The sequence below is a fragment of the Brassica napus genome, unplaced genomic scaffold (assembly GCF_020379485.1).
Source record: "Brassica napus cultivar Da-Ae unplaced genomic scaffold, Da-Ae ScsIHWf_208;HRSCAF=366, whole genome shotgun sequence".
In the NCBI taxonomy this organism is placed as follows: domain Eukaryota; kingdom Viridiplantae; phylum Streptophyta; class Magnoliopsida; order Brassicales; family Brassicaceae; genus Brassica; species Brassica napus.
The window spans coordinates 1-71,839 of record NW_026015503.1 but is presented as its reverse complement, the minus strand read 5'-3'; the positions used below and the strand labels follow the sequence as shown (position 1 = coordinate 71,839).

The following is a 71,839-nucleotide window of genomic DNA, read 5'->3' as shown; positions in this document are numbered from 1 at the left end:
TAAACACCTTCTGCGAGTTCCACCAATCCCGAGGACACTCCACGACCAATTGCAAAGTCTTGGGAGCAAGACTGGCCGCGAAGCTACTCGCTGGAGAGCTTTCGGTAAGTAACTAGCGTCAAGGATCTCATCCTCGATTCTGATCGGCCTCCAAAGACGGATAGAAATCCGCCCGCTGAAAAATCCCCTCAACGAAACCATCCTGGGGATAAACGCGGTAGGAGGCCGGATGACAAAGGGAACGATAACAATCGTCGCAGAGTCAATATGATCATCGGAGGATCACAATACTGCGGCGATACTGTGTCGGCCATCAAGGCTTACCAACGGAAGGCAGAGTCAAGTGCAAATTGGCCTACATGGTCTCCTCCTCGAGACGGCCAAAGTTGCTCGATCACCTTCACGGAGGAAGAAGCCGACGGTATCGACCAACCTCACTGCGACCCGCTCGTCATAGATCTCGTCATAAGAGATTTAGAAGTCGGAAGGGTACTCGTCGACACGGGAAGCACGGTCAATGTAATCTTCCGCGACACTCTCAAGCGGATGAGTATCGAACTCGGAGAAGTAATTCCGACGCCAAAACCGCTCACGGTTTTTTCAGGCGAAGTGTCGATGACTCTCGGATCAATCCAATTGCCAGTCATGGCCAAAGAGATCACAAAAATCATCGAATTCGCGGTAGTCGATCATCCCGCTATCTACAACGTAATAATGGGAACCCCATGGCTCAACGCCATGCAGGCAGTTCCATCAACCTACCACCTGGGTCTCAAGTTCCCAACGCCGAGCGGAGTCGCGGCCATCTGGGGATGCCAAAAACAGTCGCGACTATGCTTCCTCGCGGAGCATAAGTTAAGGCAAATCACGGCTTCTACAAACGGCAAACGCGCGAAGATAGATCGATCTTCAGCCAAAAGCGCCCCGGGAGAAGACAAAGTAGAATCGTCTATCAACGCAAACGCATCGGACGTCGAGGCTCGACATAAATCCGAAGCCCACGCAACAACTCAACCGGAACATCCGGAAAATAGCGTCGACCCAGCCACGATCGACACGGTCAAGGCAGACATCGCGACATCTACCGCCGAGTAAGAACACTCGCGGCATGAAACAGAACTACGAGATGGCTTGATCCTCGAAAGGGGTACGTAGGCAGCTCATCAAAAGACGAGTTCAGCTATCCCCCTCTCTAAAAGGGGGGGGGGGAGTGGGTGCGTATACTCGTATACTCCCACTTAGAAAAATCTTCATTATTGTAATCGAGTTTTTAGAAACTTCAAAAAACTTTTATTACAATATACGTTGTCCTTTCTTATCGAAAACGTTTACGCTTCAGTAAAACACAAAAGAAACTTTCAGGACACGCCTGAAAACGTTAAGACTCTTGTCTGCGGCCCCTTCCGGCCCAAAAATCGTAAAGATTATCATCTTTCAAACACACAAAAATACACGCATAATCCTCGAAATAGCTGCGAGACGTCGCAAAAGTTAAAATTCGAGGACAATGCTAACAAATTGTCCGAACGCGACCACCAAAAACCTTACACCCCGTTCGTCGATTGGCCCCGACGAACACACCAGCCGTCTTAAACAAACGCAATTCGATCACTCTTTTGATCTTTAAAAACGTCCAGCACAAGGACAAAAGCGCGCTACAACAAAAATCCGAAATTTTGGTTTAGCACTTCCAGTTGATTCTGAGAAGATGCTCGATTCGTACCATACAAGTCATATAAGCCGAGAACATATCGCGGACTTTAAATCGGTACGAGTCAGGAAGAAATCGCAACAGGAAAAACGATAGCCGGCTAGTCACCGCACAAACCTTAACCGAAAGTAAACCTAGGTCTTGCCCTAAACCCAACGCTCTGGTCTCAAACATCTTAAGGCATGATATCTAAAAGATACGAGATCCTAAACCATGTCTCTCCGTTCATATCTCAAGGTTTCGAAAATCGTAAAGATAAGTAAATTCTTACGAAAATCACGAACGAACCAACAGATTGAACGTCTAATCAGAACTAAATACGAGACGACAACTCGTATTTACTCCAACCCTACTCAGGAAAACTCGAAACAAAAACATTTATCATATAAATAAACCGCGTAAAGCGGCAAGGGATTCAAAGCCACCAACGGCCAGTCCCAGTAAATACAAATACGGCCATCTAGGCCTAAACGAAATCCAAATTCAAAGGGCCACACTCGGCCGAAAACAGATAAAAGGATAACTGATCCATCCCTCATAATCCAAAGTCAAAGTCCCCGGACAACGAAGCACCAAACGCATCCGCGGGACGATCCACTTCCTCGCCACCATCGGGAAAACCGGTCGGAACCTCCTCGGTATCAGGGGAAACCGGGATGGAATCCCAGAACCCTTGAATCCTCTCGTCAATCGGAGGGATAAGCGCCTCAGCATGGGCACGGTCACTCATCCCACTCTTCATCAAGCTCATTTCCTCTTCAAACACATAGTCGTCGGCTCGCATCCTCCAAAGACTTCCGACCGAACCGCGACACTCGCGAAAATCACCCACCGAGGTAAAGGCATTCTTGAGGTTCCCATACTCAACCTGGAACTGAGATGCACGAGTCTTCATCACCTCGACGATTTCTCTTTTGCCTTTCCTCTCCGCTTTACGAACAGCCCGCGCATGATCACGAATAAGCTGCGCCTCTCGCTCCAGCATCTCGCCTTGCACGCGAGCGAGATCCCGCTCCGCTTTTTCCGCCTTGAAGCGGTAGACCATGGCTTCTCTATGGCTCGCCTCAATGGCCGAGCCCAGCAAGTTCAGGCCCTGCAAAATCGATTGGCATGATATAAATATATACATAGGACGATCACCAAAAAATTCTCAAAAAAAAAACTAACCCCATTGATGATGCGAGATCCTTCCGCAACGACTCTCGGCCTCGCCGATTCTTTCGTAGGAGGAGGAGCATCGAAACCCGATGGCAGCCCAGCAAAGAAATCATCGAAATCCGGAATAGGGGCCTCGCTCGAACCGCTCCCGTCGCCGTAAACAAGGTTCGGATCCCATCCTGGAAGCATAGAGTCATCCATCGAAAACTCTGTGTCGCCAAGATCGACATCTTTTTCCTTCCAAGAGCTCGACTCCGGCGCAGCTGTCGGAGCTTCGACGGGATTCTGGTCGTCGGGTTCGGAGTCGCTTCCCGTGTCTGCATCCAAAGCAGGACCGGGTTGCACGAATCTCAGCGCCTTCCGAATCCTCTTCGGCGTAAAAGAAGTCCAGAAGAAGGGACCATTCCTGAGAAGATCCCTCACCGAAATGATGTCCTCGGGGAACGGAGCAAAAGGGTTGATGAAGGGACGATCATTCGGCAACCTCCGGAACAATGGAATGCAACTCTCTTCGACAGATGCAGCGTCTATACGGACAAAGAAAAAGAACTTCTTCCACGAGTTGAAGTTCGAAATAAACTTCTTAACCACTGACATAAATTTCCGAGGGACCAACCTATGCTTATCCGTACCCCTGACAAGTTGAAGCCTCAAAAGCGCTTCATAATGATCGACGGAAAGGGAAAGGCCGTGCTCGTAGCTTAGGATCAGGATCCCAATAAGGTGTTGAATGGCAAGGGGTGTCAATTGACTTATCGCAACTTCGAAACGGTCCAACACTCGGACGAGAATTTCGGGTATGGGGAACCAGAGGCGACAACGCACTACGGCGCCTCATAACAAGTAAAGTAACCCTCCGGGGGGTTGTTAGCACATTCCCCGCGGCAGGGAACCCGGAATTCCACAGCATCCGGGATGTGGTAAAACGATCGCATCGTCGCGAGAAACTAGTCAGTAGTCCTGCTTGCATCCTCTTCCTCGACTCCACGATGGACCAGGACCGGGAACGGCTTCTCCTTGGGAGGGGTCAACGAGCCATAATGAGCAACCCACCATGCCTCGTTCTCGGCAGGATGCACCGAGTGAGGCACGAACTCCATCTTCGGAACGACGAGCTCTTCATAAGGACTCGCGGACGAAGACCCTTTTTTCGCAATCTTTTTCTTGCTCGACATCTTTACACTTCTCTTGAGAGAATAGAGAAAAAGGGTGGAGAGAAAGATAGAAAGTTTTTTTTTGAAAGATCTTAGAGAAAAACAAGAAAGTGAAAAAATTATGGAACAAGTTACCTCTCTTCTTATAAGACATAAGGATTTACTATTCAAGCTCGGACTTTCGGATATTAATTCCATCCATCACGCCTAACTTGCCAAACATGCCTAACCGCACGCTAGGATCCTACGATGCATGATCCTAACGGGCTGGGGGGCTAACTGTTGGGGTCAAAAACGGTTACGGCGGAATTATCACCCGAAAATCCTCGGAGATCGTATTTCCGAAAAAGATAGTAAAAGAAGAGATGTAATTTTCGTAAAAATAACCTATACGAGGTTTTTACGAAGAAGTATCCTTTGGGATTCAAACCGAACAAACCAAGCTCGGTCGCTACGTATACGCGCCGTCCGGTCGCTACGTAGCAACCAAACCCGAGCCAAGCTCGGTCGCTACGTAGCGACCGAGCGATCGTCCCGCTCGGTCGCTACGTAGCGACCGATCTCGATCCAAAACTCGGTCGCTACGTAGCGACCGAGCGATCGTCCCGCTCGGTCGCTACGTAGCGACCGAGCTCAAGCCAACGCTCGGTCGCTACGTAGCGACCGAGCACTCGTCTCGCTTGGTCGCTACGTAGCGACCGGGCTCGAGCCAAAGTTCGGTCGCTGTGTAGCGATTGAACCTTTCCGAACATCGATACGACACCAGTCCTTGCATTCTCGTCAAACCTTCGAATGCTATCTCCCGAAGACCGTAGCAAGCTCAGTCCATGTTTCCCGCTATTCTAATTCATCGATCAAACTTCGCGGATTAGAAACCGCGGAAAACTAGTAGTAAACGTGTCGAGTCGGAAGACGGCCCAAAGGGACCTAAAACACGACTCGAGGCCCATCCTATGATTTTTCCTAACCAAAAGCCCGTGAACCACAGCATGGTTCACGCTTGGCCCACGAGGAAGGATAAATGTCAAGTTTCCGCGGATAAATACGGAAGTTTTGAAGATAATTGTGAAGATCGGGAAAATGGAATATCTCCATTTTTATGCTATGACGGCTTAAGGGCAGAAGAGTAAAAGCGTAAACCGACCTTGGAGCTAGTATATAAGGAGTCCTAGGCGAGGAGCAAGGGGAAGAACTTTTTCAGAGCAAACTTAGCACTTAGAGCAATTTAGGCAATTTTCCGTTTTTGTTATTTCGAGCTGCGACTCAATTAGGTTTAGCCGTCTTAGGGTTGCTAGAACTAGGAATCTCGCCGACAGCTCTCGAGCCCAGGCTTATACCTTGTTGTAACGCTCATACGCAGATTCGGAATAAGATCTACTTTGCTCTCTTTTCGATTTCTTATTTTTATCGTTGTTATTCTCGTGTTCTGATTGCTTGACGTGTGGTAATTAGCAGATATTCGGGTCCTCTGGGAAATTAGGGTTTTCCTAGTTTCCTTATTTAAACGGAAATCGACAGTGTGAATTTCGGTTCCACATCTACTCTTTTAGTTGTGAATTTTTTGTAAAATCAGTAATAATGTTTTCCAAGATGTATTAAATGTGCTAACAATATGTTTACACATTTACAAATCAATGAAATAATAGACTTCAGTAGCTTTTTTCTTATCTTTGGATCTCTCATATGCAATAACAAACTCCAATGGCCTTTTTTTCATCTTAATAAATAAGAATGTTGGTAGCTTCATATTGATACAATATTTTAAGAAGCATTTTAACCCTTCTTCCAACTCATAACAATAGTCATCATTATTGTCTATAACAATAATACTTAAGAGATGGAAACAAACAATAGTAACTAGTCAAAACATATCATATTTTTTATAAGTTTGCGTTGAAAAACTTAGTCAAATTTAGTAAAACTAAGGGAGAGAACATATTTTGTAAATATGAGTTTTACATATCTTGAAGTTACTTATCACTCTTCAAAATACAAGTTATTCAAAAACTAACGTAGAAGACTTAAAAACTAGCGGAGAAGACTTCCATGGAAGTCTTCTCGGATCAGTTAGAAACTTTAACTAACGTGAATGTTGGTAACCTCATAAATATCACCAATTAAGTTATAAATTTCATTCAGTAGCCCAAATATTCATTAATAAACATGAATTAACAAGAAAATATTAAAAAGTCTTTATAGTTTTAGAGAAAATGCAAGTTTATTAAACATTGACGCAGACAACATCCACAGAGGTCATCTAGTAGACTTCCAGAGAAGTTGTCCATTTAGGACGACGCGGACGACTTCAATCTAAGTATTCCAGATGACTAAAATAGAAGTCGTCTGGTCAACGCAGAAGTTATTTTTGCAATTGACTTTGAAATCTGTTATTTCGGACGACTGAAAAAAATAAGTCATCTACTATTGTTTGGTTAAAAAAACTCCAAAAAAGCTAGACGACTTACATTTCAGTCGTCATAGGTTAGTTTTGCATTTGACTGGATTATTTCAGAAGTTTGACTTTCCTGGACGACTTACATTTCAGCTGTCTAGTGAAAATTAAAATAATAATATTTTTTTAAAGTAGACGACTTACAGTTAAGTCGTCATAGGTTAGTTTTGCAATTGAAAAAAAAACTTCAAGATTTAATTATATACAGACGACTTATAATTCAGTCGTCCACGAGACGACTTACATGTAAGTCGTCCAGGATTTACGAGGTTTGACCAAAATCTCGGAAAAAAATCCCAGACGACTTACAAGTAAGTCGACTTACAAGTAAGTCGTCTCTGTATAATTAAATCTTGAAGTTTTTTTTCAATTGAAAACTAACCTATGACTACTTAATTATAAGTCGTTTACTTTTAAAAAAAATATTATTATTTTAATTTTCGTCAGACGACTGAAATGTAAGTCGTCTGGGGAAGTCAAACTTCTGAAATTATCCAGTCAAATGCAAAACTAACATATGACGATTGAAATGTAAGTAGTCTAGGTTCTTTGGAGATTTTTTTGAAACCAAACAAAAACAGATGACTTAACTTTCAGTCGTCTCAGGTTACAGATTTCAAAGTCAATTGCAAAAATAACCTCTGCGTTGACCAGACGACTCGTCTACAGCCAGACGACTTCCCAAATAAGTCATCTGACTAACAGATCTGGGAAAAAACTCGATGTCATACCTTAAATTGGTGAGATAAGTTTCTTAGCATACATAAGGCTTCTCCAAGCACACAAAATCACAAACGAAAGTGACCCACCCAGAATCATTAGCTTCTATGACTCTATGAACCATAAAAATTTTAGAATCAAAATCTTGGGTTTTTTTAGCTCATTGTGGAGAGAAAGTGAGAGATATGTTGTGTTTAGTTCACAAGAATGGAAAAAAAGAAGGGTAAATCGATTTTGGGAGCATTAAGAGGTTCATATTGGTTGTTCATGGTGGTTGTGGTATTGATGACAATGGCAATCTTGTAATTACTTGAAGATGATGAGGGTGAGAGAGTAAAAATGTCAGTTTCGAAAAGAAAAAAAATTGATGGCATTTTCGTAAATTATATGAATTTGTGGGGTGAAAGGGCAAAACCAATTTTCAAAAAAAGAAGGGAGGTTAGTTTTGTGTTTGACTTTAAGTTGTAAGTCAATTCTGCAAAAAACTCTATTTTATTATTAGAAATCCATACAATTTAAATAATGTTACATTTATATGTATTTATGTATAAAATGGTTTTCATAATTTGGAATTTTGTAAAAAAATGGGTCTAAAGTTAATTTGGTTAATTTTTTTTTCTGTAACAAAAGTTAATTGGATTTATAATTTTATTTTCTGAATGGGTTGTATCAGTTAAATTATCTTTTTTAAATTAAACGCCTAAAGTCCAATTAATAATATTTATTTTGTTGATAACAAAGTGAGATTAAATAGGGATAACATATAATATATAAGGAAGACAAAAAAAATAAAAAAAAAAGGGTCCAACAACATTTTATAAGTAGATTTTTAAAGACTGCTTCTGTTTTAATAGTATTGATTTAATTTTTTTCTTTTTAAATTATCCACTGCAACTTTCAACAATTGTAAATACCAGAGGCCTTTTTTTTTAATTTTCAGAAATCTAAAGTGTAATTTAGTAGTGGAAACTGTTTTTTTTTTAAACGCAAATAATCGCTACTATCCTTAAATACTCCGTTGGTTTGTGGATGATAAGTGAGAAAACAATTATATGATTTTCAATATGCGTGTTTTTCCAATTTTTGGTAGATAGCCAATTTTGTGTGGCAATGGTCATTTATTTGGTATGCGAAGTTGGTGATAACAACATTTGTTTGTGTTTTGCATAGGGAATAAGAGTTAGTAATATCACTGTTAAAATGCTATGTTAAATTTAATGTTTTTTTTGTTTCGCTAATGTGAACTCTTTATGAAGATTAAACTCCCAAATTGTAAATATGATTTACAGTTGTTATAGAAATAAGTATCGAAAAAATGTTACTAAAATGTTTTAAAGGTACCCATATATGTCACATATTTTTTAGCTGAAACTAATTATTGTTGAATGTTTTACAAATTTTCTGTAGAATTTGCTATTAATTTGTTAAAAAAATTTGACAGTCATTGTTATGACAAAATGGTGGCAAAATTGTTGCAAAGTTTTACAAAAAAATGAACTTTGAGGAAATTGTGTCATTATCAAATTTTCTTATACTGTTAGAAGTGGTAGTACATTCAGTAAAAGTTAATAAATTAGTTGTAATTAACATGTCCTTATTTTTCAAATTAAGATTAAGAACAACATTTTTTTCTGAAGATTTTAAAGTACAAACAAATGCTTTATCATCATTCATTCATATATAAGCGGTGCCGGACTCATAGACATGTGAATTATATGCAGCACAATTGTATTGCGATTTCTAGGAGCATACAGACAGTAGAAAATGATTTACTATCTTGACACTAGCTCCCTTCTCTCTTGAGAGTTTTGAAATTTAGTTAAAAGTTATGAGCAATTTTATGAGCGTAGGAAAAAAATAATAATTAAAGTTACATGAAAAATTATGCTTCTGCCCATAAATTGTTTGTTCATTGGTTTTGTACATGAAATAATGCACACAGGCTCGCATATTTTCTTTACCTACCGTCTCTCAGCAGTTAGTTCTACTCATTTTGAAACACCAAAGGATCATCACAAATGAAAAAAATAGAAAGAAAATGAAAGAACTTCCGAGTTACCTTAGTAATATCGGCTATGGATGCTGTGAAGGGAGAGCCATATCAAAGAAAAAAATATATAAATAAACATGCTTTGGAGTTCGCCAGAGACCGGTGAAGATCCTTGAACCGCTCCATATTACTCACAACACTGTTTTTGTTAGTTGCTTGATCAAATAAATTGCTGGCTGGCTAGTCGCTCTCACTACTATGTCTATCTGCTAGGCATTCCCAGAATGGTTACTAATATTAGCTTCTGCAATAAATCAACACACTCAAAACTCTCAAGTATGAGTAAGTAAGTAACCTCGTTTCCCTTCCATTGCGTCTTTCTTCTCTTGGCAACTTGCACAAAGGAATGGACCATCCCATGGACGAAGCTTTCTGCAATTAGCCGTTCCAGCATGGATCGAGACACCTTCTCCTGGTTTCACTTCTACTTGACACACAGCACACATGAACAACTTGAACATATTGCAAAGCGGGTACTTTGTATCTAATCTGTAACAAACAAATAGCAAGAAGGATCAAGTTTAATCAAAACAAAAGCTTATCAAAAAAATAAAAATAAAAAGTATATATTGCATATCAAGTATCGCACCTCTCTGAAAGCATAGCTGATCCCTCTTCAAACAGTTCTTCAACTAAATCAGGTTCTGCATACTCTTTCTCTATATTAGAAGAAGAGTCCGAACCTTTTCTTTTGAACATTGACTTTAACATTCCTTTCCCTTGCTTTTTCGGCGGCGGCACGGATGCAGCTAGTTTTTCTGATGGCAATATATCAACCACTATACATGTTGTATCATCGCGAATACCTTTTTTCCCCACAGCTTCCTGTGTGAAGCAATGAAAAAAAAAACATCAAGAAAAAAGTATATCGAAAAATATAAGCAACTCTGATACTATACTTTAACAATATGCTCGGCGGAATGTTCAGGTGGCAAACCCCGGCAACAATCAAGAGCCTCTTCTGCACTAATTGCATCCCACACACCATCACTTGAGATGATAAGTCGACCACCAGCTGAAGATAACTACATGACCACAGCAAATACATACATCTTTCAGAATAAACTCAAATACATGTAGAATTTCAGCTAGCGCCGTAACCACAACATACGAGAGTTAAAGCGTGTTTGAACCTTGACTTGCTTCACATAAGGAACTGGAACAATGTATTCGCCAACATCCAGATCTCCAATGGATCTCGAGAGACAGAGACCACCAGGCCAACATCTCAGAGGACCAATCTAAAACAAGTTTGATTTAGTTATTAGAATCTTTGATTTTGAAAGCTAGCACAAACAAGTTTCCATATGAGTTTCATTCTACAAAGCTAGCATTACTTTAAAGTGGATTTTAGCTAAAGAAGTACCTCAGTACCACCACCAGTATTTAGCCGACCAACTTCACCACCACTTGCTGTAACACGATCTCGCCTGTCATAAAAGCAAAAGATATCGATGATGCCACTATTTACAGACAATTAAAGCAATGGTTCAACAGAAGGAATTAGCGGACTTACTCTTCTTCGTTTATTTCAAGCCGATGATCAGCAGATAAATAATAGACACCACCCTCAGCAGGCTCAAGTATGCAACGAGAGTCACCTACAGATGCAACACTCACCACCCATCCTTCTACTATGACAAAGGTTACAGTCGTTCCAGACTTCCTTGCTGAGATGCCAGAGAACAAAACAGCATCAAAGAATAACCCAAATATTTCGATTACAGAATAAGAGAGAGCTTATACCTCTTTCCTGGAAATCTTTATCAGTTTTCACAAATCCTGCTACCATAGCCCTAGGAAGTGCGGCAACCCACTCATCTCTGTTGAGATCAGGGGGTATTGCAGCTAATACATTGTTCAGAAGGTTTTCCTTGGTGTAGATAGCTGCTGCAGGGCCATTGTGTCCATCAAAAAGCTGCAATGTACAATTAGAGGTATCAAATACCAATCCAAATGTGTTGCATTCCTGAGAAGAGCAAAGACAAACCCCAAAAACTGAGAAGGTAGAAACGCCATCCCCCATGACCCTTTGACAGTCTGTTTTGACAAACGTAAAGTCCTCCCCTTTCTTGCTCTGATTAAACTGGCCGTGCACAAGTTCAGGGCTGTCTATCTTTTCATTTGCTGATTCACGCTTGAGCAAAACTGAAAGTGGAACTGTATGATGGTCTCCTTTTGTTGACATTGTTTCCCTAAGCTTGAGAACAATACTCAAAAACTTCCTCTACCAAATCTCTCAATCATATACAAACAAAACCTGATACAAATACAAATACAATTCAACTGTCAGAAGGAGAAACAAGACGATTGACCGATGAGAGCATCAAATGAGATCTTCAAATGAATTCAAAACACACACAGAATCATAATGTCCTCAAAACAAATGATGTGAGGCATATTACGAATCACATCGCGCAAAGAAATTACGCAAATGGGTGGGGAGAGAAATAGAGGAAGCATTACGATTTGGATTTTCTTTTCTTAAGATCAGGCGGAGAGAGACGGGGATGAAGCGGCTTCTTCTACCTCTAATCGTAAATGACGGATCACGGCGCTCGCCATTGGCACAGCCGTAAGAGAGAGACTACAGAAAACGCGCAAACGAAGGTCTCTCCTTCTTCTCTGTCTGTTTCCTTCCCTCTCTTTATTTAATCTGTTTAAAAAATTAATTAAAACTCCCTCGAGCTGTCGTTTTGGTTCCCACGTGGTCGACCTGGCTTAACCCATAAGTCTCGGATTTGGAACGCTAAAATTCAACGCATACTAGGTAGACATTTTCCACATATAGGCCCTGTTCGTTTGTACATCTGAAAGATGCATTTAGATGGTCCATCTCGACGGAAAAATAGCATTTTTACGGTTTTGACAAAAAATATTTTTGCGGTTTTTAAGTAAATATGTGTTTTTCGCGAAAAAGTGCAATTTTATGGTTTTGGCAGAAAAATACGTTTTATGGATTTGGCGGAATAATACGTTTTTTGCGGTTTGGACGGAAAAAATATGTTTTAAAGTTTTGGCGGGAAAAATGTTTTTGACGAGAAAAGTTTTTTCTCACGATTTTGGCGGAAAAAGTTTTTTTTTCGCGATTTTGGCTGGAAACGTGTTTTTGACGAGAAGAGTTTTTTTTTCGCGATTTTGGCGGAAAAAGCATTTTTGCAGTTTTGGCAGAAAAATACAATTTTCTGTTTTTGGCGGAAAAATACATTTTTTCGGTTTTGGCGGAAAATGCGCTTTTCCGGTTTTGGCAGAAAATGCGCTTTTTCGGTTTTGGCGAGAAAATGTGTTTTTCCATATTTGGCGGGAAAATACGTTTTTTCCAGTTTTGGCGGGAAAATACATTTTTCCGGTTTTGGCGGGAAAATTTGTTTTTCTGTTTTAGCGGGAAAATACGTTTTCCGATTTTAGCGGGAAAATACGTTTTTCCGGTTTTGGCGGGAAAATTTCATTTCCGGTTTTGGCGGTAAAATTGTGTGTTTTCAGTTTTGGCGGGAAAATGTATTTTTCGGTTTTAGCGGGAGAATTCCGTTTTCCGATTTTGGCGGGAAAATTCCATTTTTTGGTTTTGGCGGGAAAATTTAGTTTTTCGGTTTTGGCGAGAAAATGCCTTTTTTGGTTTTGGCGAGAAAATGCGTTCTTCCGGTTTTGGCGGGAAAATGCTTTTTGCGGTTTTGGACGGAAAATGCTTTTTGGAGTTTTGGCGGGAATATGCATTTTTGGGTTTTGGCGGGAAAATGCATTTTTCGGTTTTGGTCGAAAAGTACGGTTTTATTGGTTTAGCCGAAAAATGTGTTTTTATGAAAATGTGTGTTTTATGTTTTTTTTTGCGGAAAAACGCATCTTGCGGTTTTGGCGGGAAAGTGTGTTTTTCAGCTTTTTGCGAGAAAATGCATTTTTTGGTTATAGCGGAAAAATGTATATGCAAAAAATAGAATTTACGGTTTGAAAATAATCTTTTGATTTTAAAAAGTCATTTTTGTCATTTATCATTTTGGACTGAACTAGATGCATTTGCATCTAGATGCATTTGCATCTAGATGCATTTGCATCTAGATGCACCATCAAGACTTATTTTCATTTGGGTGAGAATTTGGGATGAATTTTTAAAAATTCAGCTAGGTGATCCATCTGGATGTAGCATAATAATGCACAAAACGAACATCAATTTGAATCTTCACCCAGATGGATCACCTGGGTGAGCAAACGAACAGAACCATAATACTTACAAAAACATCTATCACGTCTTTTGTTTTTTTTTGTCAACTTTGCATTTCATTTAGAAGCCAACTAGGCAATTAATGTAAGTCTCTCTCCTTTTGCTATGTCTTCTCTCTAAATCCGACACAGAAGAAAGATTGAGAGAAAACCTCTGCCGGAGCTTCTAACAATCTCATCTCCGATCAGTAAGTTTGATTCTGGAAAGCGGTGATCCTTCTTACACTGCTATCGCCAGCTTTTGTTTTTCGGGAAACGGTGGCTCTGACAGCACCGGTTTCGCTGGCTTCTTCTCCGGTTTGATCCGGAATCAAGTTCTCGATCTACGCTTTTGGTCTTCCTCTGTCCAATTTCTAAGCGTAGATCGAGGTTTTTTGAGATCTATAGTTTTCATCGGTTTTGGGCTCCAAGGTGGAGTTGGATCGCGCTTTGATCTGAATCCGGCGGAAGCTGTTGTAGTCTTCTGGTGGATGTCCGACTATTGCGGCGACGGAGGTTGCATGCCGGTGAAGGGGTGGGGCTTCGATCGTAGGACACTTGCCCTTCTGATGGTGATTCGGTCAAAACATGGCGGCCTGGTAACGCGTGTCCCTTGCAGCGAGGATTTCAACACGTGTCCCGTTTCATGCAACAAGCGGGAATGAAGAGGCGCCTTCTGGATTAGGGTGATGGGCTTAGGGCCCAATAGGTTACGGTGTGGTTAGCCCCAGTGTGTTTGGGCTTTAGTCTCTGGACTGGGTAGTAAGTATGGCCCATGTTGGGTGAACGGTTGGACCGGAGTGTATGGTCCACGTTGGGTGGACGGTTGGGCTGAAGGCCCATGTGTTTGATTGTCCCTTTGTATGCCATTTTTGGGTTTTATGTTGTTTTTGTTTGGTCTTTTGCCTTTTTATATAATATTAATAGATGGGAAAAAAAAGCCAACTAGGCAATTACAAGCTTACAATCAAACAGCCATCCCCACTACAAACCCGAATACACAATTAAGCCCAAGAAATCCCAAATATAACATAATTTTGATAAATCCTCTTTACTCTTTGGTAAAAGAATTTCAGTGAATGAAAGACAGCAGATCAAAAATACACTTGGTATCCAAAACAAGGCGGAATGAGCTCCTATTTAGAAATCCCAGAGGATATCAGTGGATCAAAGTGTAAAATTTTCGCTTTCTTAAAAGAGAAGTTACTACACAGAGTGAATGGTTGGACTGGTAGATAGCTGTCTAAGGGAGGAAAGGAAGTTTTAGTTAAATATATCTTGTTAGCTCTTCCGACCTATGTCATGTCCAGCTTCCTGCTCCCATTGGAAATACGTGAGAACCTAGCAAGTGCCATTGTACAATTCTGGTGGAGCTCGAATCCACCAAAAAGAGGAATCCACTGGGAAAAATGAGAAAAAATGTCTGCACCTCGGGAGGAGAGAGGAATTGGCTTCCGCATGATTCATGAATTTAATCTAGCTCTTTTAGCTAAACAACTTTGGCGTCTTTTTCAATTTCTAGATTCATTAGTGGCGAGAGTTCTTCAGGGAAAATATTACCGTCTGAGTTTGCCGTTCCGAATTGGTACAGTAGATACCCCATCGTATGTATGGACGAGTATTATAGCCGCGAGGAAGCTATTACTTCTGGACTTCATAAGCAAAGTGCATTCAGGATATGCAATTAATGTGTGGGAGGATCTTTGGATCCCTTCGACGCCTGCAAGGCTGGCTCGCGCCCGGGCCACAACAGTAAACCCAAAGATGACCGTTAGTAGTCTTATCAATTCTAAATCAAAGGAGTGGAATACTCGACTACTGGAACAATATGTAGCTTAAGAGGATATTTTGATTATTCCGAGTTTGACCATAAGCCCAACTCACCGACATGATACATTTTGGTGGGGTTACACCAAAAATGGTCAATATACTGTTAAGTCAGGATACTGGGTTGCTTTAAATTTAATGAGAGCTGAGGAGGATATAGAAGTTCTACAACCCATCATAACCAAAATTCAAGCCTTCGCTTGGAAGGTGAATGTGTCACAAAAGATTTGTCATCTTATATGGTAACCAATCTCATGACAGGTAACAGTAACAAGGAATATGTTACGCCGTAATATGTGTTGTGATAATTATTGCCCAAGATGTGGAGAGCCAGAAGAGACTGTTACTCATGCGATCTTTGAGTGTCCACCGGCCTTACAAGCATGGGAATTATCATCAACACCGTGAGCTCTCAAATCTTCCATGTATCAAGTATTTATGCTAATTTGGACTACCTTTTTGGGGGAAAGAGTAGTATCATGGAGCCAGCATATGATAGGGTCCCTATCCTTGGATAATTTGGTTCATCTGAAAAGCTAGGAACGATAAGTTGTTTAGAGGCATAGACAGAGACCCATTGGAACTAGTCAGGTATGCAGATAGTGAGTGCCAAGCTTGGTACAATGCAAGAGACACTGTAATGGTTCCTACGCAGGTACAAATTGCTGAAGAAACACAGGCCTTAAGCTTGGGTAATATTTGTATGGTGGATGGTTCATGGACTTCCACAGCTCAGTTTAGTGAAATTGGATGGGTTTGGAAGGATAGCATGGGGAAGATTCAACTCATGGGGTCAAGGAATTTAAGGAGGCGAGAGACAGCGTTACACTCGAAACTGGAAGCGCTACAATGGGCAATAGAGAGTATAATACAACACTCGACCTGTCAGAGGTTTGGGACAGATTGCAAGGTGCGATGATAGAACATCCACAAGCTTGGCCCAACTTCTCAACTGAGCCGAAAATCATTCAAACTCTTCGGTTGTGTTTTTCGGACTTCAAGATCAGCTACTTTCCAAGGACGCAAAATGAGATTGCAGATTCGTTAGCTAGGAATGCACGTTCTTTTCAAAGATCTTTATGTTTTATTGGTTCTTCCACTCCGGTCTGGCTACCCATACTACCTCAAGTTTGAGTAATAGAATAACTGTTTGCTGCATAAAAAAATAATATATATATAATTTGCTTTCATCTTACGGGTGACTCTGCAGCCCATGCGTCAGACAAAAGAAGGAAGCAATACACGTGTCAAAGCTTCTGTATGCAGTTGAACACAATTCACGGGCCTGAAACGCGCCGCCGAGCGAAAAGGGGACCTGCTTCACCAATGAATTTGGCTTAATACGATCTGCATCATTTGGGCTTGTTGATCTTCACTTGAGATTGCCTTCCATCTTCATTGAGACTACTTGACTGGAAACGATTTGATTCACCGGAATTTAAGCGGAGGAAACTTTTTCACATTGGAAAAAGACCATTTATCGGTCCGCCATAGACGCCGATTCTTCTTGATCCACTCCATAAATGACAACAGAGATCCTTCAAACCCGTTCAACTCCCGATCAGAGATGCTTTCTTCAAAGCCAATCTGGCTACACCAACGAAGAAAGACTGATTCTCCTATGAATTGGTTAGGTGAACGGAGAACCAAACGATGTCCTTTCAATTGTCTCCGGGATATAATACAAAGCTGTAGGAAAGCAACATGATTCCCTACTACCGATCAAAACTGATAGGAGTTTATTGTCTTCTATCATCAATCCAAAGAAGATTAGAATGAAACTCTACTCGAAGATTGATTGAAGAAGCACTCCAAAAGTCGCCATCGCGAAAGTTTAATCCACTAAATCGGAAAAACTAAAGTCGCCTTGCGAAGAAACTATTTTACAGATCAAAAAAACAAAACAAATTTCATTTCCTCCTTCTGAAAGATTTGTAAGTGTGAAGAAGGAAAGGAAGAGATAATCTTCTCTCTCACATCTAGATCTTCACATATACTCTATTAATATTTTATGTTTCTTTTTTTTTATACCAAGAGGTTTTAGGATTTAAGATTGTAAATTTTTAGGTTCAAAACAACCTTTAATATTAAGTTTTTCTAGTAGTCAGCCAAATTAGGAATTTCTCATACAATTACTAGAGTTTTTTTCAGTTAACCTAATGATCTCTGATTATTTTATAATTTTCCTTTTTAGACATATTTGTAGATAAAATAGAGAAGCCGCGAGAGCGAAAACATGTTGAGTATCAACCGCGAGAAATTTATTCATTTTGACATTATACATCATAGTGTTTGAATGGTGCAATAGCAGGTGTTCTCTACATAATTGATTTTGTGTACTTTAAAACTATTTACGTTTTTTGAAGTTCCAAAACTGACAAGGAGAAAGACTTCACAAATATTAACTTTTTTTTTTGTATAAAAACAATTCATCTGCATGTAGTTTTACCCACACCACTTTTGATGCTATCCGAATTATTCTACCTCTCCCTTAGCCAGTCGATAATTTTCTACAAAATAAAATAAATCTAAAAATATTCAATTAATAGCTTTTCGATGTTTAAGATATTAACTGTTATTGTTTTTAGCTTCGCTGTTGATTCTGAGAACAACGTAATAGCTTTTCGATGCTTAAAACTAACCTTTCATTAAACAAATTAAAACCATTTTTAAAAATTTTAATGAAAAAGGATAAAAATAAAATGTTGTAGAAAGGCAAAAGAAATGTGAAACAATTAAAAAAAGAGAACAAAAGACAAGGAACCAAATATCCCGTAACCCTAATGTTCTTCCATATCAAAATCCTCCACAACCATTCCTTTAAAATCCTCTAAGGTAGAACTTGATTCCAATACAGTAGCATATCTCCTTTGTTATCAGCCGAAAAAAACTCATCCAGTTGTTGCACCAAATTTCCAAACACCATATGTTGTATAGATATGCATATAAAACAAAAGTTTGTGAAAATCATAAGATAAACTATGGAGAAATCATAGATTGATGAAGAAAAAAAGGTAAAATTGTTTTTTTTTTAAATATATTTTGGCAAAGCAAATCGATCAAAACATGTTTTAAGAAGTAAGAATATTTTTAGAATATTTTTTTAACAAAAACTTCCCTAATTTTCAAAAAACAGGGTTTCTTATCCGTAGAAATCACCTTCTACAATGAGTACAACCACGAAAAAATCGTGAATGCAATTTCTACTTCATGTAGACGTATGTATTATATTTAGATTTCACATTTCCGAAATTTTAAAATACTTCATAAAAGTAGAAACTGCACTCGAGAGAAAATTAAATATCTTGACAATTAGTAGAATTCACATTTCTCATATTTAGAATTTTAATTAAAAGTAGATTGTTCGTTCTAAAAAAAATAGATAGACTTATTTATTTTGGAATTCGTTTTCTACTAACTCATTTTTACGAATTCTATTTTTAGTAGAACATAATTTTAAAATTTTATTTATCAATTTTTTCAACAAAAGAAAAATATGTGTTTGGGTATATGAGTGTTTTATTAATTGTTTATATTTTTAATAATTTTTTTGACTCATAAAACTATTTATTTCATTAAGTTTCAGAAATAAAAAGGTTAAAAAAGAAACAAAATAAACAAAATTGGTTTTATACCAAAAAAAAAAAAACATCCTAAATTTTTGTCCCATTTCGACAAGTTTTCGAAAAAGTTTAGAACCGAGAATTAACCGAACGAGAAAAATCAATTCCACTAATAATAAGCAACAACTTCGTCCGAATTAATTCACAACTTTACCTTTTAACCGACGCTCCATCTCAGGAATACAAACCGAAAAATCCCAAATCGCAACAAGTTCTCCTCTCCGCCGTAGCCGTAATCTACCGGAGACTTTACCTTTCGTTGATGGGCCAATCAACATCAGCCGCCGGCAAGATCATCCTTAATGGACGGAGAACCAAATTGTTATCTTCCAAATCTCCGATTGAAACCGACGAATCCGAGGTCTCACCGGACTACACGTCTTATATACCCGACGAGTGCTTAGCCTTAGTGTTTCAGTTTCTCAACTCCGGTAATCGGAAAAGATGTGCTCTCGTTTGCCGACGGTGGATGATCGTTGAAGGACGTAATCGTCACCGTCTCTCTCTCCACGCTCGCTCAGGTCTGATTACTTCGATCCCTTCCCTCTTCTCTCGATTCGATTCCGTCGTGAAGCTTTCTCTAAAATGCGACCGTAGATCCGTGAGTATCAACGACGAGGCTTTAGCCATGATATCTCTCCGGTGTCGTAATCTGAAGAGGCTTAAGCTTAGAGCTTGCCGTGAGCTCACTTACAAAGGTATGGCTACTTTCGCTGAGAACTGCAAAGGTTTGAACATACTCTCTTGTGGATCTTGCGATTTCGGAGCTGAAGGCGTGAAGGCCGTGCTCGATCACTGCTCCTCCCTCGAGGAGTTATCCATCAAGCGTCTCCGTAACTTCACCGACTCAAGTCATGAGCCGATCGGTCCAGGTCTTGCTGCTTCTTCTCTCAAGTCGATTTGCTTGAAGGCGCTTTACATTGGCGAATGCTTTGGTCCTGTGATCGCCGGGGCAAAGAATCTCAGATCTTTGAAGCTTTTCAGGTGCTCTGGTGACTGGGACATGGTTCTTGAAGAGATGGCGGTTAAGGAGCATGGTATAGTGGAGATTCATCTAGAGAGGATGCAAGTCACTGATGTAGCTTTAGCTGCCATCTCTAATTGCTCGAGCCTCGAGAGTTTGCATCTTGTGAAGACGCCTGAATGTACTAATGGTGGATTAGCTGGAATTGCTGAGAAGTGTAAGTGTTTAAGGAAGCTTCATATAGATGGATGGAAAGCGAATTTGATTGGAGACGAAGGGCTTGTTGCTGTGGCTAAGTTTTGTTCTAAGTTACAGGAGCTGGTTCTCATTGGTGTGAATCCGACAACGCTAAGTTTAGCAATGTTGGCTGTAAAATGTCAGAATCTTGAAAGATTAGCACTTTGTGGTTGTGATACGTTTGGTGATCCTGAGCTTTCTTGTATTGCAGCGAAGTGTCCGAGTTTAAGGAAATTATGTATCAAGAACTGTCCGATTTCAGATTTGGGGATCGAGAATCTTGCAAACGGTTGCCCTGGTTTAATTAAAGTGAAAATCAAGAAGTGTAGAGGAGTGATGGGCGGTTGCGCAGACTGGTTAAGAACGGTCAGGCCTATGCTTTCGGTGAACGCAGACACCGTAGAACCAGAAGGTCATGAAGAAGGAAGCAATGATGCTGTTGAAGGAGGTTTGCAAGAGAACAGAATCGAGTTCCCTAGTTTGAACAGCCAGATTGTAGCACCAAGCCTTGCGTCAAGCAGTAGAAGCCGGTCAGGGTATTTCAAATCACGAGTTGGATTATTCAGTGGAATAAGTTTAGTAGCTTGCACTTTGAGACAACGTGAAAGCAGTTGATTGGCTGTGCAAGAAAATAAAGATAAATCAAGACTCCGTCCCATGCAACTCCTTTGATCCCAGCCCCAGGGTTATTCTTCTGGTTGTGGAAGAAAACAAAGAAAGGGTCAGACAAATGGGCTCAAAAAAAAATTATGCGACTCATACGTACATTAAAAACAGTAGCATAGAAACGTTGGAAACATGATTTCTAGTACGGGAAACATGATACGTGGAAACATGATTTCTAAAAAGTTAGGAATAGAAACGTCGTAGAAGCGTCTATAATATATATATATTACGATTAATCATTATGTAAGTTTGATTGTTTTTCGTTTGATTTATTTAAGAGAAAAAAAAAAGTAATAGAAGTATTGTTTTCTTTGTACATTTTATAATTCTTATCAAAATTAGCAAAAAAAAAAAAGGAGAATTTTACTTCTACACTTTCTTTGGTACCACATTTCAAATATACCATTAGTAGGAAGACATTTTCATAAATACACTTTTCATTAATAATCAAAAGACCATACTAGCCCTATCTTTATCTCTCTCTCGCGTTCCTCTTTTCTTCCTCTCTCTCTCTCGCGATCTTTTTTCTTCCTCTCTGCCTCTGATTCACCGGAGATCCACCATCTCTCTCTCGCGATATTTTTTCTTCCTCTCTGCCTCCGATTCACCGGAGATCCACCATCTCTCTCATTCCACCGGTTCTCTGCGATTCACACTGTCGACTCCTACTTCTGTACAAGATTCCCAACTGGTATGCATCTAATTTCTCTTTCTTTTGTTTGTGTCGATTAATTTTGCGAAATTTCGATTTTGTGGTTACTCTAGTCGAAAAATCAAACGAGGTTGCTTTAGACTTCTAATATGTACAGGTCGATCTAAGATAAACAGTTTTGATTGTGAAAACATTGAGTTTTTGACAACTTAAGATCCTTTATAACCCTTTGTAACTCTAAGTTATTTTGTAATGTAATTGATATGTTCAGTTCCCAGAAGTTGTGTTTAAGCTTATATGACATCCACAACCCTGCCAACACACATTTGCTTCGATGTACAATGGTAATCACCATTTTCATCATTGACTCTTGTTTTTCTCTTAAATCTTATTGAACAATCATTGAGATTTTTTTTGTTTCTTCTTGTGTCTTAAATTGCAGAATCTGTTTCCTTTAGCGAACTAATCTCCTCTGATTCCTTGATTGCGAAACCTCTGTTTCTCAGTTGTTGATTTTGTTCCATTTACTTTTTTACTTGCTCTCTCTCACATACAAAGACCATAGCTTTTCCACAAGTTTCGTGGCAGAAAATTTTCACGCTTTCTATATCAGATTTTGAGTGTTTGGTTACTTTAACAGTCTGCTTCTGCTGATGGATCTGGAAACTGAAAATCGAATAGCTTCGGTTCTGTTGAGAGAAGCAGCAGAGTTGAGGAGACAAGCTGAAAAAGATGGTGTCCGAGCTTATATTGAGAAGCCTAATGTAAGACATCGACCTAACTCGAGGTTTCTCACAGCAACTGTCCTTGAATTTCAACAATGTAATGCTTTTCTTTCCACCCTTTACTTATTTTCGTTTTACAAAAGTTAAGATTGAAAAGGATAAGCCTTTGCATTGCTATAGTGTGTGATATTCTTTTGTTCGTTGAAGCAATAGCTGTATGTTTTTGGAAGAGGATTATTTTAATTGTTTGTGAATGGTCGATTCACAATAAGAAAGTTGGCAGAATCTGAAAGTTTTGTTTTGGGTTCTGCGTTTCTTAACAGTTCAATGTTGTGACTTATGTGTCTGTCTAGTACTCAATGTAGCTCAATATGTTAATTATTTACTCTAATCTCTTGCATGTTTCTTGACCATAATACAACAAACAGAGCGGTAGAAACCAATGAGATGTGGAAGGCTCAGGAGCAAGAAAACGAAAGGCTCAAAAGAAAATCAAGAGATGAAAGCAGCAGCAGCAGTAGCCAAATGAAGCGGAGTAGTAGTTTTTCGAAAAGGAGTTTGGATAAGAAATGTAGCTCCATTAATGAGGAGAGAAAGATCACTCATCAATCATTATTGGACAAAAGATTGTACTTGGATGATGATGATGAAGGTTTAGGAGATGATGAGAATTGAGTTTTTTCTCCAATCACGGTATATATGTCTATTTGCTATAGCTTCTTTTACCTTTAGCTTCCTTCATCTTCTGAGTCTCTTTGTAAATGACAGGAACAAACGTGGGAGAGGCTCTGTTGGTCCTAGGATGGATGAAACTGTCCCTTATCTTCCCACCGAGAAGGTTGATCAATTGCAAAGTTCTGATACAAGGAAAAGGAAGGTAGTCTTGCTGCAGCTTGGGCTCTAGCTAATCTATATTATCTTGCATGTTAGAAACCTCTTATAAGGGTTTATAAAACTATTTATAAGAACTTATAAATCATTTTTAAGGTTTTAAAAATATATTTATAAAAGTTTATGAATCTGTATATAAGGGTTTATAAAAATATTATAAGAGTTTAATAATCTTCATAGCACAATTTATAAGAGTTAATAAATATTTTTCAAGAGTTTATAAATCTTTACAAACATTTAGAAGTAAAATATTCATAAAGCTATTATAAGTGTCTATAATTCTAATATAAATGTTTGTAAATTATTTATAATAAATAAAAGATTATTTATAATGGTTTGTATTTGTGCCACTATTCAGGTGTTGGAGATTATAATATCTATAGATGCCTAATTGTTGCATGCATGATATTTTAGGACTCAACCGCTTAACGCAGTGATCAGCTATCGCATGTTTCACTGGTTAACAAGCTAGATCTCGTGTCTCAACGGTTAGTATGTTGACAACGAAAGAGTGTCGATCGATGGTCCTATTGGGACGTCGACCGATACACCTTTGCCTACGTCGACCGATAGTCAGTTGAGGACATCGATCGACGGGTTCTAACCAGGCCTATGCGCGAGTATGATATTGCCTATTAAGATACTAAATTGGCGGTTAGCCCTCTCTATAAGTCCTAATATGGTAGATAGATGTCAGGATGGGATAACAAGGGTGCTTGAGTATGCAATCCTATGATCAAGTTCTAGTTAGCAAGGCTAAAACAAGCAATGAATACAAATCTATCATGAATATCACAACAAGGCAGGTCTATAGTTTGGGGCTAATCCCACAAACCTATCTGAACCCTGGATCTAATAAATGAACTACTCAGACATAGCAAAGCAATTCATAACAATGAAGAAATGGAAATTCATAGAATAGATGAAAAGAAATGAAAACTAGGAGTTCCAAGCACAAGTGATCTTCTCTCCAAAACTCTCTCTTCTCTCTCAAAGTAAAATTGTAACAAAAAGCTCTCCCTGCCGTCAAAAGACTTAGGCAGTATATAATCTACTAGGTTAAAAACTCGTCAGGGCATTTTTCGTAATTTGGCTTGGCCTTGGGTTTTAAGTCCGCTGGATCCAAAATGTCGCGTGTCCAATGTCTCGACATCGATCGATGGTACTTGTGTACATCGATCGATATTAATCTTCATATGTCAAGGCATCTCTTGGTGTCGATCGACAGCACTGGATGCGCATCGATCGATTGTCCTTCCTCTCGTCGACCTCTACATGGTCAGCTCGGGTGAAATGTCCTTTAAGCTCCAAAATGCTCCAAAGTCATAGCTTTACTCCGAAATGCACCTGAACCTGAAAACATACCTAGAAGAGTAGAAAACATAGATATATATATATATATATATATATATATATATAGTAAAACACTTATATACCATGGATGAAAACGGGTCAAATCCAAGGTATATCAACGTTCTTGCATGTTGAGAAGTTCCTAAAGAGTGAAACCTTCATGGAGCTCGTCGGCCCGTGGTCGAGATATTGCTGTCTTAACTGTAAAGCTCTCGTGATAGTGATCATCTGACCAACTGCCTATTGAATAGTTTCCTTCTCGTGCAAGGTCGATTCCATTCTCGATCGATGTGTGGTAGGCAGCGTCGGTTGATGCTCATCCGCGGTTGGTTTGATGATGATGAGTGTCGATCGATGGTTTGTATCCTCTGTCGATCGATGGCGCATTTCTATAAGAATGGTGGAGAATTCTATCTTCTTATGAGCAAAGAGCATAATACTCTATGGCTCGTTCCTCCATGGGATCCTCATCATATGCCTCTGTAGTGGCTACTGCAAAGGTAGGGTTGTAGTAGTCGTTCTCCCAATTGTATGGACTACTACCGATCGATTCTTCGAGGTGATTGGTAATCGATTTCTGATTGGCACTGTCGATCGATGTGGCAGTGAGAGTTTCGATCGACGCAGAATACTTTGTCTCGTACTCAGCTCCACAGTGGCATGTTGATATGAGTCATGGATTATCAATTATTTTGGAGGACGTATGCGGTTTCATGACTGGAATTGGGTAATAGTAGGCGTGTAGATCTATTAGTGTTAGAAACAACTGGTTGGTCTGCATCTTGCACACTGCTCCTACTGTTGACAAGAATGATCTCCCAAGCAATAGAGAAGAGTTCCAGTTCAGCGTGATATCTAAGACATCAAAATCAACTGGAACGAGGGCATTACCAATATGCACCTCAAGGTCTCTCACAATTCCTCTTGAGTTCCTCTGAGAACAATCCACAAAAGTGAATGATTCTTGGGAAGGCTTCACTTTCAGATCTAGATGGTCTGCCATAACCCTTCGTAGGATACTGAATGATGCTTTTGTGTCACACAAAGCATGTGGGAACTCAATACTTTAACTAGACATGGTATTGCAAATTTTCCACGTCACTCTTCTTCTTCAGTGTAATTATATTCTTCATCATTTCTCTGACTTCAAAGAACATTCTCCTAATGTCTTTTTCAGTTTCTTTGGTCTCTCTGAAGAACATCCACAATCTGTGGGTAAAGTAGGCTTCTTCGAATGGCTTTTCCAGTGGAATCCTAAGGACTCTCTTAAGAAAGTTGTCCATCTCCTTCTTATTAGCTCCCCTCTTCAAATACTTAGTAACCTTCTCATTTCTCTTCTTTAAGGTCCTCCCCATAGGAACCTTATCAACTTCCATAGAGCATTTGTTGCATCTTCTGAATGTGTACCGGTGGCCTCTGGTAGGTTAGCTGAAGGTTTAGGTCGTGGTCTGAGTCCGTCGATTCTTGCGGTTTCAATCTTTGGCATCTGCACTTGGTATGTGATAGGTGTTCGTTGATCGATGATGACTGGAGTTTGTCGATTGGCGATTTTCTCTCGTTTTCGGTCGACATTTGGCTCATGGCGTCGATCAATGTTTAGGCGTAAAGGGCTGGGCGGATGTGGGTGTCTTGCTACGAGCTCCTCGTGAGACATAATCCTCACGGCATTGCACGATGCAACCGACTCCATAAGTGTCGTCGATCGAGGTTCTGGAAGGCTCGTCGATCGGCTTTGTTTAAGGTCTGTCGATCAATGTCTGTGGTCTAACGTCGGTCGACACCAGTGTGATCCGCCGAAGTTCATCGAGCTTTCCACTTGGAAACTTCCTTCCTGCAGCTTCTCATGCTTCACCACTTGCAAGAAATCATCATCTATGATGGCATTCACGTGGTGTCTCATTGCATCATCTCATATCCCCCATGCTAAAGCCTCTTGCTTCTTAGAAGCTTTTCATGTCTGAACTACCTGTATCTCTAACTTCTTCAGATGAGTGCTCAAAGTCTCAAACTTTGTGTTCAGGTTGTTGTAGACAGAATCAATCTTCCCATTGAAATCCACCATCTGGTTCTGCTGTCCTTCTAGCACCCGATCAAGCATTGCTTCGATCTTGCTCTCCTGAGTCTGTGGTGGTGGTTTCTGGTAAGATGAGTTTACATAACTCATGTTGTTGCTGTTAGTTGTTGTTGTAGGATTTCTGGTACTGTGAACTCTGGTTGAAGTTACTTCTCTGCCCATTACCATAGAAGTTTTCTCCTTTGTTTCCGCACCTCTGAAATCCAGACCTCTGAAATCTAGTTCCTCCAATGAAGTTCACTTCCTTCTCTACTTTTGCTATGTCCTCTGTGTTTACAGCATCTGCATCCTCAACCAAGAAAGCTTGCTTCCTGAGAAGCTTCTGAACACTGTCCAGCTTTGCTTTCACCTCATCCATCTGCTCCTTCTCAAGGGTAGTTGCAGATTGCTTCCTCTCATAGTCCGTGTTCTTGATGTTGTTGTTGGATCCCAAGTACTCAATAAGTCTCACAGCCTCTTCTGGATTCCTAGTGTTAAAGTTCCCTTCGCTAGATGCGTCAAGAGCCATCTGATATTGCACCGCGATACCTTTGGAGAAAGTGCTGAGCAACTGCACCTCATTGAGTCCATGGTGTGGACAATCTCTCTGATAAGATTTGAATCTGATCCAGGAGCTTCTGAATGAGTCTGTAGGCTCCTGAATGAATGTGGTAATCTTACTCCTCAAGTCTTCAGCACATGCCTCATCAAAGAAGTTACACATAAACTTTTTCTTAATGTCGGCCCAGGATATAAGAGATCCTGGTGGTAACTGCTTAAGCCAATGTGAAGCCTCTCCAGCAAATGAATACTTGAAGAGCTTGCATAAAAGGTAGTTTTCAGAGACTCCCTCGCCTTTAATAGCAGATATCAGATCATCGAACCTCTCCAAATGGTCCACAGGATGCTCGTGAGGTAACCCACAGTAGAGTGTTTGTCCCACGAGTGTGTAGTACTGCAAGTTCAACTCAAAATTGCCTCTCTAGATAGCTGGAGGGCAAATGGCTGATCTGTTGGCATAGAACTGATCCGGACGGTTGTAATCAGCCAACGTTCTGGGTCGAGCAGCTTCATCTACAGGTTGAGCAGTTCCTGTAGCATCAGTATCGGGCTCAGGAATTGCAGCCCCCTGAGCCTCTATCCTCTGACATGTTGCATTACGCTGATGACCGTCCTGGTTATGCAGGTCTCAATTATCATCTCGCACAAGTATCAGAGTAGTAACCATGTCTCGCGGCTTAGTATTGATCGATGTTTGGGATGAATTATCGATCGATTTCGGATGGAAGGTATCGGTCGACGAAATAAGTATCTGGGTTGATGGTGGTTGGTGAATATCGATCGACGAAATAACGTTGATGTCGATCGATGAGGAGCGTCTTCCTTTGTGGATTGAACGTTCCAAATTTGCAGGATCTTATGAGAAAAGCAGTTGTGTTTCCTTGTCGCTTCTGGTACTGTTGGGCATGCACCTAAAAAAAAAAGAAATTTTTTTTTGTGTCACAGCATACATTTAAAAATTAACCTAGACTAAATCGAATTAAATCTATCAAGCGATCAAAGCTCCCCGGCAACGGCGCTAAATTGGATCTCCCTCAAATTACCCTAAAGAGTGAATTACTCTCTCAAATAAGAGGTTCAGCTGTAGTACTTAGGGATCGAATCCATAAAGAGCTAGGGAACCTAATAGATCTAATCATGGTGATTAAGCTAGGTTGATTATGATTAAAATGTAAATAAGCAGGTTGTGAGCAAGGTAGTTGCTCGGTTGATTGATTGGGTTTAAGACAATTAATTAAAGTAGCTAGATTTAGGGTTTCTACTCAGGTAATCAGAATTATAATCTTATAGGTGCTTATTAGTTGTATGCATCATATTATAGAGCTCAAGCTCTTAAACAACAAATCGGTCGTCGTTCGCTTTCTAGGTTTGTCTATTGACATGACTTTAGTGTCGACCTATGATTCTAGAGGAATATCGATCGATACAAGTGTCTCGCTGTCGATCGATTATTTTATAAGAATATCTATCGACGAGCGTTAAGTCAAGCTTTACGCACGGGTTAAAGTATGCTCTCTAAGATTCCTAGATCAGCTTTCGCCTTACTCTAACAATTCTAGCTCAGTTAGGACGGATTCAGGGTGAGATGCAAGTTATCACTTGTGTCTAAAACTCCTAGGGCAAGTTCTAGGTAGCTAATATAGAAACATTTATTAATGACAATTCTAATGATGAATATTACAACTTAGCAATCTTTAGTTGGGGCTAATCTCTCATAACCTATTTAAACCCTAAACCTAACAATAGAACTACTCAGACATGGCTAAGCAATTCATAACAACAAGAAATAGATAATAAAACTGCATGAGATTAAAGTAAGAATCAATGTAGTTCCAATCACAAATCTCTATGGATCTTCTCTCCAACTCTCCTAAAATCCTAGAAAAACCTTAAAACCTTTTGCTGTGAAAACAAGGGAACAAGAAAAGCACTCTTTGCCTCTAACATGTTGGCAAACTATAAGTATTATGTTAAAACTCATCAGGGGTAATCTTGTAATTTAGTGAAGTTTTGGACTTTAAGTTGGCTTGACCAAATGGGCATCTGTGTACTCGCTGTCGATCGATGTCATGATGTGAATATAAATCAATTATATCTCTTCAATGTCGACCGATGGCCGTGCTCGATGGTTAGCTCGGATGTCTTCTCTTTTTATCTCTAAAATATTCCAAAATCATCAATTTACTCAAAATCACTCCTGAACCTGTAAATATACTAAATAGATTCTAGAATATAATAAATAGTAGTTAAAACACTTATAAACCATGGGTAAAAGTGGATCAAATCTATGACCTATCAATAGCACAACTTCATTTGACGTGGAGGAGGACTATGTAGGATCAGCAGCGTTTGGCTTATTGACTGCACTAATTGGATTATATTCGATTTAGTCTACGTTTGCAACCAACTTATTCTTCTCCTTCCAAACCGCGTTTGGCTTATCGACTGCAGTTTTTCTAACTATATCATATTTCTTATTGTCTCGCCTGATGTTTAATTTGAGAAACGGTTCACTTTGGATGAATGAGTGCTTCGCTGAACCCGAGATTGATCATGGTAACACTGATTTTGTATAAACTTCTCCTTACCATTCATTTGTTCTAGTTGCCGAGAGTTAGAGCCCTCCGTAAAGAGAGTCCTTTGATCATCAGCATAACCAGGGTGTGATGAATCACTCTTCTTTAGAAAAGGCTCAGGTTTTTTTCCTAAATTTAATTTCTCTTAGACTCTGGAGAACACACTTTGTTGCTGCTTCTTGTAGGAACCTTATTTTACTACCATAGGACAACTGATATTTGTAAAAAATAATAAAAACATAAACTAAAATTTCAATACCGAAATATAAAAATAAAGAAGAATTGCAGAGTCGAAATAGTTAATCTCTTTCCTTAAATCTTTAAACGCTCCGTAGTGTGACGGTTTTATGGCGCTCAGATTCCCAGGATACAACTGCAGCATTGTTTCTGTTTACCATCACCGAAAAACAGAATCTATCGAACCTATTTCTGTGATGTACTCTCAGACTCAAAATAAAAAAATACTAGCATAACTATTCTAAGTGGGAGAATGTTTCTTGATTGTATGAATGTGTGTATTTTCTATAATGCTACCAAGCCTTTTTATAGAAAAATAATGAGAAGCATAAGTTTCATTTTTCAACACAAAAATAAAACTTCCATGGTGCACTAATGGAGTCTTTAATTCTTGTCAATTAGTATGTGAATTTATTCTACATTTTGACCAAGAAATTAAGAGTAAAATTATTTTTTGTTTGACCCATTCAAACTAAATAATATACTTTAAAATGGATTTCTTTTTTATATTTTATCAATATAAAAGATCAACATATATTTGGTTTATAAGATTAAGTCAATGAACATGAGTCCAACTAACAAATCAAAAAAACTCAAATCCAAGTTCAAATATCCAATGTGTGTATTTGCTACTTTATATAAGTTTCTCAAATCACACACATTAAACCTCCATTTCTCGTTCAAATAAAACTTCATTTTTGACATATGAATACACTATTCATAATGTTCAAAAAATAGTTCCAACACTTCTTTGCTTCGAATACAGCTCTTTTCTTATCACAATAAGCTGCTTCACGTGTGATTATCCTGCAGTAAGAGCATTGCTTAAAGAGCTTTTCATACTTTAAATTTATGCTAATAGAATCTCTAGCCTTAACTTGGATTTTTCTTTTCAAACTTTAGAGGCTTACGGCTGTTGATATCCACAAGCATTCGTCCTTTAGACACGTGGATTTTTTTTTGAAACTTACCGAGCTTATGTCTAATGCTGTTAAGATTGTGTTACGTTCATCAGTTCGGTAGGATTCCAATAAGTTCAATCCAGAATGGACCTATCCAAGGATAGTATTTGTCGACAATTGGTTCCCTCATCACAAGAAAAAATATGACGTAGTTGTAATGAAAAGGTCCTTGAGCAAGATTCCTCAAGACCAGATTCCTCAAGACCGCCATATGGCTTTATATCAATTGCCAAATAAGATTACATATCTTCTGCGGTGCTTTTATTTTCTAAGCAAAACCTTGGAGTTTAGTTATAATAGGCTTAAGAACCTCCTTTTCTTCATCCTCTTCCAATATATTGTGTGCTACCCATCCAGATTTAACCGTGTATTACCCATTATTTGATTAATTCCAGACAAATGACTTACATCGATAAGTTGAACTTATGGCCAAACTCATGATTAAAGATATATCATCGTAAGCAACATAAATTTACAGTAATCTAACATTCCACTCCTTTGATTGTCCATCAATAAGATCACTAACTGTCATTTTTTGGATGTAAAACTGAGGCAATTGGCTGAGCCGGCCTAGCAGGTGTCGTCGGGATCCAAGGGTCTTACCACAAATTGATGGGTTGTGTCTAATTCTCAAGATCAATAGCTTCTCAAGATCAATATCTTCCTTGCGGCTGTGATGGCAGTCCAAAAATATGATGGGTTGTTCACCGAGAAAATTTGCAATGGCGAGCCCATAAGATAATATTTCCCCCGCAAGACTCGAGCCACTAATGAATCTGCATATTGGAACAGTCTCCATTGTTGTTTCTCCAGTAATGACAACTTAAACTCATGGACCATATGAAATCCAATTTCGCCTTCCTCTCTCGGTAGACATAGCTACCCCATTTTTCCCAGTCAATTCGTCTCTTTGGCGGGTTTTGGCTCCACCAGAATTGTGCGATGGCACTTGCGAGATTTTCACATATCTCCAAAGGGAGGAAAAAAGGTAGACATAACATATATCGGAGGAGCTAGCAGGATAGGTTTAATTATGACTTCATTTCCTCCTTTTGATAGCCATCTACTTGTCCATCCATGCACGTTGTGCTGAAGTTTCTCCTTGAGGAAAGAAAAGAGTTTGCATTTTGAGCCGTTAATATCTTCTAGAATTTCTATGTAGGAACCCATTCCCCCTTCATTTTGGATACCAAGCGTGTCTTTGATATGTTATCCTTCATTACCGGTTATCCTCTTACTAAAGAGTAAGGAAGATTTATCAAAGTTCATGTATTGACCTAATGTCTTTCCATATTTCCTGACTACTTTCATGACTTCTTCACGTTAATGGAGCTCCGCCTTACAGAACAAACACTATCATCTGCACTTTAAAAACGTGAGCTATCGCGGGGCTAGCGCGTGTAACACACATCCCGTTATTTTTTCTTGGCTCTCTGCATGATTAAAGGCTAACGAGCGCTTCCATAAATAATCAATATGAAAGGAGACAAAAGATCTCCTTGGCATAGACCTCTTTTTGGGACAATATTTCCCCATGGTTGATCATTCATTAGTACATTGTACTTAACTGACGAGACACAGCGCATAAACCAATCAATCCACATATTCGAGAATCCCATTTTCGCATAACGGCTTCAATGAAGTCGTACGCTTTATATCTGTTTTATGGCAATTCTTTTAGCTCATCCACTCATTTTTGTTCGTAACGCATGAATCATCTCTTCCGCAATCATAATGTTGTCTGTAATTTGTCTTCCACCAGCAAAGGATGACTAGAGTTCTGATATATGATTCGGTAGACATTCTTTTATCTCTGGCATAAGACCTTAGAGATTATTTTAGAGCTGCCATTGCACAAGTTATCGGTCTAAATTGATACATTTTTGTTGGCTTAATTGTCTTGGGGATTAGACAAATATTGGTATCATTTAGACCCTATGCCATTTTACCATAAAAAAAGAATTGATTTACCATACTGGTTACATCATCCTTAAAAATTTCCTAAAATTTCTGGTAGCTAAGAACCGTCATCCCATCTTCTTATGGATCTTTTTTCGGGTGCATAGCAAATAGTGCCAGATTCATATCCACTCAGTAAACGGAGCTGTCAACTGTTCATTTATCGTCCTTGTGATCGTGTTTAGTTTTTTTTTTTTTGCAACAAATGGTTATTCTGTTACTCAAACTTGAAATTTTCTGGGTAATCAGATCGGAATAGAACAACCAATAAAAGAAAGATCTTTATAAAAAGAACGAGCAGTCCTATCTAAAGAATCAGCGATTCCGCTTTGCACCCTTGGAGTATAGGATATCTTCAAGTCCGGATCTGAAGAGTCTGAATCACCTCTGATTCCGTTGCGAAGTTTGACCAAGCTTGTGGTTTCTTTATCATTGCATTCAGGTCATTGCAATCGGGTTCTTGCAATCCATCCCAAAATGTTGGCAAGTCGAATGTTGGAGCATTGTGTTTAGGTGATAGGTCTCTTCGCACTATTTATATAATTAATTTAGAATAATGGTAGTAGAGCATAATGGTTTTTTTTTCTGACGTCAAAAGGCCATCATATTATTCAAACTTGAGGTGGTCTGGATAACCAGACCGGAATAGAACAACCGATAAAATGTAACTTCCTATGGAAGGATCTAGTAGTCTTAGCTAAAAAATCTGAAATCTGATTGTGCGCTAGTGGAACATGAATGATGTTGAACTCCGGCAAGAATATTTGTAGTGTCTCTCTCCTCTCCAATTCTGTCGCAAAGCTTGGCTATGCATGAAGTTTCTTTATCATTGCAATCGCCTTCTTATAGTCTGTCATAAAGTTTTGACATGTTGAATGTTGAAACATATTCTCCTTAGAACAGAATGGTTATGATGATATTTACACACACGCAAATATCAAGAGGATTATATAGTAGTAACATAAAATGCTTGTCCACAATTATATACCATTCATATTAATACGAAATTACCAGTTTGATTATTAGAGTTTTCTTAAATTATTTATTTTCGACAATATGAACTTAAGATTTGTAACGCAAACTATACAGTACATTGGCAGTCCATGTTGTCGCAAATCCGTATATAGCTTTGCTTTTTCATATCTGATTACATGCATTTTTTTTTTTTTTATTACATGCATATTTTACTAGGTAAATATTGAAAATCAAACGGTGTCTTCATCTAGATAAGATTTTACTTTAAACAAATATGCTTCCAAAATAAACCATAAACATTTTAAAGTCTTAAGATTCAAATTTGAAGAATATAACAGTGTTTTCATCTTGCATTTATTAAAAACATTTCTCTTAACCTAATCCTCCACCTTCTCTCTAAGTCAAAAACCAGCCGTCAAGACTTTTTCGACTCCGACTCTGGTGGCTTACACAACACCGGAGTCGTATTTGTTCTTTATTTTTGTGTATTTTTTTCTTCTTCATAAAGATATTAAATTTTTTCAGATCTAGTTGTGTATTGATGGAAACAAAACTGAGGTGTCGAATCTTTAGTGTTCAACAGTGCAGTTTATTGCAAAGCCTTGGTTCTCGTTTTTCTTTCGAGATCAGGATGCAGTGATTTTTGGACCTCAAAGTTTATTGTGTTCGTGTTTGTGTATACTATGTCTCAGACTAAACTTTTTCTAAATCCTTTTATGATTTGGTTTTTAAACTTTAATAGTATTATCATTATCAATTATTTTGTACATGCTTACTTTCTTTACATAAGGCTTTGGTTCTAACTCCGGTGAAATGTGTTTCTGTTAGCATTGACTCCAAGGAATTTTTTTCTTTTCGGTTGGTTATCCAAAATTGTTGTTATTTGGGGTTGTAACCCGTAAAATTGCGAATTATATACTTGGATAATGATTGAATCGCCTACTTTTCTTAAATAGTATTTCGATCATATTCCAAATTTTAGATTACATGAAATCCTTTTGTAAGATAAGGCAATTAAAGTCTGACTCTTGTTCTAGGCTAACATACAAGAGAAACAAATAGAACTTTAAAGTTTATATGTGTTTCTTCAAAGTCTTTGATAATCTTTACACAATAAATTTTTTTCTCCTTTTATTAGTTTCTGATTTTTTTATATCCATTTGCAAATGTCTATTATTCTTTATATAGAGAATGAAGAGTTGCAACCAATAATTGCAATGGTTAAACCAAAAGATACAAAAGTTAATAAGGAGTTGCAATGGTTAGTAAAGAGTTACAATGCTTAATCACCAAAAGTTGTAATTAATTATCCATTAATTAATATAGTTATTTCTAAAGGTTGCAATGATCAATAGTTGCAATGTTTTATTTCTACAGTTACAACTGTTCATACAAACAATTGCAATGGTTCACATGGAACCTTACACCTATTCACTTAAATATATAGCAAAAATGTATCCGTCTTATGTTGGATATAAGATATCAGTTGACCAAACAAGAAAAGAGTGCTTTATTCAATTAGACATTAAAAAGAGGGAAAGTTGTACAACAATGCTAAACTGTAAAGGGATTGCCTGGGCCACATACACGTGAATATGATTACCAATTTAGTTAGTTGGATTACATATACGAATTGGTAATGATGATGAAATGTTATCAAAGCACCGATTGCTCCACTTAGATGTTACTCTCGACTTCATCACTTCTTTTTTAATCAATCATTCTCCTTCGTCCCTTTGACCATCCCAATTTCACAATCAAATTAATACATACAATAGAATTATGCATGCACATCTGCTTTTACACTATCTGACGTGAACGATAGTGGTAGATAAACATAATCACTACCACTTCTTATCTCGCAAACTTTCCTTTCCTGCAACAAAAATTTGTGGCTAACTCGGCATAAAGATGATTCGTTTAGCCACTAATGATGTGTGGCTAAGTGGAACTAACACACCACTTAAAGAAACTTGGCGAAGTTGAACTGAGAAACCATTTTAAGAAACTTTCGTTTCAATTTGAGTTATTTAGCTAATTTACGCTTTCTTAATTACAAGTGATATGAATATAAAGAGAAAGCATATTTGTCAAACGTGATATGATTACCCCCACGCACTATTTCTAGATGGAATGACACTTGTCCTGTCACTTTTTCCAATTAACATGATTGTCTTTTGTCATTTTACTAGCTTTTGTTTATAACCAATATCGAAATTTATTTTCCAAAAGCTGAATACTGTAAGACATTGTTATTCCCGACAAAAACTCCACATTCCGAGAGTGCATTTCCGACGGTACAAACATCCATTTACAAGAATTCCAAATAAGTATAAAAGCTGCATTTAATCAAATAAGACGCTGAATTTCGCTCGTTCACCTTTTAACATAGGTTTGGAATAATGCAGATCAAAGGTAACAAATACATGTCAAGTAAAACAAAGCAAATAAAACTAATTTAATAAACTATTATATTTAAATAAATGTTAACACTTTTAATGAAAATTATATATTTAAACTAAACATAACTTATTATAAATAAGTAATAAAAATCATGTTGACAAAAATAATAATAAATATCCTCATTTAAATAAATATAGTGAAATTTATAATTATATGAAAATTCATTATAATTACAAAAATTATAAAAAAGTATTCTTGTTTTGCTCTAATTTTTTGTATATTTATTCTATGTTAGTTTTTGTCTACCGTTTGGTTAACTATACAACTAATATTTTCAACTTTTATATAAATATTTGTTGGAAAAAATGCATAAGAAAACAAAAGTCTAATAAAAATGACAAAAGCCCCAAAAGAGAAATCTTTTTTATTTTATTAAGAAAAGTCGAAATTAAAACATACACAAAACACATTAAAACATACACAAAACACGAAATAATTTACTATCCAATGCTTGTCTAAAGAGAGTGATAATCATTGATATGAGAAAGATATATAATAAAGGAGTTTTCTCTCTTCTAAAAATATCTCGGTTTGGTTATCAAAAGTATCTTAAGTTTGAGTAACATAATAGTTATTCATTGCAAAAAAGAAAAAGAAAAAAAAATACACATCAGTAATATTCTCAATTTTAAAGTATAGATATATTATGAGTGTATAAAAATATAATATATTCATATAGCACTTTTTGTAAATTGAAATAGAATAGTCTTATTATCCAAAAATAAGTATCTTAAACTAGCATAAAAATTAAAGTTATAAATATATATATGTGTGTGTATATAATTGGTGTACATCAAAACATATTATAACCAGTAATAAACATAAAATAACATATTAGTAAAATATGTTGTTAACATTGTGGGATGTAACAAACTATCAATTTATTTTTACCATAATCTTAAAGTATTTTACATTCCAATCGGGTATTGTAGTAACCAGTACACTCTATAGGATTAAGTAACATCAACTTATTATTATTATTATTATTTATGGATTAAGCTGGGGATAGTCCAGACCTATGGAAGGACCCGGAATAATTTTTAATAGAATGTGCACCCTATGGATAGATCTTCTCTAAATGAGTCGAAAACAAAGGTTAATATCCATATAGGATATGTAGATAACATGTGATTAGTTTTCCATGATATGTGGATCGAACGTGAAATGTATTGACATCCGAAATTGTTTCCTCTTATCATTTGACCACAAACTCCTAGACATAAACAATATGCTCACTATGAAACTCGAACCTGTGTCTTGTTACTCTTAAAAGGGACACACTAACCACCATCTTATGCAATATTTTTTCTAGATGTTTCAATAATTTTAAGAAAAAGTTTATATTCTATTAGGGTTATGTTTAAGGTTTAATGGAAAAAGAAAATTTGCAGTTCCAGATGTACAAAAGGATAACAACAATACAATACAAAAGGTACTATAGATTAAGCTCGCCACTAAGAGTGACCTCAGCTAGTAGCCCATCGTATGTGTGGACTAGTATTTCGGCTGCAAGGGAGTTGTTGATGCTGGGAATTAGACAGAAGGTTCATTCGGGTTATGAGGTCAAGGTTTGGGAAGATCCATGGATCCAACGACCCCCGCGAGACCAGCTGTCCCAGTGGCGCCAGTTATGAATCCCAATATGAGAGTGAGCGATCTCATTAATCAGGAGTCGAAGGATTGGGATATGAGCTTGTTGGAGAGTTATGTCAATATGGATGACATCCCACTTATAAGGAGTTTGGCTATAAGCTCAGCTCACCGCCGAGACACCTTTAGTTGGAACTACGCAAGGAATAGACAATACACGGTCAAATCGGGATACTGGGTAGCTAGGAATCTATTAAAACCAGAGGTGGAAAAGGAGGTTATGGAGCCAAGTATTACCGACCTCCAAGCCTTTGCTTGGAAGTTAAAGGCGCCTAAGAAGATATGCCATCTTATATGGCAATTGTTAACTGGTCATGTGGCAGTTACAAGAAACTTAGCAAGACGAAATATGAGGTGTGATAACTACTGTCCAAGATGTGGAGAACTAGAGGAGTCTGTGACACACGCGATTTTCGAGTGTCCGCCAGCTCTACAAGTTTGGTCTTTATCATCAACTCCAACGAGCCCAGGGATATTCCCAGTTCCGAGCGTCTACACAAATATGGACTATCTATTCTGGAGGAAAAACGCTATCATTGAGCCAGAACAAGACAGGGATCCTTATCTGTGGCTAATCTGGTACATTTGGAAGGCCATGAATGATAAACTAATTAGGAGGATAGACAGAGATCCTTTGGAGCTAGTCCGATATACAGAAAGCGAATGTCAAGCATGGTTTGAGGCAAACAAGGTGGTACAACCAGTGGTACAAGACATTAATGCTGAGGAATCCCAAGCCATAAGCTTGGGTAATATTTGTTTGTTAGATGGATCTTGGACAGCTTCTGCTCATTTTAGTGGATGTGGATGGGTTTGGATGGATAGTGGTGGGACCATTCAACTTATGGGGACAAGGAAATTCATTCGACGGGAATCAGCTTTGCATTCAGAAGTAGAAGCACTCCGGTGGGCAATGGAGAACATGCCAGAGCTTTATAACAGATTGCAAGGAACTGATTGCAATGTTAAAGGATCCTCATGCTTGGCCAAGCTTTGCGATGGAGTTGGAGAGCATTGAGATGCTTCAGATTTGTTTCCCGGACTTCAACATCATTTATGTTCCACGGGCGCGCAATCAGACTTCAGATTTTTTAGCTACAAGATAACATGTTGTGCGGTCAATAACTAGAAAAAGTAAGAGAAGAAAACAAAGTATGAGTGTTGTGTGTGTCCTTTTATGGATATGTACAGTGATTATGTTATTTCTATATCTTCATAGAATGTATATTATAAATTAGTTTACTAGATTCCAAGCGCGGGTTGTTAGATTATATTATAATACAAAGTTTTATTATATTGAAAAACATAATTTTTAACAACTATATAATCAACAAATTAGTTTATTTGAGATTTTATGTGTATACTTTTACGTAATTTTCTTTTCGACATGAGAATAATATCCGGATCAAACAAAACAAACCGAACCGACCCAAAATTATAGGTTTAGTTCAGGTCCAGAGAAGATAATCTATTGAGTTTTTTTTTGACCGCAGGTCTTTGTTTGAGTCCGGGTCCTACCCTAGACCCGATCATAAATATGTGTTTATTAGGTATATTTGGATATTTCGAATATGTGTCCGGTATTATGGATATTGTTTTTAAGTTTTTGGTTTACGATTAGAGTTTTGATTTCAGGTAAATTTTTCAAATTAAAAAGAAAATTGGGTATTTGGATAAAATTTTGGGTACTTTTTAGTTCATCGTGTCACATTTTGAATAAGATTTTAAATTTTTAGGTATTTGAAATTTTTTTGTATTTGTTTGGAGTTTCGAATACTTTTCGTGTTACAGATATTTTTCAGATTTTTTATATATTTTGAATTCTTTTAGGATCTTAAATACCCGAACAAATGTGGACCCATTACGTCCATATCAGGTCCAACAACCCTTTGATATAGATTTTTAACGTTATTGTACAAAAACATGGTTGATGAAATATTTTTCTGAGTAAAAGTATCATAAGAAATAATATTAAGATCTGTTAAAATATTTAAAATATTGTATGTTTAGAATGATTAATGTATTATCAGAAAAATAATAAATAGTTATACATAACTCCAACAACTTTTTTATATTAGATTTTTTAAAACACTTTCCTTTTTAATAGTATTGATTCGTTTTAAGTGAAAAGTATATAAAAGTATAATATCTAAACAAATAATTTTCAAAATCTTGAATAATCAATACTGATATCTTGAAGTCGGGTTAGCTTTAATAGAACCAATGAATTTCTTCATTTTTGTGAAGGTAACATGAATATTCAGAAAAATTATTTTTAAATATGAAAATATTATCAAATTATAGACGGTTGAAAGTTAAGTATATGATATGAGATTTTAGTGGAAAAGTTTATATATGATATGATTACTTTATTATAAACGAAAGAGGAAGTTAGAATGTACACATATATGTCTTGTAATTTATCTTGCTTTAAATCATATATTATATGATAAAAGTGATAATATAAAACATTAGTTTCAATGCCTTTACGATTAAAAATCAAAATAATAAATATAATAATAGTAATGATTAGAATTTAGGAGTGAAATTTAAATAAATAAAATAATTGACTAAATTATTGTTAGAAAAATATATGGTAACATATTGTTAGTATAAATTTAAGGTAAGACCAAAAAATAATGAGTTAAATGAAAGGGTCCAAACAACTTTTATAGGTAGATTTTTTTAGACTCCTTCCATTTTAATAGTATTGATTAGCCAGTATGATTATTTGTTAATTTATAAATTTCGAATATATTTTTTCTTATATATTTTTAGACTTTGGTATAATAATCAGTATTGTACTTGTTACAATTACCATCATTTTATATTGCCATTCAGTTCTATTATATGCTTGTCACATAATAATTAGCTTGACTCGCTTGACCTACATAAATAATTTTATTTGTTTAGCTTTTTGCATTTTTTTGAAGATATGCGAGAGACTTTTGAATGCCATTGCACATTCTTATAGAATTCAAATCCATCTTAAAAATTAATTAACAAGGTAAAATGAAAGAACCTTTGTTTACCAAGAAAGGAGGTTGAAATTGGATTTCGTATAAAGCATGAGCTTAATCTGGTACTCTTTGGAAAATAATTATGGGGATTGGTTCAATTTCCAGATTCACTAGTACTTCAAATTTTGCGTGAAAGATACTATAGATTTAAGTCTCTATTGTGAATAAACTTGACGGATGGAATAGTATTTCTGCAGCAAGATCATTACTATGCTGGGGATTAGACAGCATATTCAATTGCGATATGAGGTTAAAGTATTGGAGGATCCTTGGATTCCTACAACACCAGCTAGGACAGCACGTCCTAATGCCCGATGATACATCCGCGAATGACTGTCAATGACTTTATCAAAGATGATTCAAAGGAATGAGATGTGGAGATGCTTGAAAATCATGTAGTCCTAGAGGATATATCGTTGATTTATAGTTTGGCCACAAGACGAACACCATCAAGATACAATTTGCTGGAGCTTCACAAAGAGTTCATACACTGTTAAGTCTCGATATTGGATATCATGAAATATCCTAAAAATGAAGAACATAATTTATACTCTGAGCCAAGTATCACCAAACTTCAAGCCTTTTCTTTTCTTGGAGAATAAAAGTTCCCAGAATGTGCCGCCTTATTTGGCAGCTTATAACCAGCCATGGAGCAGTAACTAGGAATCTGACACATCACCATATGTGATGTTGTAATTATTTTCCTAAACTTTGGGATCTTGACAAATCGATCACTCATGCCATTTTTGAGTGTCCACTGGCCTTGCAGGCAAGGTTTTTATAAGCAACACCCTTGCGCCCTGATATCTTCCCGATATCCAGTATTTTTGCCAATATGGACTATTTTTTGGAGAAAGAGAAGTGTTGAGGATCTAAAGCTGGATAAGAACTGTAACATCCGCGATCCTAGATAAGGACCGTCGGGACAGCCATGGTTCGAGGAAACGAACCAGCCGGTCTTAGGACCTTAAGGCAAGCATTCCATGGCCAAGATAGAAGGTTAAGGACGTCAGTATGCTGAGACTTAACCTTATAACAGAAAGAAGTCAGCTAGGATAAGTTGTACAGAAGCTGGGCGATAATTACGGGAAGCTCGATCAGCTAGATGTAGCTCGGTCAAGCTCAGCCTAGCTCGTTCCAAGTTAAGTCAGTTCAACCAGCTGGACTACTAGCTCACTCAGCTGGGTCATCTGGGAGTCAGCTCAACTCACCTGGACTGAGTGTTTGGGTCTCGGGCAGTTGGGCCGGGTCCGGACTATGGTCGGGCCATATGGTCGACCCAAGGTGGCTACGGCCGGTGAGCTCTTGTGGTCGGGCCATGGGCTTGGGATATCAGTTTGGGATTGGGTTTGACGTGCCTAGATGTTGTTGGACGTGCCTAGATGTGTCTGGAAACTTCCAAGATTCAACATGTGCAATCTGAACCGTTGATTGTAATCAATGGCCAAGATCTGTTTCGAAAGGATGCTTGGAAGAGATGTGTCCTTTGGACGTGGCCTTTGGTTCTCTATATAAAGGGGAGGACGTCCAGGAATTATTCATTCAGTCTTATTCAGTCTCATTCTGTCTGAGACAAAGGATACACGTCCTAAACAAAGGGATCCCCTAATGAGAACCGAGGATCCAAGCCGGAAGGGCAGGATCAAGGATCACAGCCATAAGGGCACGATCCGGTTCATGGTGAGTATGGCTTAAGCCATATGAGGCCGTGGCTTACAGAAGTCACCGAGGCGAAGAGGAAGACCTATTCCTGGAGGGAAGTAGGCGCAAAGGACCAAGGGTCCAAGGGTGGTTAGCCGGAAGACGGACGGACCGATCGGTAAGGGCTATAGCGGCTGCGAGTGGTTCTATCTCTGTCTCTTTATATTATTATGTCTATATGATATATATACATATATAGATATATATATATATATATATATATATATATATATATATATATATATAGAACGTGCTAGTTAACCATATTACCACGTCATAGACCCTGGTGTCATGGTTGGTTACGTTGATCGCTAACCATAGCCGATAGTTTGGATCAAAAGGGTGCTAGTCGCCAAAGGTTGCGTGTTGCCAAGGGTCATGAGGTACCAAAGGTTGTGAGATACCAAATGATGCAAGTAACCAAAAGGTATGAGATACCAAGGGTTGCAAGTATCAAAGGGTACGAGGACCAAAGGGTACCAATGACCAAAGGGTGCATCGTGATCCCAAGGATGCAATGTATCGTGATCCAAGATCTGTGATCATGTCGTGATCCAAGAGGTACGAATGTGTCGTTATCCAAGAGGTACGAGCGTGTTGTGATCCAAGAGGTACGAACGTATCATGATCCATGGGATGTGAACGGGTCATGACCGAAAGGGTACGAACGGGTCAGAACTGAAAGGGTACAAACGGAATGGGACCGAAAGGGTACAAGTGATTCGATGGTTAAAAGGACACCACATGCATTATGTTGGGCGTGGACCCATATGATGGCAATGGGTTGTCAGTTTGGTCAATACATGAGTGTAAGGAAATAGCGAAGGCCTTAAGAGCTAGTGCAATCCGTACAACATGATTGATGTATGAACCATAATCCATAGTTAGTGGATGGATGGTTCTAGTCACAAAGGCTAAGTAGGATATCTTACAATCAACTTTGGGTTGGTGAGTAGGATAGGCGCCATATGCCTTATGTAGGGAGTAAACCCACATGATGGCAATGGAAGGCGGTTATGTCAATACCTTCCAAGTAGGCGATGGCTTATGAAGTCTAGTTGTCGGATCATGTTTCATGACGATGTTTCGATGGCTGAGAACTAGTATGGATAGTCACGTTGCTGGAGTAAGAGTATTGATGTGATGCTTCTAGATATCAATCTTGGTGTTGATAACTTCGAGATTGGCTAAGAGTCATGACGAAGTGTATCGCTAGTACTACGTGTCGTAGACCTTAAGTATTGAGCTTAGGTGTGATTGTCCAAGGAAAGCCGTGTAAGATCTGATCATGGTTGAGTATGGACGACCTGACCTCTGGATGATGGTCTAAGGTGTCACTACTAACCTGATTAATGAATCGGTTGGTATGAACAAGTCATATCTGTTTTCTGGGTTAAGTCTCAAGGCCGATCAGGCCAGATGATGACTCATCAGTTCCAAGTCATATGAGGATGGTTGGTTGATTGACTTAGGATCTAATGAGCTTTGTCAGTCCAGAAAATTGACTTGGTACTATTGCCTATAAGGCAAAAGGATTTCGGATTGTGCATGAGCCGAGAAAGGTCAGATGTATGTCCTTTTTCTTTCAGAGACTTCTCAAAGCTTACTTATGTCTGTGGGGATGGTTGGTTGAATGACTAAGTACCTAGGGGAGCTGTTTGATGCAAGAGTCAAGATAAGGACCTTAAGTAAGATCATTGAGTCATCGTGGTCCAGCTGTCAAGCAAGAGCAATTTGAGTCAATGGAGGACCGATGAGCTAATAAGCTCCATAGATGTGGCGTAGGTATGATCTAGCATTTACTTATGTAGATCTAGATAGAATGGTTTAGGAGAATGGAACCTCAGAATTATGACTTGGTTTGGGTTTAGGATTGACCTTTAAGCTAATTGGTAGTTGAGTACACTGACCAAGGCTAAGGTGAATCGACCAGACAAGTGTTAGATTGGTTTAAGACCAATAGAAAACTAGAGAATAATATGTTGCGTATTTGTTGAAAGGATCTAAGCTATTAATGACTAGGGAAGTCTTTAGCTAAGGTTTAAGTTCGCCCTCGCCTATGGGCGATATTATAAATAAAGGGCAAAAATTAAGAGGTTCGGCCAGGAAGTGGACCAAGCGATGTAAGGCTTCAACCGCGGCCTAAGCGGCCGGATCGGGGTGTTACAAGAACTCATATACATTGGATAATTTGGTATCTTTGGAAATCTTGAAACAATTAACTTTTCATGAGCATAAACAGTGGCCCCTTTGTTTTGCGAATGCCAAAGTTGGTTCTCAACGAATGTGGTTGTTCCTACAACATCACAACCATTAAGCAACACTGATTAACTAGCCATATGCTTGGAAAACATATATTTGGTGGATGACTTCCACTTTTCAATTCAGTTGATGCGGATGGGTTTAGAAGGACATATCTGAATATTTTCATTAAATGAGGACACGAAGACGACAGAATCAGCTTGGTATTCAGAATTAGAATCACTGTTCTGAGCGATAGACATTCAACTTGCCAGAAGTTTGGAACAAACTACATGGACCTGATCACTTATGATTAAAGAACCTCATGCATGGTAAAATTTCTTATAGATAGAAGTGATCAAGACCAAAGAAAATTCCAAGTATTCAAGATATCTTACATTTATCGACAACAAAATGCAATTTCGGGTTTTCTAGCTAAAACTGCAAAATCTTTTTATAGGAAACTTTGTTTTGTTGGTTGCTTTATTCTGGCGTAGTTGCCATACCATCTTTAATTTGAATGATAAAATGACCGTGTGATTGTCAATTTTTTTTATTATCCTAGTAAATACTTTCAATCTGTTTGTTCCAACTGTCTAATGTGTTATTACCGTTCAAACTTATATTATATTAATATAAATAATGAAGCTAGTAGAATTTCTAAAAAATGATATAAATGTGGTATTTGGTTTTATTGTATAGCTCTTTATCCTTTCCCAATTCACGTATGAATATGGCAACTACGCATTGTACTGTACACATGCAGTTAGTTACGCATTGTATAGCTCTTTATCCTTTCCCAATTCACGTAAATACGCATTGTACTGTACACATGCAGTTAGTTACATATTATGGTTTGTACAGTACAATGCGTATTTTTAATGTAATGCTTCATGCCCACTACAAGAAAACGTATCTTTACCGAGGAAGTTTAACGAGGAAAAATATTCCTCGTAAAAAAACGTTGATTTTGCGAGGAAATTACGTTGAGAAAGAAAAGCATCGTTATTTCGTCGTAAGGTAACGACAAAAAAAATTCGTCGTAAAGACGATGTAAACTGACGTGGCTTTTACGAGGAAATAGATTTTCCTCGTAAAAGCCACGTAAATTTCGCGAGTGCTTTACGACGAAATATTTTACGTGTACTTAACGAGGAAATTTTGAATCCACCAACTTGGTAGGTGGCTCACGTTTTTTTTTTGGCCATACAATTAATTTTCGTCGTAATTTCATAGTAAAATTACAACTACCAGATTCGAAATTTTCTATAAATATGGATGTTGGAACATCATTTTAAACACACCAACAACAAAAAACGTGAAAGAAAAAAAAATGGCTGGCTCTGGGACTATTTACGAGTTGCGGAATTGGATGTATATGCATAGAGATGCTAACGGGAGAGTGACGAAAGAATACCTTGCGGGGCTGGAGACATTTATGCACCAAGCAGATTCAACACCGCTCGCCCAAGAAAGTGGTAAGATGTTCTGTCCTTGTCGGAAATGCAACAATTCGAAATTGGCAAACCGTGAAAATGTTTGGAAGCATTTAATAAATAGAGGTTTCACGCCAAATTACTATATCTGGTTTCAACATGGGGAAGGTTATAATTATGATCAGAATGAAGCTAGTAGTAGTAATAGCAATTTTCAGGAAGAACCGGTTAATCATCATTTGCATAATGAACATAGTTACCATCAGGAGGAGATGGTAGATTATGATAGGGTTCATGATATGGTAGCTGATGCATTCGTAGCTCATGATGAAGATGAAGAACCTAATATAGATGCAAAAAAGTTTTACGGAATGTTAAACGCGGCGAATCAACCACTTTACAGTGGTTGTAGAGAAGGTCTCTCTAAATTGTCGTTGGCTGCTAGAATGATGAATATTAAAACTGATCACAATCTACCTGAAAGTTGCATGAACGAATGGGCGGACTTGTTTAAAGAGTATTTGCCGGAAGACAATGTGTCTGCTGATTCTTATTATGAGATTCAGAAATTAGTTTATAGTCTTGGGTTGCCTTCGGAGATGATAGATGTCTGCATCGACAACTGCATGATCTATTGGGGAGATGATGAGAAGCTAGAAGTATGTCGATTCTGCAAGAAGCCACGATTCAAGCCGCAAGGACGGGGACGTAATAGGGTACCGTACCAAAGGATGTGGTACCTACCAATTACAGACAGATTGAAAAGATTGTATCAATCAGAGCAGACTGCTGCAAAGATGAGATGGCATGCCGAGCATACTCAGACGGATGGTGAGATGACTCATCCATCAGATGCAAGAGCCTGGAAACATTTCAACAAAGTACATCCGGATTTTGCTAGCAATAGCCGGAATGTGTATCTCGGATTATGCACAGATGGATTTAGTCCGTTCGGAATGTCAGGGAGACAATATTCATTGTGGCCAGTCTTTCTTACGCCATACAACCTGCCACCGGAGATGTGCATGCAACGGGAGTTGCTATTCTTGACGATATTGATACCTGGTCCGAACCATCCAAAAAGGTCCCTGGATGTTTTCCTACAACCACTGATAAAAGAGTTGAAGGATTTGTGGTCAACAGGGGTGAGGACGTATGACTGTTCAACGAAGACGAATTTTACGATGCGAGCTATGCTTTTGTGGACCATAAGTGACTTTCCTGCATATGGGATGTTGTCTGGATGGACTACACATGGGAGATTAGCTTGTCCATATTGTAATGGAACGACAGATGCGTTTCAACTGAAGAATGGTAGGAAGACAAGTTGGTTTGATTGTCATCGTCGATTTCTTCCCATTGGCCATCCTTACCGAAGAAACAAGAATTTGTTTAGGCACAAAAGGGTTGTGAGAGACACTTCTCCACCATATCTAACTGGAGAACAAATTGAAGCACAAATCGACTACTACGGAGCTAACGAAACAGTTCGTTGGGGTGGTAATTGGCATGTCCCTCGTAATATGCCTGATTCTTACGGTGTTCATCACAACTGGCACAAGAAGAGTATATTTTGGGAGTTGCCATATTGGAAGGATCTTCTTCTGCGCCACAACCTCGATGTGATGCATATAGAGAAGAATTTCTTTGAGAACATCATGAATACAATATTGAATGTCCCAGGGAAGACAAAAGACAACATAAAATCGAGGTTGGACTTGCCGGATATTTGCTCAAGAAGCGAGTTACATATTAAAAGCAATGGACAAGTTCCCGTTCCGATATTCAGACTGTCTTCAGAAAAAAAGTCGGTGTTGTTCAACTGGGTGGCATCAGAAGTGAAGTTTCCCGATGGGTATGTTTCAAATCTCTCTAGATGTGTTGAAAAGGGTCAAAAGTTCTCTGGGATGAAGAGTCATGATTGTCATGTCTTTATGCAACGACTACTGCCCTTTGCATTTGCGGAGCTACTTCCAACAAACGTACATGAAGCACTTGCAGGTTCGTAGTGTTTTATATCACAATAATTTTATAACGGTCTAGTTTGCAAAATAATATACGACTAACAATGTGTTTAATTGTTTTTGGAATATAAAAGGCATTGGAGCATTTTTCAGGGATCTGAGCACACGCACTCTTAAAGAAGAAGTTGTGGAACAGCTTCAGGAGAACATTCCCATCTTATTGTGCAACTTGGAGAAGATATTTCCTCCTGGATTTTTTGACGTCATGGAGCATCTAGCTGTCCACCTCCCATATGAAGCATTGCTTCGTGGACCTGTACATTACGGATGGATGTATCAGTATGAGCGAGCCATGAAATATTTGAAGGGAAAAGCAAAGAACCTCGCCAAAGTTGAAGGTTCTATAATTGCTGGAAGTTTGACGGAAGAAGTTTCTCACTTCACATCGTACTACTTTGCGTCAAAAGTACGTACCCGTAGAAGAGCTCCAAGAAGATATGATGATGGTGGAGTTGCGCCAACATATGCAGTTGCTGGTGTTCCAGACATCTTTAGCCAGATTGGACGACTCGGTGGGAAGTCTAAAGAGGTTTGGTGGTCGAGTGAACAAGACGCTCATAGTGCACACACCTATATTCTACTCAATTGCGAGGATCCATTGATGCGTTATTTTGAAAGGTAACATATATGGACACTTCAAAACACATATAATTAATTATATAATTGCAAGAGATTCATTCCTATGAAATGTGATTAATTTTACAGCCTATTTGTTTCTCAAGTCGAAGAAACATTTCCTGGTATATCCACAAGTGACGTAGACAAAAGGAAAGATCAGCACTTCATTAAGTGGTTGCGGAATCAGGTATTATAACTCAAACTATTTTTTCATACATGATTTGTATTTTAATGTTCTCTTTATTTTTGCAGGTTGATTATGACGACGATGCAGATTATCCTAAGTGGTTACACGAAGTAATTCAATCTCCACTTGTAAAGGTCACCACATCACAGATGTATTTCACACGAGGCTACACTTTTCACACATATGAGTATGGTAGACAGCGGGCGACCAGTAACTATGGAATATGTGTGAAAGGGGAAACAGATTTCTACGGGATCTTGACGGAGATTATTGAAGTCGAATTTCCAGGGATACTGAAGCTGAAATGCGTCATCTTCAAATGTGAATGGTTCGACCCCGTCGTCAACAGAGGTGTTCGGTCTAACAAATTTGGTGTAGTTGATGTCAACGGTGGACGTCGGTACAACAAATTCGAGCCTTTCATCTTAGCTTCACAAGCAGACCAAGTTAGCTTCCTTCCATACCCTCGGATGAGAGATTCGGGTATAAATTGGTTAGCAGTGATCAAAGTTACACCTCGAGGACGAATCATCAGTGGAGAAGAACCACCATTGCAAGAAGAACAGATAAATGAAGTCGAGGAACCTGAACAAGAAGTTGATGACATCCTTCTCATTGATCCGCATAATCACGAATACGAAGATCTTACCGATGATGCCACAGACGAAGCTGTAGAAGACGAGTTTAATGAAAATGATGATATTTCTAGTGATGACGAGAATGTCGATGTATCCGATTGATGTATTTGATTTTGTGTAGTTTGTTTTATGAATAAGGTAATGTGAGAGTTTGTTTTATGAATAAGGTAATGTGGGAGTTTGTTTTATGAATAAGAAATTGTGGGAGTTTGTTTTATAAATAAGTAAATGTGGGAATTGTGGTTTGGAATGAAAATAAAGATGGGGTTTGGAATATATGAAGTAGAAGATAAGGAATATGGGGTTTTGGGGTTTGGGGTTTCGGATTTTAGGGAATTAAACGTACTACTCGTTAATTCCTCGTAAGTTGACGTCGAATGTACGACGTAATCCTCGTTTATTCCACGTAGGACAGAATCGTCGTAAAGACCTCGTTATCTTACGTGGAAATAACGACGAAACTAAAAAAAATAAAGAAAGCGAAACCCGTTAATTCCACGTAGGACGGAATCGTCGTAAAGACCTCGTAAGGTAAATAGACGTAAATACCACGTAAAGTAAATGACGAAGGAGGCACTCTTTATTCCACGTAGGATGATTTCGTCGTAAACACCTCGTAACAAAAATCGTCGTAAAAACCTCGTAGAATAAAAACTAGAAAAAAAAGGAAAAGAAGAGAGACACCAGATTTACATGTAGCAAGACTTCCAGCAATTATAATACTTAAGTCTCGCCCACATAAATTCTAATATCTTCTTCTCTTTCTTTTTTTTCCAAATATTTCTAATTTGGTGAAAAGCGGGACTAGCTACTTCCTCATAGTATAAAAACTAGTAAAAAAGAAAAAAAGAAAGATACTGGAATTATATGTGGCGAGACTTAAGTCTCACCCACATAAATTCTAATATCTTCTTTTCTTCTTTTTTTTTCAAATATTTCTAATTTGAAAAGTATTTTGGTGAGGAGTGTGATTTGAGATAGGGTGTGTTTTGTGAGTTTGTGTGTGGTTTGAGAAGGAAAGTTGTGGGTATTTATAGAAAATAAAGGCTCGCTAATTCCTCGTAACTGGTTAACTCGTTAATTCCACGTAACCTTTTCGTCGTAAAAACGTCGTTAACGAAAACGCGGGCCTTTGTATTTCGTCGCTATTTCGTCGTAACTGAAAACGCGGGCCTCTGTAATTCCTCGTAAGTTTACGAGGAAATTACGAGGACAAGTAATCTTATATATATCCCGAGCGAGCTCGCTCCGTCTTTCCTCTCCACTTCCTCTCCACTTCCTCCCTAATTCGTAGCAATGGTAAGTCTCTCTAATTCCTCTCTAGTTTGATTAGTTTAGGATAGATTAGGTGGTTAGTATAGGGAATTTAGATAGGTTTACGGATCTTATGTTATTTAGTGATTAGGTGGAATGTTAGTATATGTTTACGAAAATTTAAAAAATTAAATTTTTTTCTCAGGTTCGAAAAGGTAGACTTACTGCCCATTACAGAGAGATGTTCGGAGAGCCGGGTAGTCGTTTAGACCCGTCGTCTTCTTCAGCTCCCGGTTCTTCGGGTCAGGAGACTGTCCCCGAGACTCAGTACACTCAGAGAGTCATTGGATCTCCTTCTTCTAGTGCACCATCGGTTCTTCACGTGCCTCCCCAGATGCCTCCTCCTCCTGTGCCTCCTACGATGCCGGCACCTCCGATGCCCGCGGCCGAGATTCATCCCGATTTGATGGTGCCTCCGAGTGCTCCTTACTCGCAGTACACCGTAGAGGACATTCTCCGTCTGCCAGGCAGAGAAGGTTTACCAGTCATCGACCCCGACCGACCGGACGGAACTTTATGGTATGTTTCATTATTTTTTTATTCTTTTTAAATTATTTTATAACTTTAAAAAATAATTTATATTTTAAATTTGTATTTTTCAGGTGGGGGATTGACGGATGTCTTGCATCGGACGTAACCGACACGATAAAAGGTTACTTCTCCATGGCACATCCGAACTGGAAAATGACGCCCCACTACGTCAGAAAGACGTGGTTCAAAATTTACGCTGTAAGTTCTATTAATTAAATATATATCTTTAAATTTTTTAATTATTTATATATATATTTTTTTCTGAAAAACTAATTATAAATTATTTTTTCCAACAGCAAAAATATAATTGGGCCTTCGGGATCACTGAGAGGGTGAGGAAGAAGTTTGAAGCGAAGGCGAAAGTTCGCTTGTTGGACACGGTCTCCAACTGGAAGGGTGACTGGATCGTGAAGGGGTATGAGCGTGGCAAACCCGCTGAGCTCACCACGGATGTCTGGGATGGCCTCATCCGATATTGGCGTCTTCCTGATTCCATTAGAATCGCCCAGTCTTGCTCTAACTCCCGTAACACAGTCGATGAGCACGGGAACGGGCCGATGCTTCACACTACGGGCCAAAAACCCCACGCTGGTGTCCGTTTGGAAATGGTAATTAAAAATTTAATTATATTAAATTTTTAGTATATTTTATATATATATTCTAATTAACAACTTTCTTAAATGTTTTTTTAGGCCAAAGAGACGGGAGAATTCCCGTCTCTTATGCAACTTTACGAGAGGACCCACAAGAACAAGGCGGGCCGATTTATAGATGGCAAGTCCGAACAAATCTACAACGATTTGGCTGCTCGGGTTGAAGAACGCCAGACCCAGCTGACCCAACAGTCCACCGATGGATTACCCGTCACCTTATCCACACCTGAAGTGGATAAGCTTTACGAGGAGGTAAATTTTCTAAAATTTTAATTTTTTTAAATATTCATTTAATTTAACTTTAAATTTTTACTAACAAAATTTATTTTTTGTTTTTAAGGTTGTCCCTAAAAAAAAGGGACGGACGTTGGGGATTGGTTCCGTCAACGATGTTCCGAGAGCGACATCGTCTTATGTTCAGCGACGGGATGATGAAGTCTCTCAGCTGCGTAGGGAGTCCGAAGAGCTGCGTAGAGAGTCTACTGAGCTGCGTAGAGATTCTACTCAGCTGCGATCTCGTATGGGTGGACTCGAGGGCTTCTTGGACGTTGTAGCGGCCACAAATCCGGAATGGGCGACTTTGTTGAGGACCATGCGACAACAAAATCCTATCCCAGGCCAGTCACCGACCGACGACTCACATGCCGAGGCGGATGTTCAGGCGAGGAGTGATGAATTCTACGAGGCGATTAATTAACGACCACCCAAGTTCTTTTTAATTTCGGTTCTTGTATTATGAATTCAAAACTTATTTATAATAAAATATTTTGGTTTTGATTTTTTTAGAATTTTAATTTCATTAATAATTTAAATAATTTAAATTATATTTATAATTATAATTTTTTATATTTCTATAAAATAATGAAACGAAGTAAATTCGTAGCTAATTTTGCGGCTTCTTTACGTGGAAGCTTAACGTGGTTTTTACGAGGAAACGTTTGGAAATCTATCAAGGTTTTTACGTTTTCTTTACGTGGAAAGTTTTCAAGGTATTTACGTCAATTTTACGAGTATTTATTTACGTGTGTCTTACGAGGAAAGATTTTCGTGGTAATTACGAGGAATGTTAGCGACGTCCTTACGAGGAATCTTTACGTGGTCTTTACGAGGAAATTAGCGACGTCCTTACGAGGAATCTTTACGTGGTCTTTACGACGAAATATCCTCCTTCGCTTTTACGACGAAATTATTTCCTCGCTAACTTACGACGATTTAGCGAGGATATATGCGTTACGACAAACATATAACGACGAAACGGGTTTCCTCGCTAATTCGTCGTAACACTGCTTTTACGACGAATTAGCGAGGAAAACTGCCCTCGTAAAACTTGTGTTTTCTTGTAGTGGCCGACATAAACATAAGCGTACGCATGTATTATGAGTATATATAGACCATCACACGTATGCATTTCATATTCACAAAATAATAAAAAATAATATTTACAATAATGAAATTCGCTTTCTCAGCCAATAAAAACAGAGATTTCAATATCTTTCATTAGTTTAAAATTTTATATGCGCCTAATTGCTATTACTTCGAAATATTTATATTTGGAATAAAGAACAGATATTTGAGATGATAAAAGTCAACTATATCTCATCATTTGGTCTTTTGTTTCCCGACGCCCAACTTTTTTTAAAAAAAATATCATCTGTTCATTTTTCATTCTTTTTCCCAACTGGATATCACCAATTACCATCATTCATAACACATTAGCATTTCGAGAATCCTTCTATATATACATCAGTCAAGTCATCCAACGAGAGCGACGACACCACATTTGTTAAATAAATATAAAGAAATGAAGGTTCATGAGTTTTCCAATGGGTTTTCGTCTTGGGAGCAGCAACAAGAGTCGCCATCATCCTTTAGCTGCAAACGCTTCCGTCCTCTGGCCCCTAAGCTCTCCGGCAGCCCTTCCTCCCCTCCTTCTTCTTCCTCGGGCGTCACTTCCGCTACTTTCGATCTCAAGAGCTTCATTAAACCCGATCAAGCCGCTCCAACAAAATCTCACTACTCTCTTGAACACAAACGAGACTTTTCTCAAGTCAGTCCCCTTATTTTACATTCAAATTTGATATTTTCACTTGAAATATTTTGTTTTAGTATGAGTTATGCAAAATAGACATTTTCCTTTTCACAAAAAGGGGCATATATACCGAAAACATTAACAATCTGTAATGACTGAACTGCATCATGCCGTCTTATATTATATTATATTATATTATATTATATTTTACTATATCCTATTTTTTCCTTCAACAAACAAATATGGCATATTAGGTGGAGATGCACCCGGGAGGGACAAGGTGGAACCCAACTCAAGAACAGATAAAAATACTTGAGATCTTGTACAAAGGTGGAATGCGGACTCCTAACGCGCAACAGATCGAGCACATAACTTCTCAACTCGGTAAATACGGAAAAATCGAAGGGAAGAATGTGTTCTACTGGTTTCAGAACCACAAAGCGCGGGAGAGACAGAAGCAGAAGAGGAACAACCTCAGCTTAAGTTGCCAAGGCAGCCTCAGTACTACTAGTGTCTCTAATGCAAGTGTAACAATGAAGACAAGAACATCGTCTTCACCTGACTTCAAGGTATGTTTTAACAAGGACTAGTTTATATAGTTTTGTAATGGAGTTTAATTAAATACAAGTAATTGTTTTTGTTTATTGTTTGTGTAGAGAGAACCAATGGTGATGAAGGAGTTACTTGAAGAGAATGAGTACAAGAGGACATGTAGGAGCTGGGGATTTGAGAACTTGAAGATAGAGAGCAGAAGAAACATAAATAGTAGTATAAATGCTACAATAGCAACTACTTTTAATATTGACAATGTAACTCTTGAGCTTTTTCCTTTGCACCCTGAAGGAAGGTGAAGAAGATGAGGCAGAAAATGTGGAATTCTTATGTAGATCTGGTTTGGGTTCAGTCGAAGTAGTTGGTATCTTGATATTCAAAATAATAATTCTGGATGATAAATAAGTTTCTAAGATTATAGAATCTACTTAAGAGTTCCCTTATAATTTGCGAGCCTGATGTATCCTGTGTAGTTTCTTTTGCAATGTATTCTTAGTTATGAATTCTTAGTTAAGCTTATCTCTTTAGTTTCGTTTTTGTTCTCAGTAAGTTACGAAGAATTTTATTTCTCTCTAAATTTTTCTCTCTCTAAATCCTCTCAAAACAAAAAACAAAACTCAGATCTACTTTGTTTTGGTGGCCGGTGGGCTCTCTACCGCCGCTGGTCACCCCCCCCCCCCCTTTCGATTTCGCTCACCACCTCCTCCCCTCACCCAACCCTCTTACCCACTCTGATATACTTGTTTCTCTTGATCTCCACCGGCTCTCTTCGGGTTCACCGGCGGTTCTAAACAGGTAACGTTGGTGTCTTCGTCACCTCTGGAGCAGCAATGAGGAGCTAGTTTCGTTTGTTAGCTGAAGGGTCCCCTAAGGTTTCTTTCTACAGTGGTGCGGTTCAGTGATAGAGGATAAAGCTCCTCTATGATCGATCTAGTGTTCAAGAAACACCAAATCTCAGCTCAAGAGTAATAGATCTGTGAAGAAGTAAGATCTAAATCCTCTATGAACCAAGTACGAACTGTTTATTAGAATTCCAAATGGATAAGAGGTTTTACAACTCAATTTCTGAATGAATCCAAAAGAAGCTACACTAGCTCAATTTATACTTTGTTTCTAACCGAATCATAACTGCTCCACTCCAAGGACGACACGTGTCCCTCATGAGTCTTTTGTAACAACTCTCAACGGCTACTCTTCCTCCTGTCATCTTCTCACACGTGTCACAAGCTTTCCTGTAATCAAATCCTTCCCTCCGAAACAACCTTGTCCACAAGGTTAAGTTGAAACTGTTGAAAACGCTTCTGAAAATCATAAAGAAACTCCCATGTTGCATTTTCTGCAGTGTCATCAACCCATTTCACTAAAATCATAGTCGCAGCTCTGCCTTGGCGTTTCACCATCTTACGATCCAAGCAAGCTTCAGGAACCTTTACCTCTGTCTCTTGAAGAATAGTAGGGAGCTGAGTAGAGGTCGTTGCTTCTCCTACCAACTTCTTGAGTTGAGATACATGGAATACATGATGGATCCTTGAGTACTCCGGTAACGCTAGCTTATAAGCGACTTTCCCATGTTTGTCTAGCACTTTATAAGGTCCAAAGATGTGACACCCCCGATCGTAGTTGACCGGAAATGACACGGTTGATGTTCCTCGATGGTCGATCCGAGGTTCTCAGAATACTTCTGATCGCCTTAGACCAACAACCAAAGAACACCAACGCTCCTATCAGATATCAGTCTAGGCTTTTCAACCCGAAAAAGCAATACCCGATAGTTAGTTCATCTGGACAAGGACTAATATAATATGGAACCCGTACTTTAAACAAGCATTCTTTATATATCATTCAAAAGCATCTTACAAAATTTGTTATAAATTAACCTCGAGATTTTCGGTCAATAAATCTTATAAATAAGAAATATCAAAACGCCTTTGCAAGGATAATAAAACTACCGCTGGCTAATGATGTTCCTTCCCGTCCTAGAGTAAGGTCTCCCGCCTATTGGTTACATGCATCACAAATGAGTCATGAGTAACTAGTTTACTCAGTGAGCCTAGTCCCGCACCCCAACAAATATTAATAATATCTCAAGCAATCAACTCCATTTGTATGCAGTGGAAATATATTCCACAACTAATAAAAATACATATATAAGCCTTATCATTCCATCGATGTCAATCTTATCTTAAACATCACCTCCACGACACCCGCCATTCACTCATACTTATAATATAGACTAAACCCGGAAAACTACCAAGGCTAACCGAGCCTAGCAGGGAAATAAATATAAGCACCATATCCATTAGATATTCCAAGATTGAACATCTAACGCTGCATGCAGTTACACGGCCTTCAGGGTGCGACCCCATCATCGTGTCTTCGTAACCTTGTTCCGTATCGCAGGAACAATTCACGGTAATGCGGGAACTTTTGGGAGAGTGAGTAAATATTTAATACTATACATATGATCTATACTTATATATTTAATACTATACATATGTATTAGTACTTGAGAATAAGTACTAAGGTTTAGAATAAACCTCTATAATTATTCATAAATATTTATTAGTGTTTACACTAAGTAAACACCTCGCCAGTTCAATATTAATCAAGAGACAAAGCCTATCAATCATCAAAAATTTTAATCATGAAACACTAATTATAACTCTTTAATCATCTATCTAGACTCACCTTTGAGTCTAAGAGATTGGCTAAGGAAGACTAGACTCGAGCTCAAGCTAATCACACTCCACTTCTTCTTCACTTCCAGATTCAGAATAAAGACAAGGCATGATCGGGCTGACCATTCCAATCTCCTCGGGTAACTGAACAAAAGAAAGTTGTTGGAACTTAAGGTTCATCATTCCGGTTCAAGAAGAAACTCATCTCAGCTCATAACGTTTCAGTTTAGTTCCGCTAACATCAGTTTGGTACAAGACAAGTTCAGCTCTGGTCCTAAAAATTCAGTTAAACTCAGACTATATCACTACATGACAAGTTCAGACCATAGACAGCTCCACTCAGATCAGTTGAGGACAAGATCAAATCAGTTCGGTTTAATTCTGACAATTCACATAAGTTCAGCTACTGGTTCTATGATACAATTTCAATCATACACCAACCAAGAGTGAACCATATATGAATTTAGACAACTGTTCCTGATAGGTTTATCAAGACACAGCACTTGGTTATCATCAAACATAACTGAAACAGGAGACTGAAGCTTAACAAAAACTGATCTCATTAAACCCATAAGCTCTTACCGATTCAAATCAACAATCTTCTGAATTCAGATGGTACACAAGTTATCGTTGAAGCCACTCCTAACCTGATCAGTGCCATATCAAGCCAAGGTCGGATTCATTCAGACAAAGCCTCAAGCGTTTTTCCAAACCAACAGAACTTCTCACTGAAAACTGATCAAAATACATCTTACCGATCAAAACCAAAGGCTGAAGAACATGGGTGATTCTGAACTTCAGGACACCAAATATTCAGCTCTTAACCACACCAATACTCACTGATTAAAGTCAGAAGAGGGTGAGAAAGGGTCGTCCAAGCTCACTTCTCTTCTCTTATTGTTTTCTGAATTTTTCATGTATTTTCCTCACAGATTTTTCTCTCTTTCTTTCTCTCTTTCTCTCTGAATTTTTCTTTCTTGTTTCTGAGATGAATGAGCTCGACCAGGAAGAGGACAAGGTAATAAATGACAGGGGAAACAGCAGGAGAAGAGTCAGCAAGAAAGGACAAAAGTTTCAGATCAGTATGAGACATGTGGTGAGCTAAATCACACTTTCCTTCCCATGAAGTAATGTCATTTCCTTTCCATGAAGAAACTTCAAGAAGGTGTGAAACTCGCATGACTTTAATGTAGCAAGCAAGCTGGAAGGTGCAAGTCACATGTTCAGGTCAGGAAGGAAGCAAGCAGCCAGGCAGCACATGACATGCACATGACTCGCAAGCAGCTGAAAGTATTTAAGACCAGTTTTCGATAAAATGTTTCCCGTCCATCGGTTCTCGTCCAGCTTAGATAAAACTCGACCATAATAATTAACACTTGGTCTGAACTATTAAGAGTAGGTACTTTGGTCTCGAGACAGTCCCATCAAGAATAATTCACCGGGTCGATTTTTATTTTTAATTCTGATCGAACCAACTCCAAACTGGTCGAGAGGGATTTTTCTCGACCAAAATTATATATCCTTGTGAGGGTTATTACAAAAGAACTTTGGTGAAATTTTCTGCGAACCTCTAATCACCACTGACTGTTGCCTATAAGGCTGCAACTTCACGAATACCCTATCTCCCACTTCAAAGCTTCGCTCACTTCTATGCTTATCAGCTTCTTGTTTCATTCGATGTTAAGCTCGCAACAGATGAAACTTAAGAAGTAAAAATCATCTTCTGTCTATCCTCCAAGCACTTAGCCACAACCTGTACTTTAGTTTCTCCGGGTAAGTAAGGTAAATGAACCGCTGGTGGCTGACCATACACAGTCTCATACGGAGTAGACTGCGTTGCTGAATGGAAATTGGTATTATACCAATACTCTGCTAACGGTAGCCACTTGCTCCACATGTGAGGCTTATCGCTTGTCATACACCTCAAGTATGTTTCCAAACATCTGTTGAACCTCGGTTTGACCATCACTCTGAGGATGATACGCCGTTGACATGTTCAGAGAACATCCCTGTAACGCAAATAATTCTTGCCAGAACTCACTGAGAAACACCGCATCCCTGTCACTCACAATCGATCTCGGAAACCCATGCAGTTTGTAGACGTGATCCAAGAACATCTGAGCTACTGACATAGCTGTGTAAGGATGTTTCAACGCCATAAAGTGAGCTGCTTTACGTAGGCGGTTTACGACAACAAAGATGACTCTTTTCCCAAATGATGTAGGCAACCCATCAATGAAATCCATTGAAATGTCAATCCAAACCGCCTCCGGTATAGGTAGAGGTTGCAATAATCCTGGTGAAGCAGCATTATCATACTTGCATTGCTAACAAACCAAACAACTCCGCAAATAAGATTGTATGTCCTTTATTAAACCTTTCCAGTAGAATAAACTTCGCACTCGTTGCACTATGACATCTCTTCCCGAGTGACCACCTTGTCCTGAGCAATGAAGCCAGTCCAATATTGAGTTTCGTAATGTCACACTTTGAGGAATCGCAATCTTATTCTTTCTTCTGAGAATTTCCTGAGACAATGAAAAATGCTTCTTAACCTGAGGATTTTGTTTCAAGTTCTCAATAAACTGCTTAACTGCTGCATCTTCTTCATAACAGTCTTTAATTTGCTTCATCAAATCACACTCCAAGACTGTCATTGCCATATGTAGTATCTCTGATCCTTCAACCCTTGATAGTGCATCTGCTGCTACATTATCTTTTCCTTGTTTGTATTGTATCTCATAGTTAAATTCAAGCAACTTAGGTAACCATTGTTGCTGAATTGGCGTGTTAAGCCTCTGTTCCAAGAGTTATTTAAGGCTCCGCTGATCAGTTCTAATGACAAAATGATTTGTCAAAAGATAATGACACCACTTATGTACTACATATACAACTGCCAATAGCTCCTTTTCATAGATGGACATATGTAATTGTTTCCCTTTCAATTGGCGACTGATATAAGCTAAAGGGTGTCCTCCTTGCATCAGTACCGCGCCTATACCATTACCACAAGCATCTGTCTCCACAACGAATGGTTTATCAAATTGTGGTAATGCTAGAACAGGAGCGTTGCAGAGACTTGTCTTCAATTCATCCAAAGCCAACTGTACTTCCTCATTCCAACAAAAACCCTCCTTCTTAGTGAGAGCTGTCAAGGGTCGAGCTTTTATCCCAAAACGCTCCACATAACGTCGGTAATAACCAGCTAATCCCAGGAACCCTCTCAACATTTTTAGATTTTTTGGTACTGGCCACTCACTCACAGCTTTGACCTTCCTTGGATCTGTTGAAACCCCACTAGCTTGGATGAAGTGTCCCAAATATTCCACTCTGTCTGTGCCAAACTCACATTTGCTTCTCTTGGCAAACATTTTATTCAATCTCATCGTCTGAAATACTTCTTCCAAATGCTTCACATGCTCTTCTTCTGATGAACTGTATATCAGTATGTCATCAAAGAATATCAAAACAAACTTTCTGAGATACTCTCTGAAAACATGATTCATCAACCCTTGGAATGTAGCCGGTGCATTGGTTAAGCCAAAAGGCATTACCAAATACTCATAATGGCCTGTGTGAGTTCTAAAAGCCGTTTTCTGCATGTCATCTGGCTCCATTCTCACCTGATGATAGCCTGCCCTCAAGTCAATATTTGAGTATATCATTGATCCTCCCAATTCATCCATCAAGTCTTCAATGAGTGGAATCGGAAACCGATCCTTGATAGTCATGTTATTCAACTTTCTGTAATCCACACATAGCCTCCAAGTGTTGTCTTTCTTTTTCACCAAAACCACAGGAGATGCATACGGGCTAGCACTAGGTTGAATTGTCCCCGCCTTCAACAACTTTCGTACCATCTTGTCAATCTCATTCTTCTGATGAACTGCATACCTATAAGGCCGTTGATTCACCGGGTCAGATCCATCCTTTAGGACAATCTTGTGATTATGATTGTCTCTAAATGGTGGTAGTGTATTTGGTTCCTCGAATATATCCCCATATTTGAGAACCAGTTGCTGTATCTTGTCTGATACCAAAGCTGAACTCCCCTCCGAATGCATCAGTCTGAGTTGGAATGGTTCAACAGTGCTCTCTTCATAAGCGTAGATCATACGCAGTTGCATATCAGATTCTCTTGAACTCTCCATATTTCTCGCTTTAATCTCTCTTACTGACCCTGCAGTTATACCATTTAGTATCACCTTCTTTTGATCCCACTTAAACTACATTGTCAGCTTCTGAAAGTCCCATGTGATTGGCCCCAGCATTGCCAACCATTGAACTCCTAAGACAATGTCATGACCTCCCAAAGGAATCACCATAAAGTCTGTTGTGAAGTTATGACCTTGGAAGTTCCATTGAAACTTCTCTACTTTGCCGCAAACGTTGATCTTAGTACCATCTGCCACTGATACTCTAGCTCTTCCTGCTTCTTGCAACTTGCATCCCAACAAATTCGCAATCTTCACATCAATGAAATTGTGTGTAGATCCGGAATCAATCAGTACATATATGGTCTTCTTCCCATGAGTTCCCTTCACCTTCATAGTTGTATAGTCTGTGATTCCTGCAATCGCATTGACTGATATCTGAGCTAATTCACTCTCCTCCTCTTCCATTACTTCTACCATCTCCTCATTCAACTCTTAATTTGTGCCATCCAAAGAGTAGAACTGTGGTTTCTTATGCTATTGTGCATGTGCAAACGAATATTTCTCATCACAATAATAGCACAATCCTTTAGCCCTTCTCTCATTCATCTCTGTCTGTGAGAGAAACAACACCAATCTTCCATTATTCTCCTTTGGCTTTTGCACTTCTTCCTTTTTCTCCGGCATTGGCTTCTTCAGATGATTATAGTTTGAATGTTGCTTCACAAATCCCCCATTGCTTCTCACTTCGCTTTGTGGGTGTGCTTTCTCGTATAGTCTTCCTAGCACAAAACACTGACGTGTTGATTGTGGAGTAAACATCCTTACATGCATCTGAGTGTCCAGACGAATGCCTGCAAGGTAAGCACTCAACAAATACTCTTCGGGTAACTTCAAACGTGTTCTGATTAGCTCAAACTTCGCATTGTACTCAATAATGCTCGTTGTTTCCTTCAGATCTTTTAATCCCGCCATCAGATCATCCAAAATCTCCTCAAAACGTTCTTGAGTCTGATCTTATACTCACGCCAGCTACTCAACACTACTGCATCTATATCTTCTTGTACCAACGCCAGATGCCAAGTAGCCGCTTCATCGACAAAATGTATTGATGCAATCCCAACTTTTTTCTCCTCCGGTGTCATATCAATCACAAAGAATTGTTCTGCTTTTTCCAACCATTCTTTGAATTTACTTCCATCAAATTTCGGAAAATCAATCTTCGTCATCTTTGTCATACCAGAGTGATTCGACTGATGATATTGATGATTCGATCTATTTGGTTCCGTATGATTCTTCGATCGGCGATGATTTTCTCCCATCTCAAACGTCTGACTCGTTGATGGATGCTGCGTCTGATTCATTAACTTCTCAAGAGTAAGCATGATCTGACGCGATTCTTCTTTCCTTTTCTCGTTCATATCTCTCATCTCTCTCTCGATCGCGTCGAATCTGTTCGCAATCACCCCATCCAGCTCCTTCGAACCCGCTCCTTTCAATAAAGCTTGACATCTCGTCTCCGCCATCGTTTCCGATCACCGCAGCTTCTGTTTCCGAGGAAAGAAGTCTATGATACCACAGATAGAGGATAAAGCTCCTCTATGATCGATCTAGTGTTCAATAAATACCAAACCGCAGCTCAAGAGTAATAGATCTGTGAAGAAGAAAGATCTAAATCCTCTATGAACCAAGTAAGAACTGTTTATTAGAATTCCAAATGGATAAGAGGTTTTACAACTCAATTTCTGAATGAATCCAAAAGAAGCTACACTAGCTCAATTTATACTCTGTTTCTAACCGAATTATAGCTGCTCCACTCCAAGGACGCCACGTGTCCCTCACGAGTCCGTTTGTAACAACTCTCAGCGGCTACTCTTCCTCCTCTCATCTTCTCATACGTGTCACAAGCTTTCTCTGTATCATTCAGATCTAGATCTAGGTCAGATCTACGATTGCTGAGCTTTGACTACGGTGACGAGGAGCATCGCTGCCTCCTATCTCACTCTAGTTTGAGCCTTGCTCCCGCTTTCCTGTGTTTGCTCTCCTTTGAGTTGTTGTCAGAGCTTCTCATCTTCAGCTGAAGTAAACAGGTGTTTGGAGGTTGTCGCCGAGGACCTCTGTTCCTGGTCTAGTTGTCAGCTTACCTCAGCGAGCTTCAAGGTGTGTCTCGTGTCTTCATTTTGTAATTTGATTCGCCTAGGGTCTTGAGGACTAGCCCGTTCTGGTGTGTATGTTTCGATGTCTTCAGTCACCAATTTGTCGCTGCCTTGTTCTGTGGAGTATCGTGATTCCTGTTCTTCAAGCCTCCGGAAAGAAGCTGGGGTCGATGTACTCTGCCTCTTGGAATCTTGCTTTAACATATCTTCTACGTGATGGAGCAGGAGTAGAAAGTGTAAACCTCCGCCTGCATTGCAAGAGTCTATTTGTGTTTCAATGAATGTTTTTGCTCTTGTCCTTTTGGATCTACATGTACCTCCTTCTTAAGCTTCTGGAGTTTGGTCAGTTTTGGAGTCAACTTCACCTTGCGATGGCCAGGTCCGGGAGCCCTAACCGCCTCCGCCTATCTGTGTTGTGATGCCTCCTTCTGGATTGTGTCTATACTGACCTCTCAAATGGCATCTTGGCTTTTTGCGGTTTCGACAGCGTCTAAACTTTGCCAACCGGGTGGCCGATAGCTGATATATGTGTCTTTTATTAGCCTTAAATTGTTCACCATGAATAAGTTTAAGCCTAACCTTGTGTTTAAGAATTTTTTTATATTTTCTTTGGAGGATTCTTAGATAGCTCATTGCTAAGTCTTAGCAGATTTAGATTCAAGTCTTTCTTGTATCTCAATGCCATTTCTATGAAATAAATTTACATTTTGTCGAAAAAAAGGTTCATTTGTGATTAATATACAATTTAATTTCCTTTAAAATATTCTAAAAACACTGTTCTGACGACTAAAGAACAATAGTATATTCTAATTATAAAAAATTAAATTCTTATAACAACAACAGGTCGTCAGTTCCATATAACATATATGATATATGCAAACTTATATGTTAAGTTGTAAGACTTTTTGTTTTGATAATTTTGTACATTTATAAAATGATAATAATGTAGCAGTAATTTTGTTTACAAAGTTTGTATTTTCCGATCTTAATTTTTGAATGTGTTAAATAGGCATCAACGTACATGCTGTGGTTCGTATTTGATTAGTTGTTTGTCTAGTGCTTTATTGACTCTCGCGATTGGTATTTTGTAATCTGGTGGAAGCAAAAAGAGTGAGAAAGAGAGAGTTTGCTTTTTAGGTTAAAAGTTAAAATAGCATTATATGAGACACACTCGCTGAAGTCCATGCATTTGCTTTCTCGCTAGATTGAATGCCAATGCTAGCTAGCTGTATACATATACATATTTATATAGCTATTATATATTTCCCACTTATACAGACAATAATTTTCTTTTACACTTCTGTCATTCGGAAGGTTACACGTAATAGAAAAAGCCTATACCTATATAGAGCTCCTAAGAAATCTAATATGTAGATTTATTGTGTAGTCTACATCGTAAATTTTTCTAATAAATGAAATTTAAAATTGTATAAAAATAATTGTTGTGAAATTTTTAATTAATCAATATAATGGTTAATATGAAGTAAATAAATTAAAAAATTATACAATTGAACAATTTTAAAAAATATATATATTAATTTGGTAGTCATGTGTTAGACAATGTTCATGGTTTAGCAAAAAGGTTATAACATGTTAAGTCTTTTATGGTTAGATTTCTTAGGTTTAGATTTTAGATTGAGATTTTTGTTTTATTGAGTTAAATTTACATATTAATGTTTAGTAGTTTATATTTTGTATATTATGATATTTGATAAAATAATTGAGACTTTTTTTTATCATCAAGCAAATATTTAGAATTTAAGATTTGTGGTTTAGGGTATAGTAGACGTACAATAAAGTGTACTTCATTGTATACTTTTTTTAATATACTTTAATGGTGTTTCCGGAATAATTATTACTTTATGAATAATAATATGAAATTATATATTATAACTATTAAAAATAAATTAATTTTGTAAATAATATATTAAAATTAAAACAATAAATAAAATAGAAAATACCGTTGTAGACTTATAAAGAAGTATACTCATCGGTAGCAATTTAATCCAACCGGATTTAACTAAGTTAATTTTAACTAAACCAACTTAAACTCAATAACTTTAACCTAATGTGATATCATATATTAAAACTGTTAGAAGAGTAAAAAATGAAAAAAATAAATTTATATATTAATTTTTCTATTACAATAAAGAACAAAAACAATTTTATTGTAGACTAATTTGTAACTCAACAAAAACAGAAACAATTTGAGGTTAAAAAATCAAAATAATTTTGATTAATTTATTTTTTGTATGAATAAATTTAAATTATAATATTCAACAGTTTAAGATAATATATTAAATTATTAAAATAATAAAGAATACACAACAATAATTACTTTATCATACTAGACTTCCAAAAAAGTATATACAGAGTTTCAAAAGAAGTTTAAAGTGTCGTAAATTTTAACCTAGTTACAATTTGTTTTCTCCTTAGATAAATAAATTTACACAATCTCTCTTTAAAATGGTTGCAAAAGTTTCTAAAACTCTATCACTTATCTTTAAAACTCTCCCTTATCTCTAAAAGTCTTTCATTGTTAATATTTTCTCATGTCTTTCTCACAATATTTTCTTATTTTTGTAGGTAATATCATTCATGGTTTTCATCTTCCCCTCTAAAAATGTAAGTTATAGATCTATAGATTTTAAATATGTATTTTTTTGCTTATATTCAAATAAAGTTATACATTCAAACTCTATGTATTTACTTTGGTACTATTTTATCTTATAAATTTTATTTTTGAATTTTTTCAGATTTAAAAATAATTTTCACATTTCTAAATGTACAGATCTTTCAGATCTAATAATTAGCTGATAGAGTAGACATGTAATTTTAAGCAGACTTCATTGGAAGTTTACAAAAATATACTTAAATCTTTTTGTTCTATATTTTTTTAAATATTTTATCTTAATTTTCATGTATTTTATTCCATGATTTTTATCTGCTCCTCCCAAAAATATAATATTTACATCTATATATATTAAATGTGTGTATCTTACTCTATTAAAAGGGAAATATCTGAGCCTATCCACCTCAGCCAATTAAATCATCTAATGAAATATGATTTTTTTGCCATGTCACTATTTATTGAATCCAATAAAACACTTCATTTTCATTGTTCTTATTGAACTCTCTGAAATTGCCGTTATCCTGCATTTAAGAACCTTTTTTTTTAAACTTAATTCCCTTCGTTGATCCTTGCAAGATGAGAGACGATGACGTTTCAACTTCCGTTGTTTTCTCTTTATAGCTATTTTGCCGAATTTTAGCCAAAGGTATCACTATAATTTGGAATCCTGCTAAATTTTAGAAGTAATATTTAGTTTACAAAACGAAATAAAATAACCATACACTACATTCTCATCTTATTGTGTTAATCATGTTATTCTTTTTTGGTTTCATATGATGGAAACCTATTTTACAACACATAATCCATGATATATTTGAGAAACTAAAAATAAAAGCTTAAGCTTTTTTCAAAATAAAAAATAAAAATAGAAAACTCTGTACTACAAAATATATGCAGAACATAGTAAAAACATTTGGTTTAAATGTATCAGACAAGAATATATTCTAAATTTACACTATTAAAAGGGGAATATAAGCTTCATTGAACCTATCCACCTCAGCAAATTAAATTAGCCAATGAAATATGATTTTTCGCCATGTCACTATTTATTGAATCCAATAAAACATTTCATTTTCATTGTTCTTATTGAAGTCTCTGAAATTGCCTTTATCCTACATTTAAGAAACTCCATTTTTAAAACTTAGTTCCCTTCGTTGATCCTTGCAAGATGAGAGACGATGACGTTTCAACTTCCGTTGTTTCTCTCTTTATAACTCTTTCGCTGAATCTTAGCCAAAGGTATCACTTCTTATAATTTGGAATCCTGCTAATTTTAGATGTAATATTTAGTTTACAAAAGGAAATAAAATAACCATACACTACATTCTCATCTTTATTGTGTTAATCATGTTATTCTTTTTTGGTCTCGTATGATGGAAACCTATTTTACAACACATAAATCCATGATACATTTGAGAAACTAAAAATAAAAACTTAAGCCTTTTTCAAAAATAAAAAATAAAAATAGAAAACTCTGTACTACAAAATATATGCAAAGCATAGTAAAAAACATTTGGTTTAAATGTGTCAGACAAGAATATATTCTAAATTTACACTAAATACAATCTAGAATGCAAAAATATACATACAAAATGACAATTTTTACCAAATTATACCATATCATTCGCGTGTAAATGCCCACGTAGTATATTGAATAATATGTTCAAATAATAGAAAATTTTCAGATCACAATGATCCAAATAACAGACCACTATTTTAAAGGAATAGATAAATATGCAAAGTTATAAATTTTAAAATTACAAGTAACACGTAAAATTGTAGGACAAAATAATTGAGTTCAATAAATAAAATTACATAAAGTAAACGAATTTTAAAAATAAATGCAAAAAACAATACAAAATATAAACCGCGCGTAGCGCGGTTAAAGAATCTAGTTTTATTAATATTTAAATAAAGTTACATATTCAAACACTATGTTTTTAATTTATTAATATTTTGTATCATAAATTATATTTTAAAGCTTTTATATTTAAGTTTATTTCATGTTTTAATGTATATATTTTGAGATTAAAAAAATATCTAATAGAATAGACTTCAAATGACGTCAACTTAAAAAATAGAGCTAGTATACGTCACTTGAAGTATATGATATATCATAGATTTTACCTACTTTAGAACATGATATATATATATATGTGTGTGTGTGTGTGTGTTTTTTGAGTCTTTTATATGCATTTGGAGTCTTTTCAGAGCTTTTACAGGTTTAGGTACTCATTTGAGAAAAATGATGATTCTGGGGTATTTTGGAACCTTTTTGAGAGTTATGCTGAAATAACTAAAGCGGATCAATTATTGAAGATAAACATCGATCAACAAATCGCTTCCAGCATCGACGGATCACTATCGATGTCGATCGAAGGCGAACCATCCGCGAGAATCAACATTTAAGGAAATCACAAGTTTTACCCAAAACTCCAAGTTATTACATCTTAAGTCTCTTGCCGTATTTTAGACTATTTATTAGGGTTTTGTATCATTTGAGAGACAGACCTTCTTGAAAATTCTTCCACCATTGTCACACACTTGAAGAGGAGGCACACTTGATACCTTAGAGAGCTTAGAATAGGAGAGAGAGATCTGAACTTCATTACAGAGAAGATCTTGAACTCCCTTGTTTCTTTACTCTGTCTTGTTTACTTTTCATACTCATTTCATTTAAGTATTATTCAGACCATCATGACCATGTTCTATCAATATGTCTGAGTAGTCTTATTGTTAGATTATAATTCTTCAAAGGGTGATCAATGTATTGTTAATATGAACTGTTGTTAGGATGTTTTAAATAGTTCATCATCTAGTTGCTCTTATGCTAAGTCTAGGATTAATCCTAAACTTAGATCTGAGGTTTAATTGGCGCAAGCGGAATGTTGGTTAATTGCCTGAAACTAAGCTAGTATGATCTAATTAGCTAGATACACACTGAAGTTGGTCTAGGAGATTAGAGAACTTATCTAACCTGTTTGCAAAGCGTGCTAGAAGGTTGATTTTAGATATAGAGATCGACGGGCAAAAGGTGTATCGATCGACATTCATATAGAATCGTCAATCGGTACTTTCTAGAGATCAACAAGCGACAGCTGAGATCTTAGATCTAGACATTAGATAACGATAGGCCATTGATTTTACCCACTTTTAGCCATGGTTTATAAGTGTTTAATAATAGTTAATATATTCTAGAGTCTATTTAGTTTATTTATAGGTCCAAGAGTGTTTTGGAAGAAATTGATCATTTTGGAGCATTTTGGAGATAATGTAGAAAGCATCCGACTGACCGTCGAGCAAGACTTGCGGTCGACATTTAGAAGAAATAATCGATCGATGCACACCCTGTGACATCGATCAACAGCGAAGTGCGCAGAAGCTTGCCAACATGTTAGAGGCAAAGAACCGTTTTTGTCCAAACCGACTTAGAGCCTAAGACTTCACCAATTTACAAGATTACCCTGACGTGTTTTAACTAATATTTATAGCTTGCCAACATGTTAGAGGCAAAGGGTGCTTTCTTTCTTTTTTTCTTTTTTTCACAGCAAAGGTTTTCTGGATTTTAGTAGAGTTGGAGAGAAGATCCAAAGAGATTTGTGTTGAAACTCAATTATTATCTATCTATTTATCTATGCAGTTTTTCTTACCTTATCATTTTTGTTAAATTTCTTAGCTATGTCTGAGTAGTCTATTGTTAGATTTAGGGTATAAATAGGTTATGATGGATTAGCCCGAACTATAGATTGCTAGTTGTGATATTCATCATTAGGATTGTCATTAATGTTGTTTCTAGTTTAGCTTGCTAGAACTTGACCTAGAGTTGTAGACTCAAGTTATCACTTGCATCTCACCCTGAATCCGTCCTAATAGCTATCATTGCTAGAGTAAGGTGAAAGCTGATCTAGGAAGCCTAGTGAGGATTATTCAACCCGTGCGTAAAGCTTGACTAACGCTCGTTGATCGATATTCCTATAGAATAATGATCGACGTGCGAAAGGTGTGTCAATCGATATTCCTCTAAAATCATCGATCGACACTTCATCTGGTCAATAGACAAACCTAGAAAGCGAACGCCGATCAGTTTGTTATTAAGAGCTTGAACTCTATAATATCATGCATACAACTATTAAGTATCTATAGGATTATAATCCTGATACTTGAATATAAACCCTGAGTCTAGCTATTTCATCTAAAAACACCAATCAAATCAACGTAGCAACTACCTTGCTCACAATGCTTTTTTACATTTAATATAATCAACCTAGCATAATCACTCTGATTAGATTTATTAGATTCCCTAGCTCCTTGTGGATTGATTTCTAAGTACTACGATAAAACCTCTTATTTGATAATTAATTCCTCCTTAGGGTAATTTGAGTGAGATCCAATTGGCACCGCTGCCGGGGAGCTTTGATCGCCTATAGATTTAGTCTGATTAGTTCTTTACACACACTTTCTGCCATAATTTTTTTTCTTGTTTTTCAGGTGCATGCCTAGCAGTACAAGAAGCAAATACGGAAACTCAACTGCTATTCTCATCAGATCCTGCAAGCTTGGAACGTTCAATCCATAAAGAAAGACGCTCCTCATCAATTAAATAAACGCTAGTTCGTCGATCAACACTCGCCAACCACACGTTGATCCAGACACCGATTCTAACCGACACCTCACCGACACTCACTCACCACCGTCGACCGAAACTACTCTTTCGTCAACGATATCTTCCATTTGACATCATCGATACTTCATCCCGAACATCGACGATACTGATTTCGATACATGGTTTGCTTATTTGGTTCTTGTGCTAGATGAGAATGGAGACCTGCATGACCAAGAGGGTCATCTGCAAATGCAGCAGGTCAGAAAAATGCTTAGGGGACTGCAATCCTTGAGCCCGATACTGATTCTACAGGAACGATCAACCTGTAGATGAGGCTGCTCGACCCAGAACGTTGGCTGATTACAACAACCGCTGGATCAGTTCTATGCCAACAGATCAGCTATTCGCCCTCCAGCTATCCAGATAGGCGATTTTGAGTTGAAGCCGCAGTACTACACACTCGTGGACAGACACCCTACTGTGGGTTATTTCACGAGCATCCTGTGGACCATCTGGAGAGGTTCGAGGAACTTATATCTGCTATCAAAGTCAATGGAGTCCCTGAGGACTACCTATTCTGCAAGCTCTTCAAATACTCACTACTGGAGAGGCTTGGTATTGGCTTAAGCAGTTACCACCAGGATCTCTTACATCCTGGGGCGACATCTTGATGAGGCACGTGCTGAAGACTTGAGGAGCAAGATTGCGACATTCACTCAAGAGCCTACATAGTCATTCAGAAGCTCTTCAGTAAATTCAAGTCTTACCTAGTCAATGAATTACATATTCTCAGTACTTTCTTCAGAGGCATCGCAGTGCAGTATCAGATGGCTGTTGATGCTTCCCGCGAAGGGATTTA

At 37.8% G+C, this 71,839-nt stretch overlaps 3 protein-coding genes across 4 annotated transcripts; 2 read left to right on the top strand and 1 right to left on the bottom strand.

Annotated features, from left to right (window-relative positions):
• Window positions 1–9,065: 9,065 nt before the first annotated feature.
• Window positions 9,066–11,901, bottom strand: LOC125599997 (probable protein phosphatase 2C 12). Its single transcript, XM_048772994.1, has 10 exons — window positions 11,712–11,901; window positions 11,236–11,505; window positions 10,992–11,163; window positions 10,762–10,915; window positions 10,612–10,675; window positions 10,379–10,486; window positions 10,145–10,270; window positions 9,835–10,070; window positions 9,541–9,734; window positions 9,066–9,451 (listed from the first exon to the last, which is right to left on the bottom strand). Exons 2-10 carry the CDS (start codon window positions 11,431–11,433, stop codon window positions 9,426–9,428), a joined length of 1,278 nt encoding a protein of 425 aa, XP_048628951.1. The 5' UTR covers window positions 11,434–11,505; window positions 11,712–11,901; the 3' UTR covers window positions 9,066–9,425.
• A 7,129-nt stretch (window positions 11,902–19,030) lies between these two features.
• LOC125599996 (F-box protein At1g47056-like) lies at window positions 19,031–21,074 on the top strand. Of its 2 annotated transcripts, XM_048772992.1 has the most exons (2): window positions 19,031–20,229; window positions 20,302–21,074. In XM_048772992.1, the coding sequence occupies exons 1-2, from the start codon at window positions 19,152–19,154 to the stop codon at window positions 20,703–20,705; spliced, it is 1,482 nt and encodes a 493-aa protein (XP_048628949.1). In that variant the 5' UTR covers window positions 19,031–19,151; the 3' UTR covers window positions 20,706–21,074. The 2 variants fall into 2 exon arrangements, with proteins under 2 accessions (XP_048628949.1, XP_048628948.1); XM_048772991.1 differs by having other exon boundaries at window positions 19,033–21,074.
• Window positions 21,075–53,851: 32,777 nt separating this feature from the next.
• LOC106378806 (WUSCHEL-related homeobox 4-like) lies at window positions 53,852–55,284 on the top strand. The gene is made up of 3 exons (XM_013818876.3): window positions 53,852–54,223; window positions 54,460–54,774; window positions 54,862–55,284. The coding sequence occupies exons 1-3, from the start codon at window positions 53,978–53,980 to the stop codon at window positions 55,054–55,056; spliced, it is 756 nt and encodes a 251-aa protein (XP_013674330.2). The 5' UTR covers window positions 53,852–53,977; the 3' UTR covers window positions 55,057–55,284.
• Window positions 55,285–71,839: the final 16,555 nt, after the last annotated feature.

Bases quoted from the DNA above. Each gene is read 5' to 3' on its own strand.
- LOC106378806 (XM_013818876.3), top strand. From the start codon at position 53,978: ATGAAGGTTCATGAGTTTTCCAATGGGTTTTCGTCTTGGGAGCAGCAA. The intron at 54,224-54,459 runs GTCAGTCCCCTT...ATGGCATATTAG, and splicing joins ACAAACGAGACTTTTCTCAA to GTGGAGATGCACCCGGGAGG. The intron at 54,775-54,861 runs GTATGTTTTAAC...TTGTTTGTGTAG, and splicing joins CGTCTTCACCTGACTTCAAG to AGAGAACCAATGGTGATGAA.
- LOC125599997 (XM_048772994.1), bottom strand. From the start codon at position 11,433: ATGTCAACAAAAGGAGACCATCATACAGTTCCACTTTCAGTTTTGCTC. The intron at 11,164-11,235 runs GTTTGTCTTTGC...TGTACATTGCAG, and splicing joins CTACCTTCTCAGTTTTTGGG to CTTTTTGATGGACACAATGG. The intron at 10,676-10,761 runs GTAAGTCCGCTA...CTTTTATGACAG, and splicing joins CTTGAAATAAACGAAGAAGA to GCGAGATCGTGTTACAGCAA.
- LOC125599996 (XM_048772991.1), top strand. From the start codon at position 19,152: ATGGGCCAATCAACATCAGCCGCCGGCAAGATCATCCTTAATGGACGG.